At 40.0% G+C, this 72,089-nt stretch overlaps 2 protein-coding genes and 3 long non-coding RNA genes across 5 annotated transcripts; 2 read left to right on the plus strand and 3 right to left on the minus strand.

The window, feature by feature from the left end:
• Nucleotides 1-31,526: 31,526 nt before the first annotated feature.
• LOC124266332 (integumentary mucin C.1-like) lies at nucleotides 31,527-33,857 on the plus strand. Its single transcript, XM_046701135.1, has 3 exons — nucleotides 31,527-31,982; nucleotides 32,259-32,387; nucleotides 33,607-33,857. The coding sequence occupies exons 1-3, from the start codon at nucleotides 31,616-31,618 to the stop codon at nucleotides 33,855-33,857; spliced, it is 747 nt and encodes a 248-aa protein (XP_046557091.1). The 5' UTR covers nucleotides 31,527-31,615.
• An 18,444-nt stretch (nucleotides 33,858-52,301) lies between these two features.
• LOC124266327 lies at nucleotides 52,302-53,595 on the plus strand. Its single transcript, XR_006895737.1, has 2 exons — nucleotides 52,302-52,407; nucleotides 53,419-53,595. It is a non-coding gene; the product is annotated as an uncharacterized LOC124266327 (long non-coding RNA).
• A 395-nt stretch (nucleotides 53,596-53,990) lies between these two features.
• Nucleotides 53,991-54,907, minus strand: LOC124266328. The gene is made up of 3 exons (XR_006895738.1): nucleotides 54,806-54,907; nucleotides 54,324-54,495; nucleotides 53,991-54,053 (listed from the first exon to the last, which is right to left on the minus strand). It is a non-coding gene; the product is annotated as an uncharacterized LOC124266328 (long non-coding RNA).
• Nucleotides 54,908-54,912: 5 nt separating this feature from the next.
• On the minus strand, nucleotides 54,913-56,109 carry LOC124266333. Its single transcript, XM_046701136.1, has 5 exons — nucleotides 55,854-56,109; nucleotides 55,588-55,655; nucleotides 55,279-55,465; nucleotides 54,991-55,048; nucleotides 54,913-54,943 (listed from the first exon to the last, which is right to left on the minus strand). The coding sequence occupies exons 1-5, from the start codon at nucleotides 56,023-56,025 to the stop codon at nucleotides 54,913-54,915; spliced, it is 516 nt and encodes a 171-aa protein (XP_046557092.1). The 5' UTR covers nucleotides 56,026-56,109.
• A 157-nt stretch (nucleotides 56,110-56,266) lies between these two features.
• LOC124266329 lies at nucleotides 56,267-56,833 on the minus strand. Its single transcript, XR_006895740.1, has 3 exons — nucleotides 56,776-56,833; nucleotides 56,444-56,568; nucleotides 56,267-56,314 (listed from the first exon to the last, which is right to left on the minus strand). It is a non-coding gene; the product is annotated as an uncharacterized LOC124266329 (long non-coding RNA).
• Between the last annotated feature and the right edge of the window lie 15,256 nt (nucleotides 56,834-72,089).

Genomic DNA, 72,089 nt, shown 5'->3' on the forward strand with positions numbered 1-72,089 from the left:
AATTCAGCTGACACTCCCTGGTGGACGATGACCAATTGACGGAGAGGCATCTTGACGAGTACGCACAGAGTCGGCGGCACTGCTGTAACGTAGTTCTACGAAATATCTGTAACACAGATCCCGGCAAAACCAGATCCTGTGTTCCATCAAACTTTCCCTCTGATGCCACACATAAAAAAAAGTGTAGAATCAGAGCAGCTAGAAAAATGGTACTGGCATCCATTTGCTCCGTGTACTTGAAGTCGACAAAGCAGACCCAGCTCGTCTCCTTAACTAAGCAGTAATAATGCAGAGATGTATTGACAAGTCACATCGAGAATCGATTCATTAGAAGTTGATGTTGTTAGAAGTTGTATGGATCAACAGTGAAGATAACAACAGAAGTGATGCCAACGATAGAAGTTGTATGAATCAACTGTGAAGACAACGATAGAAGTTGTATGAATCAACAGTGAAGATAACGATAGAAGTGAAGATAACGATAGAAGTTGTATGAATCAACAGTGAGGATAACGATAGAAGTGAAGATAACGATAGAAGTGAAGATAATGATAGAAGTAAAGACAACGATAGAAGTTGTATGAATCAACAGTGAAGATAACGATAGAAGTGAAGATAACGATAGAAGTTGTATGAATCAACAGTGAAGATAACAATAGAAGTGAAGCCAACGATAGAAGTTGTAAGAATCAAAAGTGAAGATAACGATAGAAGTGAAGACAACGATAGAAGTTGTATGAATCAACAGTGAAGATAACGATAGAAGTGAAGATAACGATAGAAGTTGTATAGATCAACAGTGAAGATAACGATAGAAGTGAAGATAATGATAGAAGTAAAGACAACGATAGAAGTTGTATGAATCAACAGTGAAGATAACGAAAGAAGTAAAGATAACGATAGAAGTTGTATGAATCAACAGTGAGGATAACGATAGAAGTGAAGATAACGATAGAAGTGAAGATAACGATAGAAGTTGTATGAATCAACAGTGAAGATAACGATAGAAGTGAAGATAACGATAGAAGTTGTATGAATCAACAGTGAAGATAACGATAGAAGTGAAGATAACGATAGAAGTTGTATGAATCAACAGTGAAGATAACGATAGAAGTGAAGATAGCGATAGAAGTTGTATGGGTCAACAACTTCTAGTTGTACACAATCCCTCTCAAGCATACTATGTACATAACGTGCTTGATAGGAAAACGAAACTTATGTCAAGCACACATGACCATCATCTCGGGTTTTAAGGAAATCTACGAAGACGGCGCCCGATTCTTTCATATAATGTTCCGCACCAAAGGAATCGCGCACAGTGGAATCTGAAAGTCGACAAGTCTGATCGAACTTGTCGCCTGAGCTGGTCGGTAATAATGTGGGGATGTGTTGAGAAGTCACTTAAGGATTTGAATCGATAAATCAGAAAGTCTTCTTCTTTATAAGTTAATTAGTAATTGCAATATTAAGGATAAGATATGTAGATCAACAACTCGTATACATGCCTCTCAAAGATACTCTTGACGTCACTTGCTTGATCAGCTTGTGTTTTAACAAATGATATGCAGGCGGCCCTTTAGTGTTTGATATAATGTTCCACGACACTGGAATCACACACAGTGGATCTTTTTTGGTAATAATAATCGAGTCTGATTATTCTCTGTTAGTGTTGGCCATGACAATCGCCGAAACGCACATTTGCCTTGTGGAATCGTATCGTACTCGCATAATTCATTGCTAAGCGTACAAAACGTGCTTGATTCTTTGCAAAACAGAAATGTTTGAAGCCTAACATGTGCATATGCCAGTGGATATAGTTCTTTTGTATATATAAGTGCATTTAAACAGCTCTTGTAGGCTTAAGAATGAACCTTGCTACATCAGGAGTTATCTCCTCTGGTGTAGCAGACGGCTTCCTGTGTTGACATGACAGCAGTAGAGAAAAGAAAGCTGGCTCTAGATGATTTTGATAGGGGTGTGACTAATGCAAAAGACTTAGCTGGTAGACATGACATTCCTCTGTCTACAGTATACAGAACTTTGAAGAATATTCAGTCAGGAGTCACCACGCACCACTGACTAGTTACAGTGGGATTAAAATGTTGTTACGGTCACACGGGGTATACAGAAAACAGAAACGACAAAAAAGCGGATTCAGCATGTAGTCATTTATGAACAGTAAAGCACTAAATTGTAAATGAAATCATAACATTTAAACAGCATCAATACACTTCATGTACACATTTTAGCGAAATTAGCATTTGTCATTTAAGAACAGTAAAGCACTACATTGTAAATTGAATTATAACATTTAAACAGTATCAATACACTTCATGTACCAATTTGAGCCAAATTAGCATCAGGTTTTCTGCATTTCCAAGAAACCCAACCTCCTGTCTTTCTTTTGCTTATTCTATACATATATCCCCCCATAAACAGGTATCTACTGCGCCAAGCAGAGCATCTCAGCTCTGACTAACTTACCGATGACAGCGTTGAACCTAAAGAGGAAAAACTATCCTTTTTGTGATCATTGAATATCTTATATTTTAAGTCAGGGGAAAAGCGTCTCCTTTCTTCTTTTATTACATGACATGAAAATATATGATAGTTGATTTCATCTACTAGACTAAGTCTCTAAGAAACACCCTATTTACCTATTGACCATGAAGAAGAAAATGAATATTTCATGAACCTGTTTGGTCGGTTTAACCAAGATTTGGTCGATATTGAACAACTCTCATGTTGTCAGGATACAAGCACGACACAACCAATGTGCAGCTTTGTTTCGCACGATGGTGCATCAAAATATGTCAAAAGATCGGCCTCCTGCCGAATATATCTTCAGAATTTTATTCATTTTTTTTTATTCTGAATAAATGCAGGTGCATGGTCTAAGTTCGGCCCATATACGCCTAGTAGTTAAAGCGTTCGCTCGTCACGCCAAAGGCCCGGGTTCGATCCCCCACATGGGTACAATGTGTATAGCCCATTTCTGGTGTCCCCCACCGTGATATTGCTGGAATATTGCTAAAACTAAACTCACACGCTCACTCTTTACCGGGAAGACCTCAAGACCAACTTAAAGCTACATATGACAAATGAAGCGAGACAACTTCAACAATTTCTTCATTACTGTAATTCTGAAGAGAGAGAAGTTTCTGAACTCCAACCAAAAAAGAAGATGCAGAGCCCGGATGATGTCCATCCTACAAAGCCATATGAAATCCATTAGCGAAACTAAGGAAGAGTGGATGCTGGGCAGCGGAGGGGGAACTGCGCCGTGAATCGGCGTAAGCGTAGTGCTTGTACACTTTTTTGAGTTTTTAGTTTTCTGGTTGATCCTCTAGGAAAACCAACTATATTTAAAGTACTTGGCTAGGGCATATATGAATATATACTAATATGAATATCCCGTCGAAGTACCTGTGGTACTCTGGTTTGTGGTAAAAACATGTGTATGAACATTAGTATAAAATTGAATTAATTTTAGATGCAGATTTCACATCGCCATATTGGCAGCGAAGTGTCACAGCGTTCATTTAAGACACGGGTTCTATTCCCCACATAACTGCATATTGTGATAAATTATGTGTATGGCCATTGGCATATAATCTTTGCAAAAGGTGAAACAAGGCTCCATGTGAATACAAATTCGGAATAGTAATCGTTTTGTTCTTAATTAGAAGATATTAGAATATTGATTCAGACATTAGAGTTCTTTCTCTTTGAAGGATTAAAGTAGCCACCACTCTGCAAGGATCAGACAGAAATATGTTTCAGATATTAGCATCGCCTTCAGAGGCGGTGTATATACAGGCGGTGCCACGAAGAACCCGCAAAGCGATAACTAGCACTGTTAACACTTTCATCTTGGAAAGGTTATTCGCAAAATGATGGACTGCGTCAAGTTTAATGTGTTTAGTAAAATGAAACTATGGACGCCATGATGCATTGGACAAACCATAAAGGTGCGTGAGGAAAATGCCAGAAAATACCCAGTCTCAATTATCCTTTGAAGCGCCGGCGAGGCCATGGCCGATATACTTCAAAGATTTCTTGTAAGAATATTAAAATGGAATTATTTGGTGATTATATCGTTGGCCTATCGTTCTAACACCCCAGATTTTAGCGTATACATGTAGATGATAAACTCAGGTCATTAACATATAAACCTGTTCTCATGTTTCTATTCTACATTTGATTTTGTGAGGATTGACACACATCAATTTAATACGGAAAAGAGATTGAGCCACAGTTTTCTTGAGTGGCCATTTCGTTCGCAGGTCTGTTGGGGACAGGTAAGTACTAATTATGTTTAAAGTGAAACCTTAATACAAATGTTACAACCGCTGACTAACTTACTGTCGAGCACACTTTTTTCTAGAAGTATAAAGAGACGCGGTGTGAGATATTTATTCATATTTACAAAATTGTATGGACCCTGCACACCGTGCACATATGGAATAGCAGCTACGGTTGAGGTTATTGTTGGATATCCGTAGTATTATTTGGAAATGGAGTTTTACTAGAGACCTTTTCTTCCAACCATGGTACTGATGTATTCATCACCATTTACATCTGCGTTGGTAATGATTTACATTTCTATCGACCCTTTGATCATCGACGTCGATTTCCCTTGCAATTAAAACTACAACAAACACTTTGCCTTTCTGGTCGATAAGAAGAACAATTTACCAAATTAACTTCCAAGTTTCGATCAAAGATATTAAAATCTTCATAATTTTATGAATACTCTCTTGAGCACAAATAGAGAATGTGTTCTCCCAGATTCAGATGATTTCTCTAAATTAGCAATGACAGCTATTTTGAATCCAAAGTCCGAAACATTAAAACTCTCTTTCATGGAAACAGTCCAGTCAAAAGACAAAGGCACTCAGTCTGAGTTCACTGGAACAACCCTGTCTGAACCATTCTCGCAGCACAAAGTTAGACTTCTCATCAGATCATCAAATGTAACAACCTGCAGCTGTTTGAGTGACCCAGTCCTATCTGACAGACAGGAGTCAACTTGTATCAGTTGCAGATAAACTGTCTGGCAAGACCTTTCTCTCGTGTGGTGTACCTCAGGGCTCCGTCCTAGGTCCAGTCCTCTTTCTCATCTATACAAACCAGCTTCAATCCGTCATCAACAGCTTCAAAATCTCGAACTATTCGTATGCAGATGATACCCAACTCTGGAAGTCTTTCACACCTGCGTTACAATCACCAGCCGTCCAACAAATAGAACTCTGCACTGCCGGAATAAAATCATGGATGAACGGCCACACACTAACTCTCAATGATGAAAAAACAGAGGTTCTACTTGTTGGCAGAAAGCATCACCTAACTGATCTCAGAAATGAAGTCACAATTGTTCAGCACAAGTGTCTACATCGAGACTTGTGAAAGACCTCGGAGTTCGGATTGACGCAGACCTTTCACTGCAGGAGCAAGTCAACAGGATATGCAAATCATCAACTCAGGGCCCTTGCCCCTCTACACGCAGCCCAGATAGCGAATGGAACTTCTCCCAGGAAACGCTGCCTAGTCGAACCCACCAAGAACTTTACGGAGAATATGAAGGCTCCCCAACACTGCAGCCTTCTGCATTACCCAGGGTGTCAGAAGAGCTGTACTCCCGGTGGAGAACCCCGGGCACTCTCCTGATCTGCGCCAAAAGATCAGGAGGTACCAAACCAAGGGCACCGAGAACAATGGGGAGCCTGACGACAGTGTACTTGGGATGCAAGCGAGACATTTCAAAGGCGAGGTCCGCATACTTAGTATGCTTTTCCTGAATCTTGCCAATCACATTGGTGTCAAAAGGGACAGAAAATTCAATGATATATATAAATTCATTGGCTTTATCAAAAAGGACAAGATCAGGTTTGCTGGCTGGAATTCTCCTCAGGCTGTATATGGGCATATTCCAGAGAAGTTTGAAAGCATCATTTTCCATGACGCCCTGGACATGTTCAGGGTCGTACCGTGGATGGACCTCGGAGTCAAAGCCACAGGCATGTCGGAGACGGTAGTAAAAGCAACGAGCCATGCCATCATGTAGTTTAAGATATGCTTATTATTATAATTATTATTATTATTATTATTATATAGAGGCTGGTATTCAAGCATAAGACAAAATATTATGCATGTCAACTTCTTCTGTATTATGTATAGAATAGAATAAAGAATAGAGAAGAAGTTAACATCCATAATATTTCGTCTTATAGGGTCTCAGCATAGAGAACAATAACATAGCGGCAAGTCGGGAGGGACGCACGTGACTGAAGAGAAATAATCACATTCTTAGATCGTCCTTCCAATCAATATCAAATATCGATAGCATGCTATAGCAATGTGAATGCTATATGACAGACACGGGGGAAGTAATCTGTGTCTTACACATTCTGAAACTTCACATTTCAGCAAACACACGATGCAAGTTATCCACTTGGTGTTTAACAATTCAGTTAGTCAAAGACGAAGACACAGACATAAACGTGTTTTTACTGAGAGCAAACCCGTTTATGTAAAAACGCATTTGGAGAGTACACACATTGCTTCACATCGTACAGCTGTACATATATGTACTCATGATTAGTCACAATTGTACAATCGACTTTCTTGTGGGTGTGGAAAGACACAACAACGTATGGTATGGATTTACAATTTCTTTATTATTTACAACACGACGTTTCTGGGCTACTTCTAGCGTGTGGAAGGGACAAGAAGTAGCCCAGAAACGTCGTGATGTAAATAATAAAGAAGTTGTAAATCCATACCATACGTTGTTGTGTTACCATCCAACGTCTAAATAACCATCAGGCATCTCGTGTGGAAAGGGTTTGTCGCTTCGAGCCTCATGAATTGTTGACAAGCCTTAGATGTTAAATCCATTAGACATGGCACACCAAATTGTAAAGGTTTCATGAATTAGTATGATGACAGTGATGAAAAGGGCAACCTTTTATCATATGAATACCATACCTCACTAACAAAGAATATTCAGTCTCGATTATTGCCAAAAAGATTCCACTGTGCCTGATTCAAGTGTCATGGAACATTATATCAAAGATTAAGGAGGATCACGCATATCATTTGTTAAAAACCAAAGCTGGTGGGCACCTGTTATTTGTTGAAACTTTCGTATTGTTATCAAGCAAATGACATACATATCTTTGAGAGGCATATATATGGGATCTTTCTTGTCCTTAGTATTGCAGATACTAAATGTCATTCGAAAAGATGTCTTTCTGAACTATTGATTCGAATCTTTACAATATTACCGACCAGCATAGGCGGCATTGTCGACTTTCAGATTCCACTGTGATTCCAGTGGTGCGGAACATTATATCAAAGAATTTTTGTTATCAAGCAAGTGATGAACATAGGATGTGTTGATACGTACAACTTTTACCGTTATCTTCACTGTTGATACGTACAACTTCTACCGTTGTCTTTATTGTTGATACGTACAACGTCTACCGTTATCTACACTGTTGGTACGTACAACTTTTACCGTCACAGTTTAAAACTTTTCCGGAAACCTACCTGAAACAGGCTAATGTGAGAATCATGTTGGTTTCCGCTCGCGGAAACTGTGTTTGTTGGTTTCCGGCTGTTTCCTTTTGCTGAAAGTAACAAGGTTAGTTTCAGCGACTGGAAACTGCCGGAAACCAACAAGGTTAGTTTCAGCGACTGGAAACTGCCGGAAACCAACAAAGTTAGTTTCCAGAAAGGGAAACCTACAGTAAAGTATCATTGGTAGTTTCCATTGCAAAAAGCAACTGGAAACCATCATTCATGGGAACTTGAATGAAACGAACATAGAGGAAATTACTTTGACTCAGTATATACCAGTATATACGGCATATATCCAGAAACCTACATTAACCTACGTTAAATTGTCTATGTATTACATGTATATAGGTTTCACTTTAATGATCTCAGTGTTTCACCAGAATTCAAAAAAAGATATTGTCACATGAAACAAAATTAATTTCAGGAAAAGTTAAACCTAATTGAAAGAATATGGAAACTTAAGATTCTACTTTGTCTGCTTTATGTTTTGTTAGGAAAACTTACAGATACCTTAAACTTATAAATTACTGGGGAACCGGTAAGGCTCCATTAGGTTTCAGTTACCCATTGGCTTTCCGTTTGTAATGTTTCTCAACGTGATGCATATGCTAATACAACTAGCTGGGAGTGGTTATGCACATTACACATAGCTGTACTAAAAAGGACAATAGTTTCGTAAATGTTCAATAAGGAACATAATACAGGCCACAACAAATTATACAGTAGACTTATAGAGATAAAATATATTTAAGTTTAACTTCATCTGTCAGTATTGAATACTCTTAGGATTGAAAGAAAATGAAGTCAATGAACGTTTTGCCTTTTAATTATAGCATTATCATTATTAATCCATTATTATGTTTATAAGCACTTTGGAACCTTATAAATTTATAAAATGACTGTAATTTCTAGATATGTTATAGAGTACCTAAAATATAAGGGAATCATATTTCACACACATTTGCCATAAGTGTGACTTAGTACATGTTGTCTGTCTCGCCTAGAAAAACTTCACGGCGAAAAACATTGAAGTGGAATGATTTTGTTGAATGCTACAAGAAAAATAAAAACAAAATACAGACATCAAACTTAAAAACAACTAATGTTATAACAAAACTAATGGGCTATTACCTTGTTCGAGAAATGTATCCATCAGTATCCACATAATGGAACGATATGCCATTCATCTGCAGCTGCCCAAAAACCTGTCCCATGTCACTTGAATGTCTTTCATTGGACACCAAAGATAATACACCTGACAATTGTTTACATAAGTCGACAATTCTTTTAAAAAATCAAATATTGTCGGTTAATCCTCCAAGGAAGGCGGCTGTGTTTACATGACAGAATGTGGGTGTATTCAGTAATGTCTCACCTGGAAGTAGACCTTTGTTATTACAGTGAAAATACTTTGATGTTGGAGGGCTGACGGTGCATGTTGTTTTAAGGGATTAGCTTTCTGAGCTACCCAACGAAATAGGTGACACGAACTCACCCCTTGTTCACTTACATAATGAAAATCAATTAGCTTGTTTTGACAATCATTGATTGTCATTATTTGGTATGAGTAAGCACCAACTCATCAATTTGGGTACATAATATGCTGGCCATACTTTCAAATTCATCACTTTCATTATGGCAAACCAGCAGTTACATCTGTAGATGAAAAGTTTATTCCGACTACACGAGATAGAAGATATCTATGTATGGTACACTTTAGAGAAATGCTGCATCTTGGATGTCCTGGTATGTTTTGGAGACTCAACTGTCTCCACTGTCGATGATATAGTCACCAAATATCCTGACATACGTAACCACAAACGTGTCAACAATGATATAACGGTATAAATATCCGCTGTGACAATGATGATTTGTCTTCAGGCAGAATAAGTGTAATTGCGTTCGCAGTGTAGACTGGATGCGTACTATGTACATGTATTATGAAATTGTTTTATCATAATGATGATTAAAATAATTTGTGCTAAGATGTCACTTTAATGAATTATATGGTTGTTGCCATATCATGAATAAAGTAAAATATTCTCTAAAATCTGGTATTTTCTACGTTTATCACTTCGTTGTACAATTTATTATATTTTCAGCTTGGGAATTTAGTGTTACCTGCATGCTTATCATCACAAATTATGTCTAATGTTCTCCAAATGCGGTCAACCTGAAAATACCTGCGTGCCGCCCTTATTGTTGTTACAAACATCATAAATGTCTACTCCACGGTAATAAACCTCTTCAGTATACGTTAGTAACTCTTCAAACATAAACCCTACCTTTTGACAGGGCCCTTTTGACAAATACGTCGTGCAAGATAAAAGTAATAAACCGATTAGCGTGTTATCGGTTAATCCTTTCATCTGTGTTCTTTTTTTTAACTCAGCTGATAATTCCTTTTCCTGCACATCCATGCATATATTACATAATATGTAGTACGTAAGACCTCAATTTAAAATGTTGAATATTTAGTGCAGACGTGAGAAATGCTAAATCGGAATCTTTGTAGGGTAATCTGAGTGTTGCCTGATGTTACCACTAATTATACCTGTTATAAATTCACCAACTGACCATCAAGTGAATGATGACAAATAAACGGGTGTAGGTTTATATCACCAAACACGGTTACAGCAAGGGAGTAGTAATCGCTGTATTGCATGCAGTGTTAATTGCCTACAAAATCTTAGCGATATACGCTGTATGGTTTTAAAATAATAGGTCATCAAACATCACATTGTTTCTTGATAGGATTAAATATCGAGGTAAAAACACAGAAATAGGATCAAATTGGATCGGTCATCATACGATCAACGCATCGGAAAATCTGAAAAAAACGTTTACGCTGCTGGAGTGCTTTATTACGGGAGATACATCCACCGTTCTTATTGTTTCATTGTTTAAGTTGAAGAAATTATGTCAAAAAGGACATCTGCCCAGTCCCTGGGTCCGTCACGGTCGAGGGAGCAGGTGCTGCCCACCTGGCAGTCAGACCACGTACTAAAATTGTTGTCCCGAAACCGGAAGCGCTTGATTTGGAATGAATGAGGCCCCGCGAGATGTGACGGACATTGTAAAACAAACAATTGACATAAACACATATTGCAGTTATCAGTGTTTTTCTAAACTTGTGAAGGGTAAGCAGACTATTGGCATGTTTACAATAGAATTGACAAAAAATATGATTGAGTACCCATAAGTCTTTGTTTGAAATGCCGCCATCTTTGTTCAAACGTACACGCGCGAGATTTGAAAGAACTTCGTTGTTGTTTTTTTAAAGTAAAGTCTATGAGAGTAAGGTAGTAGAAATGGCAGTCTGCATACTTGCTACAGTTTTCTTGACAGATGGGAACATACTTGACAATCGAAGCTTTGGAACCAAAGATCCGGGAACTTGAGCGATCTCAACGGAAACCCAGGACAGGAATTAGCAGTACCCCGTCCTTGTCAGGTAGGTTTCAGATGAAATTCATTATTTTCTTATCATAGCAGTCAATTTGAATCGAATTAAACGTTTTCGGTAGTAACCTTTATCTTACAGTAACGGTGCGCTCGCATTTCGATTTCGCTCACGGTTATTAATGTGGACATTGCATTTTGGTGTGAAATCTGTAAAAACAACAACATTATTGTTGATACCGGCTGAATCCGTTAAAATATAACCATAAGACAAGTATGCCTGTGTGTTTCTGTACGTTGAGTCTGATATTGTTATATGCAGCATGGCAACAAATATAGATAAAACAAGTAATTCATGATAATTAGGTGGAAAATATTACCAATCGACATATGTTCATGATCCAAATGTGTTTTAGGCTGTTGTGAGAAGAATCATGGAAAAGTCCTTGGAGTCCCATGACAATCCATTAAAAGTTACTTACTTAAGGTAAAATAACTTTCTCCAAGTTTTATTATTGCTCGACATCATAATCAATATATATTTTGGATTTTATGAGATTAGAGATGTCATTGACACATAAATGCAAACTAAAATTGTCATCAACTCGTTTCTTGTTCATATTTAGGTAAATCAAGCATATAATTATTTCATTCTGTCAGTTATCTAGTAGAACTGAAATAGCATACCATACCATTATGTAGTGCATAATTTCTACATATTCATGTCGATCAGGTTAATAGAAAACTTATCATACCCTCTCAGTAATGCATATACCACAATTACTTATTACTTGGTTTGATGCATGGTGAATATGATAATGATCAAAATAATGAATGTTTGTAGGATTGTAATTATCTATTATTGGACGAATCAAAATGAACTCATTTGCTTTTCTTAATAGAAGCCTTTTGGATAATCTGGAAGAGCAAGAGGGACGATCGACGTCGGCAGATTACAGGAAAGGAAGCAAAACGCAGGGAAGATGCTATAAGAAATAAAAGAATCCGATCTGTAAGTTCCTGAAACTGGTTTATATAATATTATTTGTACGGGTTTATAAACTTCCTGACCTCGGTCTACTGGGAACGTTCACTTTGTGAAAGTTAAGCATAGGCGGCAGTGACCAGTGATTCCAGTGGTGCGGAACATTATATCCGTCAGGTGCAGAATTTGTCATCTCTCCGAATCTTTATCCATCATTCTAGCACGACATTGTGTGATACTCGATTCTGATTGGCTGAGATCAAAACCGTACTTAAATGGCAGTTTAAGACCGCTAATTAAAATCACCGATTCACCGCGTATGAATACAAAGAACTCGCTGACCCTATTGTTTGTAAACAAACATGTCGGACATCGGCAATTTCTATCTCGGCAGCATCTTTGGTGTTTTTAAGTAAAAAGCGAACGGTTTGAAGAAGAATTTCTTGACCCTGATCCCAGTGAAGAAACTACGAAGCTGGAATATCCATCAGCAGCGCAAAAGCGGTAGTATATTCAAATCGGGTCCAGATCTACGCGTGTTGATGTCGACAACACACGTCGGTCCACACGTCCTAATCTGTCCCGGCCGTAATGCCCAGTCCTTCCACTTCCACTGTCCATGTATCCCACATAAAACGTGGCATGTCAGGTCTTGTCCAAATTGGGAATAGTAGGGTGGTTATCAACAATTACTTCCGTGAATAAAGTTAGCGAGTCGATTGTCATACAGTAGGGGTGATCAATAATTCGCTTGAGAAAAAGCAAATAATTGTACTTGCTCACTGTATAAAGTGTATTTTTTTAATTTATGTATGCTACTTGTTACAAATACAAGCATACTCATTCCTGAAATAAAGCATTTATGTTGTTGAAAATGTCTTATTTCGCGCATTACACAACCTGGACGATTCAAAGCAATTTCCAGTTAAAAGGCCCCTTCGCGCCTTTCGTTCTTGCGCACCAAACAGTTCGGTTTTAAAACGCTTATCAGCCGTGCTAGAACGAAGATAAAGCTAAATGTTTAATGTAAAACCTCAAGCTAACGCGTTCGGTTTTTAAAATTACATTTAGCGGTCTTAAATCAACGATAAAGGACCGCAAAATTGAAAACAGAGTAGCTTTATCTTCTAAATCTGAATATAACACAATGCCATTTAGAAAGTGGCACCTAATTTCAGAGTCAGGCACCTCATCGTCAGCACATACAATCAGCAAACAAAAGTACTAGAAACTGTACTGAGAAATTGTAATCCCAAATATAACATGTGTTATATTTGAGCACTTTCGAAATGGCATTGTGTATTCAGAGCTGTGCCAAATTTACACTTATCAGAGGGGTACGCCAACGTCCGTGGTCTGGATTACCAGTTGTCCCACTTCCATTTTGTGGAAGCCGCGGTGGCTGAGCGGGTTAGGCTTCCACAGGGTTTGTGTGCTGGCAATTAGGTGTCTTACTCTGAGGGTGTGTGTTCGAATCCCGGATGGGACAACCGAACAAAGGTACTAGAATCTGTAAACCCAAATAAAACATGTGTTACATGATACAAACAAATAGATTATACCGATCCCCTATATTTGCAGATCCAACTGGGTACCCCGGTGAAAGGGACATCTAAAATCAGACATCTAAAGCTTAACTTAAACTTCCTTCCATACTTCGATTCCCCACATGGGCACAAAGTGTGAAGCCCATTTCTGGTGTCCCCCGCCGTGATATTGCTGGAATATTGCTAAAAGCAGGGTAAACTCACTCACTCAATCCATACTTCCTTGTATCCAATTTGAGATTAGTGTTCACGAAGAGGGTAATGGGCCTGGGACCCATAAGGAGATATCCCCTACTTGGGAGATGCCAAGGGAATGTCCGCCACGTCACATGTTTCTTTCTCACCAAACATCAGATAGCCTCAATACCTCATGGGTCAAGTTAAGACACCGTTTTAACAGCCCATAAACTTAATGGTCCTGGACTGATGACAGTGATTTTTCCAGTTGCAATTAAAATCATGAGGTCGCTACATGCCTGGATCAATGCAGGATTCTAAGGTAAACTAGTGTTACCACAGACATTTATCTTACCTTTGTCCACACCAGGGATAGTATCCTAAGGAACAGGTTCTGGACCGGACTTGTTAGAGACACTCTGAAGAATGCCACAAGACCTGCTTTCCACTCTGGACAAGGATTTGAAGACCTTATACAGACTGTCAGGGAGATAGAGCATGAGCTTCAGGATCGTTCCCTGCATGTACACAAGTCAAAGGTCAAGGTTATTCATCAAACTAAGGTGACTGATCCACAACGGACTTCAGACTCAGATTCTCCTTACAAGATAGCACAACAGTTATCAGAGGTTATCAAGAAACTGGACAAGTTAGAACTTAGGCGACAACAGACACCACCACCACCACCACCACCTCCTGTGGAGAATGAAATCTTGAGACAGATCTTGGACCGACTTACAGTACTAGAGGCACAGAGGGGCAATCCTGCTGCTGACAGTTTTCATCCAGTTAGAGGTCGAGGTCGTGGTAAGCGAGGTAGAGGGAAACCAGGAGGTTCTTTAAATTAGAGAGGCCACCTACTGCAGGGCAAGTAGAGACCGAGAGAGAACACAGCCCTAATAAAGAAATTTATCTCAGAGACAGGATGATCGGTGATGCTAATGAGGCTATGGTTGCTATTGCTGGATTTGATTGTCTTGCCCTTCTGGATTCAGGTTCCATGATAACATCCGTAAGTGAAGCATACTACCAGTCAACACTATCTGATTTGGAACGCAAGTCATTAACAGAGTTTGAACTTGACATCATGGGTGCTGGAGACAACTTGATTCCATACACAGGTTATATTGAGGCTCCCATCTACATTCCTATTTATGATGTTGAATATTTGATACCAGTGTTGATCACCAAGGACACAGAGTACAACCAAAGAGTTCCACTTTGCATTGGAGTGAATGTCATCAAGCGTCTAAAGTCTGATTTGCAAGATACCTCGAAGGACGTGCCAAATGAGTGGACAACAGCTCTGTATTCCATCTGTCACAAGGGAGTATTGGGTACAGTCAAGTCAACTAGGAATAAGCCTATAGCCATTCAACCTAATCAGATGATCACCATCACCGGTCTTGTACGTCATATACCTGGAAGTAACATTGCTGTCACAGAACATCTTAAAGCTGATTCGGATTTACAGACAGGTCTTTCCATATGTCCACGAGTGGTAGAGGTTGGTAAACATGGTAACACATCAAGGATTCCAGTTAGATGCTGCAACCTATCCGCCCGAGTTATTACCATTCCCCCCGAAGGCTAAACTCTGTCAGCTACAGCAGGTTCGTGTTGTTACCCAAGTACCTATTGATGTACCTGTAGACAAACCTACTCAATCACCACAGGACACTTCTTCAAGTGGCAGTTGTAAGTTTGATTTGTCGGATAGTCCACTTGATGATACACAGAAGCAGCAAGTTTCAGAGATGCTACAGCGCTGGGACTCTATTATGTCTTCAAGTTATCACAGACTTAGCACTCAATCAAGCTGACTGATGACATCCCTTTCAAACAGCCACATAGACGAATCCCTCCTGGATTATTTGAAGAAGTTCGCGAACATCTACATGAAATGCTTGCTTGTGGAGCTATCAGAGAGTCCCACAGCCCTTACTCTTCTAACGTGGTACTGGTAAGGAAGCATGACAACACTTTACGCTTTTGCATTGACCTAAGAGCTATTAATGGACAGACAATTCGGGATTCGTATGCCATTCCAAGGATTGATGAGACTCTGGATTGTTTGTCTGGTGCTAGACTGTTCAGTAAGCTTGATCTTCGAGCGGGATACTGGCAAGTAGAGCTCGAAGAAGAGGACAAGGAGAAAACTGCATTTTCTGTCGGACCATTAGGTTTTTATGAATGTAACAGGATGCCGTTTGGTCTCACCAATGCGCCAGCAGCATTTCAGAGACTGATGGAAAAGTGCATGGGAGATCTGAATCTTAAAGAATGTCTTTTATATCTGGATGAGATAATGATATTCTCTGATACTGTTGAAGAACACATGAAGAGGTTGGAAGCAGTGTTTCAACGCTTGAAAGATCATGGACTCAAGCTGAAACCATCTAAGTGTGAACTGTTCAGAGAAAGGATCAATTATCTAGGACACATTGTATCAGTAAATGGTATAGAGACAGACCCAGAAAAGACAACTGCACTCAAAACCTGGCCTGTTCCAAAGAATACCAATGACGTAAGAAGATTTCTTGGATTTACCGGGTACTATCATCGTTTTGATAGCTAAACCCCTGAAACGGAGACGGACTACATGTAAGGACGAGTGGACATGGTTAGAGGAGCACCAACATGCCTTTGAAACTTTGATATCACACTTGACAGAACCACCGATTCTAGCCTACGCCGACTACACTCAACCGTTTGAGGTACATACGGATGCAAGTGCAGATGGATTGGGGGCCGTACTGTATCAGAAACAACAAGGGAAATTAAGAGTTATTGCCTATGCTAGTCGAGCTCTTAGGAAAACTCGCACATAAACTGGAGTTCTTAGCTCTCAAGTGGGCTGTCACTGATAAATTCCACGAATATCTCTATGGGAATAAATTTGAAGTCAAAACAGACAACAACCCTTTAACGTACGTCCTGACAACTGCGAAACTTGATGCTACAGGTCATCGGTGGCTGGCGGCTTTATCAGCGTATGACTTCAGGATTACGTATCGTCAGGGAACAAGAAACCAAGATGCTGATGGTTTGTCTCGACGGTCTGACTATCAGGAAGCATTCAGGAACGTTGATATCCCGAGCATCAAGGCCATTTGTCATGTGCACACCACAACCTGCAACAAAGCAGAGAGTCTATCTTTTGATGAGAATGCAGTTTTACCCAAAGAACCATCAATAACTTTGTAAGCTAACATCAACAGTTGGAAGAAGGAACAATCCAAAGACCAAACCATCCCCAGAGTTGTACAACTATTCATGAAAGGTCACAAGCTTACTTCAAGGTTGAGATCACTTGAGACTCCTTCAGTTGGAAAGCTTCTTCTGGAATGGGACAAGTTGACTATGAATGACTCTATCGACGTGTGAAGGTCAAGGATGAAGTTCTTAATCAGGTCATTCTTCCAAGACATCAAAGGGAAACGGTTCTCAAGGCAATTCATGACAACTCAGGACATCAAGGCAGAGATCGTACTCTTGACTTAATCCGCAACAGGTTTTACTGGCCTGGAATGAACGAGGATGTGGAGAGTTACATCAGAAAATGTGGAAACTGTATCAGAAGGAAATCACCAACTTCACAACGATCTGCTGAACTAGTGAACATTCAAACCACGTGCCCAATGGAACTTGTTTGCATGGACTACTTGCAATTGGAGGAATCGAAAGGAGGTTTTGGAAATATTTTGGTCATCACTGATCATTTTACACGTTACGCCATTGCCATTCCTACTAAGAACCAATCCGCCAAGACAACAGCAAGAGTTCTCTTCGATAATTTCCTGGTTCATTACGGATTTCCTGCCAAACTACACAGCGATCAAGGTAGAAACTTCGTAGGCAACATTATCAAGGAGCTTTGCCATATCACCGGAATACAGAAAACTCGAACAACACCATATCATCCCCAAGGTAATGGAATGTGTGAGCGATTCAATCAGACACTTCTCAACATGCTTGGAACTCTCGAGGATGACAGGAAAGCTGATTGGAAGAGTTATGTATCTCCGCTGGTACATGCCTACAATGCCACGAAACATGACAGGACAGGATTTTCACCCTTCTACCTGATGTTTGGTCGACATCCACGACTGCCAGTTGATGCATTCCTGGGAATAGACAACACTCATGGTGATCACACAAAAAGGGAGTATGTTAATAATCTGAGGAAATGTTTGAACTTTGCTTACGAAAGTGCGTCAAGGGAAGCCTGTAAGGCAGGCCGACGACACAAGCAGAGATATGACACAAAGGTGCGCGCCTCAACTCTTCAACGTGGTGACCGAGTTCTCATTCGGTTAGTAGGACTCACTGGAAAACACAAGCTTGCAAACAAGTGGGGACGGGAAGTATTCACTGTAGTAAATCAACCGAATGAAGAGATCCCAGTTTTCACTGTGCAGCAGGAAGATGGCAAGAGTTCAAAAAAAACTTTGCACCGGAATATGCTTCTTCCTATTGTGTCAGTTCCAGTTAAACCATTAGCGCCACAGACAAACAGAAGAACAGGAACGAGAAAGTCAATGTCCTTGAAAAATATGGAATTCCAAGAACTGAACGATTCAGATGAAGAAAGTGTTTGCGAGATGATGATGATGCTACCAGGCACTCCTATACCGGAGGCATCCACAGTACATGCTACCGATGCATTTGAAGCGCAAGACGTAACAGGAACTGGAGATTCTACGTTTGAAACAGTTGGAACTGTATATGGATTTCAAGATTCATCTCCAGCTTTCACAGAATCACCTGGAACATCACGCAGTTTAGCAATCCCATCAACCCCTGTGGAACAGTCATCTGCTTCAGCTGAACAAGGGCTCAACACATCTTCCGCTTCTGATACCATTGTTGAAGACACAGTTGATCCTGAGCCGTTGCCGAACTCTGATATGGGGAGGCCTACCTGTACCAGAGTTCCACCAGCTTGGTTAAGGAGTGGCAATTGGGTCACTAATTTTGGTATTCAGGCTTTTCCATCTTCTCCAGCTCGTCCTGTTGCTTCGTCAGCTGAAGAGGTTAGGTTGGTTGATACTTTTCCAGCGGTGGCTGGTACCTTGGATTTTGAAGTGTTTGTATGAGTTGTCATTTTGTGCGCTCAAGGCGTAATTAGTTGTATAAGTTTGTGTTTTGTTCAGTTTTAATGTGTTGCTGCATTTAAATGTTGAGGACAACATTTCTCAAAGGAGGGGAGGATGTCGCTGGATGTATTTCCCCATACATTTGCGTATCTCTTACGTTATTCCTCTCTGCTCATTTACGAGCGCTTCTTCTATCACTCTTAACTCTGGTTGTAATACCAGTAGTATCTCGTGCATTACCTGTTCCGTGACATCTCGTGCATTACCTGTTCCGTGACGTAGGCATCTTCATATTTGCCACTTCATGTCACGCCACGGCCGAGGTGAGTTGATACACCCCTCGGCCATACATCATATTATATTGATGTCCATGTGTATTTTACAGGTATGTACCTTTTCTGTCTACTTTCTTTGTCATCCTCTAAACGTATTATCGTAAAGGTGCGCGATATATAGTATTTATATAATATCTATTATATTTCTATTATAAGGCATCGCGTTGCGCGAAATTACTAATTAAACACTGGCACCAGCACGTAAGTAAGTGTGAGTGATGTCTGCTTCTTTCAATTTGCGCATAATATTCAAAGTGCAATATTACATAAAATGCTGTAAAGACCATCTTTTAAATGGTAACATTCGTGCGATCTTGATATTTGCACTTCATGTCACGCCATGGCCGAGGTGAGTTGATACACCCCTCAGCCATACATCATATTATATTGATGTCCATGTGTATTTTACAGAATAAACAGATTTTAATCAACCATGCCTCAGTCCAATTTATCAGCGGCCAGGACCCGCGACACACATAAGTGTCGTTTTCTGATTGGCTTAGCGCGCTTCTATTATTTTCAATGCATCCTACTTACAAGCGAGTAACATTTTCTATGTTACCCTCTGGGAATGGCGAACTGTGGGAATCACTTGGTACTTCGTGTTAGCGATTCTTTATCTCGAATAATTGACATTCGTAACTACTCGTTTCTTTCCGTGACCTACAAGAAGACTCTTACCCCTATCGAACGCCATTATTGTCAAAAATCTTGGCAAACCAATCAAATCGCGCGTAGTAAAACGCATTTCGAAGCATGAAAATGGCGGCACGGTTGAAGTTAGAAATTTCGCTAAACTATGCAAAGCACAATTTAAACTTTCAGCTGAAGTATCAGCAACTTTCAACACTGAAACATATTTACGAAGGGAATGACGTATATGATATAGTTGTTTTGCCCACGGGATATTAGGATATTCTAGGATTAGCCATATTTGGAAATTCAGAGTTATCTTTCCTTGGTAATAGTACTAGACTATTTTCATCTCCGTGCCGGTTTGCGCTTAGACAGGGCTTAGTCGTAAACATGGCCAAGAAAGGGGTACGAGACACCATCCGGCTTGCCGGAATGACACGAGTAGTTACGAATGGAATAATTGAGTCACGTATGATGTACGGAAATTACCGATGCTTAGCGAATGCAAATCGATTGAAGGGAGAGAACTCTAAATTTATTTTCTTCTCGTTTGTCGTTGTCGGTTTCCGATACCCGTGCTTCAAATAGTGCAAAATTAACATTAAGGTGTTCGGGTAAGATAAATACGTTGTTCACTGGTCCTGTGGGGCCCATGGGGTGATGTACCCTCTATGTTTGTTTATGTACCCCTGGCACCTCGACCTTCGGGCTCTGTTTGTTTATGTATAAACAAACATAGAGGGTACATCATCCCATGTCCCCCTCGTGACCCGTGAACAATTTATAATGTCTTAGTGTCAGCGGAACGTGAATGTAGTAGAAACAATTTTGATGTCTTCATAAAATACTAGTATATGGTTGTGGAACGGCGTAAGAATCGCCATCGAAACTTACGTCCTCATTGTGAAAAAAAGTTATTCGCCCATATTTTCTTCCCTTAACTTTTTGACTGATGGATTTGATGTTCGATATACAGCTGACTACACCGCTCAAATCAAACTAAACATTCTGCATTTTCATGTAAAATGAAACCAAAGCTTTAAGGTCTTTTACTACATCTACAGTGAAGAAAGCTTTTATGACGACGATGTGCAAATGACAATACATTTCATGTGTTCGAGGTCCACTTAAAATACATTACGTGCACATATTGTGTGAATCTCAAATATGAGACAATCCACATGTAAAACACATGAATAATTCAAATGACTAAGCAGCAATAAGTTCAAGTCGGTTTAGCAAAGGCGACTTTGGACATACATTCTATGGTACAAAGGGAATGTTTCTTTCTGGGTTTTTTGTTTTGTTTCACAAAGGGACATGTGTTTGTAAGGATGTTGAAACGGGACTCAATGACAGTTGTTATGGTGACGGCACGTTTATTGTGTATTATTCCAGCTCCGTTTCGTCGGACAGACATGAAAACTGACATTGGCTTGACATCAATGTTTTGTCTGGTTTAGACTCGTTAACTTGCAGATTGTCATGACTGAGCTGGATACAGTTGATTGCAGCATTAAACGGATCCAAGAAATAAAAAAAGAAAGAAAGTTCTTGTCAATCGATTCTCGCAGTGATAAACCTCAGCATTATTACTGCCTTGTTCAGAGGACGAGCTGGGTCTGCCTTGAACACGGGAGCAAATGGATACCAGTCCCATATTTCTACCTGTTCTCATTCTACACTTGCTATGCATATGTGTGGCAGCAACGGGACAGTTTGATGGAACACAGGGTCTGGCTTTGCCCGGATCTGTGTTCCAGATATTTCGTCGAACTACGTTACGGCAGTGTCGCCGACTGTGTGTGTACTCGTCAAGATGTCTCTCGGTCAACTGGTCATCCTCCACCAGGGAGTGTCAGCTGAATTCAAAGAAAGAAGAAATTGAAAGTTTGCAAGTTTCCAGAAGTAACATTTATCTTCTAGACAAGCTTGACATGACACAGCAGGTAGGTGGGGACGATTTGTTAGGAGAAATATTAATTGAAGAAATATGTGTAAACACTGACCAAAGAGGTTAATCCTAGTATTGTTCCGTGGGTAATCTTTAGGGCAACTTCATGCCCGAGGTTTTGGGCAGGTACTTGGGCAGGTCACCCTGTATGCAGAATAAGCATTGTCTCTTGTTTCATGCCAACTCCTTGTGGCGGCCATCACCCGATAGATACATCGATGCCACTGTACCCAAGTATAGGACGGTTCACTTATCATCAGTCACTAGACTGCCGACATCATGAGTGAGTGAGTAAATGTTGTTTTAAGCTGCGTCAGCAACTTTGCAGCTATTCGCGGCTAGAAAAACATATATTTTCTTATAGGAAAGAAGATGCAATAAAAGTGATGAGGCAGATCACCAAAACTTCAGTCAGCTTTCTCAGTTAACAGTAAAAACTGACATTAAGAATTTAAAATCGGCATCTTATCATAGTTTAATTTCCTTCAAATATTCTAAAATGTAATGATAAGAAACGGTATTGAAAAGGTGAGACATAGTTTTAACAGTATAAAAGCTTGTTGTTATGATAAGGAGATTGTATGAGCCTTTTTCAATTTAGTTCAGTCCAAATTAACGTCAGATTGGAATGGAGTTTTGTAACGTACTTTAGTGCCAGTTTTATCCGCCTGATCTCAAGACAAGGCTCATTAGCTTCAACATTGAGGCTTTCAATAGGGGACGTTCTAAATGCACCTAAACATAGTCTAAGACCTTGATGGTGAATGGTGTCGAGCTCTTGCAAATTGAATGTAGGACTTATGGGCTGAACCATATATAAAACAGTCATAATCTAGTTCATCCATTTAATGGAGTTTCTTGGTCTCGATCCCATTTAGCATTTGAAAATAGTTTTAGGATATCAAGAGCTTATAAACATTTGACGTTAAGACTTTTAATGTCAGGGATAAAAGGCAGTACATTGTCAAAGGTTATTCATACACATTTGGTCTCTTCTTGGTGTTCTATCTAAGAATAACGCTGGATTATGATGTATTTTGCGTTTACTACAATCGTGAATGAAACACGTTTTAACTTTGGAAAATTGGAATCCGTTTTCCAGTAACCACATGTGTATTTTGTTGAGACAAAATTGTAACTGTCTCTCAATTGCGGTCATGTTTGTACCGTGGTATATTGAAGTCATCAACTAACAATGATCCATCAATATTTTCATTCAAAACCTTCGCAAGGTAATTTATTATAACACTGAAAACTTTGGGGGACTCCCGTTTCGTGACCAAATACATCAGAAAATGTGGTGCCTACTATGAAGTTCCTGTCTTCTAAAAAGTGTGCAATAAAATCAGACAAACAGCCTCAAAGACACATATCACGCAGATCTTTCATGATACCATACTTCCATATCGTTTCATAGGCCTTCTACAAATCAAAGAATATGGATACAGCATGTTGTTGGTTAATAAAAACATTTCGGACAAAAGATTCCAATCTCACCAGATGGTCAATAGTGCTCCTCTGATGTCTAAAACCAGATTGAATGTCCGTTATCAAATGATTTGATTCCAGGTGCCAGTTCATTGATCATTCGCACAATAGTTTTACACACACGGCTAGTTAGAGCTATTGGTCGACAGTTAGATGGAGTGGTATGATCCTTTCCTTGTTTGGGGATAGGGGCGGTGGAGTAACCTAGTGGTTAAAGCGTTCGTTCGCCCTACCGAAAGCCCAGATTCGATTCCCCACATTGGGACAATGTGTGAAGCCCATTTCTGGCAGCTCAAGCGGCGTTAAACCATACTCACTCACTGTTTAGGGATAGGAATGAAAAGAGCTTCGTACCAGGAAGGTGGAAACATTCCCCGTTTCCCAAATATTGTTAAATATGTATAGCAAAGCTAAAAGAGAAGATTCTTGGAGATACTTCAATAATAGATAATGAATATCACTGGACCACCGTAATGAAGCTTGAATATGTTGAGTGCAGCGTTATACAACAGAACCATACAACCGAGTTACGTTTTGTATAATGGGATACATAGGGTTGTTCTTACACTATTTGTAAAATACCTACTGCCATTACTATTTGATATTATTTTCACTGAAAGTTTGTCTCTGGCGACCATAGGAATCTGATTTTGCTTGGGAGGTAATTGAGACCGGGTGTTCACTGACATTGACGTTGCATAACTACACTGATAAGACATGTGTAATTCTGTATTTATTTTGAAAAGAACCGCTGACTTGTAATGTCCGAATTTATCAAAAGCAGGTATCACTATCAAATAATGATGACAGCTAGTTTTCACGGAAATGTAAGCGAATCCTTTCTCACCAATGGCGCCATCACAGACACACATAAAAACAAGTCAATTTTGCAAACACCTGAAAAACAAAGGGGAAAAGGAAGTGCATCGAACATCATTTTGGTCACTGTTGCATCATGTTTAGAAATGTCTTCCACATGTCAACCATGAAACTCTTTAAAAGCTCTGCTGACTACTTTAATGTTTCAACCTTTGCCCAACAACATTTTAACAAGATTCAGATGAAACTCTAAATTATTTGTAGAAAGTATATTGTGAAATGTAGACATCAAAGGCTGCTGAAATATTGCCTTGCATATAAAGGAAACGAAATTCCCTTTGAAGTCATTTCTGTTGGCGTACAGTCTTGTGGAGAGTTGTTTTGTCACTGTGAATGTGCACTGATCGGAACAATAGACAGAGGAGACAGTCTCTCTGGTCTCCTGTTGGCATACAGTCTGGTGGAGAGTTGTTTTGTCACTGTGAATGTGCACTGATCGGAACAATAGTCAGAGGAGACAGTCGGTCTCCTATATTTCCATTTCAGGTGGGTAAATCAGTGCAAGAAATTAGCTTTTTTACTCGTTTTTGAACGATAACAGAACATCGATGTACCTGAATTTTACATTAAATGTTCTTGGCCAATTACATTGCTCAGATTTTCGAATCACATTGGTTAGAAATTCCATGTCATATGCATGAATCAGATCAACAAAAACAGGACTGACTGACTGACTGAGTTTGGTTTTACGCCGCTTTTAGCAATATTTCAGCAACATTACGGCGGGGGACACCAGAAATGGGCTTCACACATTGTACCCATGGGGGAATTCGAACCCGGGTCTTCGGCGTGACGAGCCAACGCTTTAACCATTAGGCTACCCCACCGCCCCAACAAAAGGAGGAACGCAAGAGATGGGCATATCTTCTTCCTGACTAAATGCCCCCCGCAAACATGGGTCTACTCCCATTTGTGAGAACTCCCAGTTGTGAGACTCCCAGTTGTGAGACAGTGGAGTAGGTAAATAGCAAAGAAAACACACCTTACTCCACTATCTAATAGAATGGATTAACCCCAGCTAATTATGGATTACCTATTTAACTGAATCTTGTGGAGGTAACTTAATGAAACTCAAAAAGATAAAGTAATTAACCTACTCAGATAAATGGCTTTAAAAAATAAACACTTTGTGTCGGTAACTTCGTGATCATTTGAAAGAGAAATTAATTTACCTACTCAGATTTACGTGTTTGAAAAATCTAGCAATAACTGTTGTAAATGTAATTAATCCAAATCTATTTATTAACCTTTGACTGCTCTTTCCGATGACCATTATGGCAGGCCTTCAACAAGTAGAATATATCACCAGTTCACGATAATCTTTTTCAGTATTTCAGTATCTATTGAAAACAATAAATGCTCTTCAACGAACAATGTTTTCTGTGTTAACTATGCCTCCTGCGGGTACTCTTCAGCAACAGGGCTGTTCCCACTTTCATCGTAGGGATGGGGAAGCACCACATGTGTGCACTGAAACATTAATTAATGTGTCTCACAACTGGGAGTTCTCACAAATGGGAGGACACCCAAACATGTTATGTAGATGTTATCAGTGCATATCACATGACTTTCTGGATCTGAATGCGTATACCCATTGCATATTTATGTAGAATGAGGCATGGCTTGGGACGGCTCCCTCTTTCCATGTACTTGTAAACACTTTTCTTGGGAAATGGGTGTTTTGTGTGGGTTTTCCCGAAATGACTCAACAGAGTCATACATGATTTTGAAAAGCTGACACGTTAGAGATTAAAGATCCCACACATTCACAATCCTTAGATTGGGCTGTAAAAGATCGCTCGGGATCAACTGACGCGAACTTCAACGTAGATTCTCTGATTCTCGAACAGAGGTACCCATGTTGGGGAATCGAACGTGTGACTTCGGCACAGCCACTAGGCGAACCCCTATCGCCCCGCTTGATGAATGATTTGTTTGAGTGGCATTTTAAGATTTGGCTGGTATAGAGTTGACACAACTCTATGGATGATCAACTTCTTTATTTTAACAATAGCGACGTTTCGGTATAGGTTCTTATACCGTTTTCAAGCATATGGGGGAATGATGGGGTAAACCAGTTTATATACAAGATAAGATAAAGAGATAACAATAACAAGGGTGGGGAAACAAAGCATCAAAGAAAGTTACATGATGAGCTACAATGACATGATGATGAGCTGAGGATAACAAAATGAGATGAGTGGGATTACCATGAGAATTAGTGAATGTAAGTTAATTAGGCAGAAGCCAAGGTGGTGGGGGGATTAATTAGTGAGAAGCCAGTGGTGAGGAATGTGAGTATGAAGGTTGATGAGAAGCCAGAGTGGGTTGAGTGGTTACTTATTTGTGGATTAGGTGGTTGTAAGCTGAGGTGATGTAATAGCCTTGATCTCTGTTAATAGAGGGATTAAAACGGCGTTTTTGTAATGCTTCGGCCAATTTCCGCTGAGTGTAATCATGTTTGTTGTTTGTAAGTGTTTTGACAGTGTCCCAGTTGATGATGAATGAAATGAGCAACAATTGCATGTTTTCACATTAACGACACAACTGCACTGTTTCTTTTAAGGTGAGCTGTGTAAGTTATATGGCTTTTGTTGAAAATGAACATGCATCGGACTAATTTTTTCAGGAGATACACATAAACTCAGTATAAATGGACACCAGAATTTTACCAATGTGGGGAATCGAACCCGTGACGAGCGAACGCTTTAACCACCCCACCGCCATACTAATTGATATAATACGTAACAGCGTGACTATTATATTACCCGAGCCATAATATTGCTGGAATATTGCTTAAACAGCGTACAGCCATGCTCAATCGCAATATATCGTCTATGAGACATTTTTTCACAGGATATAGTAAGAGCAAAAAACATCTATCTTAAGTGGACTGCAAACATGTAAATGTTAGGTTAATACTGTACTCAGAACTATTCCATCTGTATGATTTCGTCTTTTAATAATCCAATATGGACTTCAGCATCGACCCACGCTATTGGGATCAAGATGCATTCAATGGGTCTGATCATCATGCCCCAATAGTTTCCTCTCTCGACGAGCATGGGCTGTTCAAAACCAATTTTGCTATCAATGTTTAAGAACGAGCAAACACATTCAAGCTTGGATGTTTTTGCGTCGTTAAATTGATCTCAGTTGCACTGCGTTGCATCACAACCGACCTGCCTCTCTTATTTTCTCTCTTGTGGCATATGAAAATTAAATTAAGCGTTCCTGATACATGTGATTAAAACTGAATATTTACATTGTTAATTGGCTCTTGTTATCGATTAGATAAGAAACGTCTTTGTTATGGATTAAGCTACGAGAATCTTAATGATATTTCTTATGTACGTGTTTCAAAACAAGCCACGTTCTCAGGAGCAGTCAATACAAATTTCAGACCATATCCAGTCTATCCACAAAACATTCGGGGAATTAAACGATCGGAGAAGAAAACAACCATTCCACCTGTTTACCATTACATCTATTTCTAAGCCTCTCCACAAAACAAAACAAACAAACAAACTATAAAATTGAGGAAACAGGGGAAGATCGATTGATCGAGTTTAATTTCACTCCGCTTTTAGCAATCACGGCGTAGGACATCAGAAATGGCCTTCATACATTGTACCCTTGTGGGGAATCGAACCCGGGTCTTCAGCCTAACGAGTGACCGTTGTCATACTTATCACTCATTATGCTGCACGTGTGACAAAACGACACGTCTTAATTTGAGCTTTTATATTTTAGTCAAGCAGTTTCTTGACGTGAGGGTGTAATGACTTGAATTTAGTGGCTTGGAACTTCTTTCCCATGAAAAACAACAACATTTTATCTGGTATGCATTGGCAACCAAATGGTGATGATGTTGTTCAGAGCTTTCAAAAAGAGGAGACTCTTCATATGATCCTTGTTTATCGTAGGTAATATCGAGAAGATTCAATTTTAAACTGATTGTGCCCTATAGTTTTGTAACTGGTAACTGAATGGTGACAACGTAGCTCAAAATCAAATGAGCCGGGTGTACCAAAGAAACTGACCATGTCTTTGAATTAATGTGCACCTACCATCAGTGTTCCCACTTGCAGAATGCCATGATCAGGAATGATCTAAAGACACGTTTTATTTAACCTAATCTTCCATAGTTTCACCATCAGATAGGTGACACACATGCTCCATAATCGTAAGGAATCGTTAAAGTCCATTCCGACTATTTAGTTCAGCTTAAAGATCCCTATCTGACCCGTGAAGGTCCGGGTTAGAATTGATCTTCAGTAACCAATGCTTGTCGTAAGAATCGACTATGGGGATCGGGTGGTCAATCTCACTGGTTTGGTTGACAGATGTCATCGGTTCCAATTGCGCAGATCGATGCTTATGCTGTTGATAACTGGATTGTCTGGTCCAGACTCGATTATTTACAGACCGCCGCCATACAGCACAGGCCCTCGTGTCTTTGCGAGGATTAAAGATTTAAAAAATGTTTTTGAGATGACCCCCGACTCGAAATGCTCCACAGTACATTCCATCATGATATATGCAAAGCATTTAGATAGACCGTAGATACTCCATAGATACTTGCTAGATAGACTGTAGATACTCCGTAGATACTTGCTAGATAGACCGTAGATACTTGCTAGATAGACTTGCTAGATAGTCCGTAGATACTTGCTAGATAGACCGTAGATACTTGCTAGATAGACCCTAGATACTTGCTAGATAGACCCTAGATACTCCGTAAATACTTGCTAGATAGACCGTAGATAATCCATAGATACTTGCTATATAGACCGTAGATACTTGCCAGATAGACCGTAGATACTTGCCAGATAGACCGTAGATACTTGCTAGATAATCCATAGACACTTGCTAGATAGACCGTAGATATAGACCGTAGATACTTGCTAGATAGACCGTAGATACTCCATAGATACTTGCTAGATAGACCGTAGATACTTGCTAGATACTTGCTAGATACTCCATAGATACTTTCTAGATAGACCGTAGATACTCCGTAGATACTTGCTAGATAGACCGTAGATACTTGCTAGATAGACCGTAGATACTTGCTAGATAGACCGTAGATACTCCATAGATACCTGCTAGATATACCGTAGATGCTCCATGGATACTCGTAGATAGACCGTAGATACTCCATAGATACTTGCTAGATAGACCGTAGATACTCCATAGATACTTGCTAGATATACCGTAGATACTTGCTAGATAGACCGTAGATACTCCATAGATACTTGCTAGATAGACCGTAGATACTCCATAGATACTTGCTAGAAATAGCATGACCAGAAATTATTGAGAATTTTGGGAATATGTTTAATTGGATTTCTAGTATAAACAACCTTGACCACCTATCAAGTGCTTGGTTGCATTCAAGAGAGACAACTCCGTTAATCTTTTCATTAGTTTGTGAAGAGTTATCTCCCTTTGTTTACTTGCTAGCAGACGACATTTTCAGTGATCCTCAGTATGGATGATTTAGAGAAGAGGAAGTTGATTTTAGAGTATTATAAGAAGGACATCAGATCAGCTAAAGTGATTTCAAGTAGAACAGGCATCCCTTTGTCCACTGTTTATCGTGTTTTGAAAAATATTGCAAATGGATATGGCATTGAGCACCAGGGAGGCGCAGGTAGGCCCAGAAAATTGACTGTCGGTGATAAGAAGGCGGCTTGGTATTCTTGTTTCTAAAAACAAACGAAGTAGTTTAGAAAACTTAAGGCTGGATATGATTGATAGAGGAACTGTGGTTGACTGTAAGGAGACAATTAGAACTGAGCTGCATGCAATGGGTTGGCAGAAAAGTCGAGGAATTCCATCACCGATCGTGAAACCTGAACAAAAGGAGCGAAGGTTTAAACTGGTGCTTACAGCATAGAAATTTTACCTGGGACAATGTGATTTTCTCAGATGAAAGTTCTGTGTGGCTGTTTCCTAATACACTGAAATTCTGGACCAAACAAACTGAAAAACCTTCGTATCAGCGCCCAAAGCACAGTTCGAAATATAACGTGTGGGGTGGCATTTCTGTGTTAGGGTCAACGCCCCCCTGTGTATTTGAAGGGGATATGAACAGTGAGGGGTGCACAGATATTCTCGAGGGACATTTACTTCCATCTGCTCACGTGTTCTATGAAATGTTTTTGATTTTCCAGCAGGACAACGGCCCAAAACATCGTTCAAAGCATCCACAGGCCTGGTTTAGGACCCAAAATATGACATTATTAGATTGGCCAAGCTATATCCCTGACCTAAATCCAATAGAAAATGTTTGGGGACTTATGAAGGAAAGTTTTAATAAGAAAAATCTGACACATATTGCTGAAATGAAAGAAGAGGTGGTTCGATATTGGGACAACATGGGCCACGACTTTCTAACTTCTTTGATCAGTAGTATGCCCCACTGCATTGAAGCCTGCATTGCTGCCCATGGTGACTTGACAAAATACTAACTGTTCACCTGTCTTTGAATCTGGAGTTATGTTCTGCCAATATTCACATTTAATACGTGAGTAATGAGTGAAAATTGCTTTTTTTACAACCTTTAAATTCTCAATAATTTCTTGTTGTACCGTAGATGCTCCATAGATACTTGCTAGATATACCGTAAATACTCCATAGATACTGCCTTTTCCCACATGTCTGAGATATGATAGAAAGACGTGTGCGCCAACTCCATGGGCCGTTCAGTATCATTGTCATTTCATACTGTAGTACCACATATAATGACATATTATTCAGCTCAGTAATATATGGGAACTATGCTTTTAAAAAAATTCGGATGTCGATCATTCTCTAACGTATTGGCTCAGCTCTGGAACGCTCTTCCAACTGAGTTAAAGACGTTACCATCAGTGACCAAACGTCAGCTCAAGACGTTCGTATTCAACTAGCACTTTGTGTTCCACTGACATGTACTTTCCACCTTCCCTGTCGCGCTCCGAGCCTACGTGTGTATGGAATTTAGTGCTATATAAGCAACCTTATTATTATTAATATTATTAGAAAAAATGCAGATTGTCCAAATATTTGTTTAGCAACTCAATCACCAAATGCCACAAAATAGTATTGTAATACCAGAAAAGAATGTGTCCTACTGTAATGGACCCCGCACCATTTGTCTTATGTTTTGAGGTCAAAGATCACTCAGGCTCATCCTTTAATGTAATATTAGTGTTGTTAAGAAACATATTCCTAGGATGAAGGACGAAGATTTACAAGGGACGGTAGACTCTGATTTCAGTATAGATAGATGGTTAGTCCTTTAGGTTTCATTTGCTCTATATATTTCTAAACGACAAAAGCGTATCTTCCGTGTTCTTCCACGGCATCAGACTTTGATCCCCCATGCACACACAGCTGACATTTGTACATTCGGTTATTTGTAGGCTCACTCATGTTCAAGTCAGCCATGCAGTACCAATCACATTTGCATCCCCGTCAACACAGCTAAAGCCCATGTATGTGTACGTATTGGTGCGTTCATACCACAAACTACTGACGAGACAATGCCATCAAAGACTGCAACAACAACAGTCACTGCGGCAACTACATCTGCCGCACCTCCAACAACAATTGAACTGACTACTTCCACGACAACAGCTCCGACTTCAACATTCAAAGCGACTGCGGCAACCACATCTGCCGCACCTCCAACTACACTTGAAGTGACTACTTCCACGACAACAGCTCCGATTCCAACATTCACAGCGACTGCGGTAACCACATCCGCCGCACCTCCAACTACACTTGAAGTGACCATGACGACAAGTCCCATGTCAACTTCAACAACTTCAAATGGGACTACAACATCTGCTGAACCGACTACATCAGCTCCAACAGCAACTTCGGCTGCCACAACGACAACTGCTCCATGTATGTATGTGTAAGAGTATTGTTCAGTAGTGTGGCGGAAGCAGCAATAATATATCACCAAGGCGGTAATTATGTTTTCAGTTGTAACATATGATTCAATGCTAAACGAATGTTGTTCGTTACAACAGCTTTTGCACGCTGCCAATAGGATCTTAGAATAATTACAGATTGTACTCTTAAAATGTGAAAATTAAATGGAAGATTTCAGTTCGCAGAACAAAAAAAACCATTTCTGGAGTGCATTCTGTGTGAGTAATGTACCTCTGTGTTTTGCAGATAACGGTACATGTGTAACGGATATCGACTGTGCTGTTCCTCCTGGACGGACGTGCTCTGGTGGTGTCTGCATATGTTCCATCGGATACGACATGGACGAGACCAGCGTTACCTGCAGAAAGCTGACAGGTAAACATCAATTCAAGATTTTTGCATTAAACATTTGGGTTACCGTAAATATTCAAGAGCTTTAGCAATTTTACTTAATTACATTCTCAAATGCTAGCTTGCATAGGTTATAGCCTAGTGGTTAAAGCGTTCGCTCGTCACGCGGAAAACTCAGGCTCTATTCCTCACATGAATGTAATGTGTGAAGCCCATTTATGGTGTCCCCCGCCGTGATGTTGCTGGAATATTGCTTAAAGCGGCGTAAAACCAATCTCAGTCAGTCAGTTATACCAAACGGGGATTGAGTCCTGACTAAGACCAAAACCTTAGAATTTTCATTTTTATGGCGACATGATTGAGACTGGTGCTATCGGTCGCAATGCGGTCATGGCCCCTGGTGTGACTTTCTGGCGAGCTTCTGCCGAACAGAGCCGACCAGGGCCCCGTTCCTCAAAGCGATTGTACCGCTAAGATGATTTTAACTCCCATACTTTAACATAGGCTTACGACAGTCGTAGCGCTACGATCGCTTTGAGGAACGGGGCCCTGGTCGAGACTACAGTGACAACATCTGCGACTGACTTGCGACTTGAGTACGAGTAGTAAGATCATTTTTGCGACCAGTTGCGATCGTTGCGACTCCATGCGAGTTTCTTACGACTCAAGTACGACGATGAGGACCTTTTAGAAGACCGCATTGGGACCTAAGCAACTTCTCCAAGACACCAATTGAGAGTCTTAGCGGGTGCGCTCCCAAAATCGTATAAAAAAGGACCGGGCCCGAATGTGATCTCGTGATTCGTCACCTGACAAGCACTGGAAACACTCAGAAAAAGATCAATTTTCTAAGCCGGACCTTCACGGGTACATTTGGTATCGACTGTGAATGAATGGACATATGTTCTAACATAGGTCAAAGGTGTCAAAGACAACACAATACCAATATACACTGTCCTATTAAACTCTTTTCTCACTTTCTTACGACACGTGAAATTCCGGGTTAGAATTGATCTTCAGTAACCCATGCTTGTCGTAAGAGGCGACTAACGGGATCGGGTGGTCAGGCTCGCTGACTTGGTTGACACATGTCATCGGTTCCCAATTGCGTAGATCGATGTTCATGCAGTTGATCCCTGGATTGTCTGGTCCAGACTGGATTATTTACAGCCCGCCGCCATATAGCTCGAATATTGCTGAGTGCGGCGTAAAACTAAACTCATTCACTCTCACGTTGTTACAGAATGTTCATCATTTGGTTCGGGCTTCATCCTCTACGTGGACAAAGTCATCAAAGGGTACGCTGTCTACAAGTCTTACACCACGCCCGCAGACTGTGCCCGCTTGTGCCTGAATGCAACATCTACGTGCAGATCTTTTGAAATGCAAGACACAGTCTGCTTTTTGCAAGCAGTCACGTGGTTTTCAGTCCCAAACCATAAACGTGTGTCATTTCAAGGTGTTAATCACTACCAACGAAGATGTGCCTGGTGATACATACAGGTTTACTGTCACTGGGAGAAAACCATGCTAACACAAACCAATTCTAAACACAATCCTTCGATTTCCGGTCCTTGAATAGAAACAAGATATTATTTAATGCACCTGCAAATAAGATTAAATTGTAAATTCTCGCTGTGCAGTATTATTGGGATAAGATCAAATAATGTTGATCTGTGACATTGTCCGTGCATATAAATGTTACAAAACGTTGGAATGTCTTGTTTGAAACAGCACGCACACACACGCGCACGCACGCACGCACGCACGCACGCACACACACGCACGCACGCACGCACACACACACTTGTAGATGCGCATGCAGATTTTATTCACATTACGGGTCGGTAAAGAAAGTATTTTGTTAGCAACTACTAGAATGCCGATCGAACAATTTGACACACACACACACACTTGTAGATGCGCATGCAGATTTTATTCACATAAAGGGTTCGTAAAGAAAGTATTTTGTTAGCAACTACTAGAATGCCGATCAAACAATTTCATATAACAAGGGCGGATACATTTTTTTTTGAGAAAGGGTGGGGTAGGGTGGGGGATGCACACTATTGAGAAAAGGAGGGGTGCACACTTCATTTTCACCCGAGTTTCAATGGTCATTTAACAAACTTTCAGCACAAAGGGGTGGGGGGTGCGCACCTCTGCACCACCTCTGGATGCGCCTACTGAGTCAAAAAAGAAACTTCACATTCTTTCTTCAGGTCACTATAAAAGAACAAGAGATGGTCAGATGGTTAAATTGTTATTATTTCATTGCTGAGATCTGTGTGATGTACTCGATACACTGACAGTGCCATAATCAGTTCCATTAGGCTACACCGCCGTTCCAAAACATGGGTATACAGAATGTCAAGTCACAAGAATAAAAATGCGAAATTTCTCAGTTCAATATCGTGTATGGCCGCCCCGCGCATTCACCACTGCCAAACACTGTCTCCTCATCGACTGCCTGATGCTTGTGAACACGTGGTTGGGGATTCTGCGCCATTGCTCTTGCAAGGCAGCGCCAAGTTCCTGCAAATTCTGAGGTTGGTTCCTAAGACCACGAAGCCTTCTCCCAAGTGCATCCCAAACGTGCTCTATTGGATTAAGGTCAGGGGACCTCGATGGCCAGTCCATGACGTTGATTCCAGCGTTTTGAAGGAAATTTCGTGTCAACATCGCGGTATGCGGCCGAGCATTATCATGCTGGAACTGTAGACCTGGGCCATGAGCTGCCATGAAAGGAACGAGTTCAGGGGTGAGCACCTGGTCGCGGTAAGCAGCAGCTGTGAGGTTTCCACGGATGACCAGAAGTAGGGTAGGGTTGTTCCCACAGAAAGCACCCCACACCATGCAACTTCCGCCCCCGAATCTGTCGACTTCCTGTACACAACATTGGGCATACCGTTCACGACGTCGTCTCCAGACTCTATGCCTGCCGTCCTCGAATCTGAGAGTAAAACTGGATTCATCGCTAAAGACGACTCGATTCCAGTCTCTCTGGGTCCATCGGAGGTGACGTAGGACGATTTGACGGTCTTCTGCTCGTGACGTCACACGTGGACGACCCGACCTTGGGCGATCAGAAATGGTGCCAGTTTGTTGTAAACGACCTCGCAAGTCATACACAGTACGACGGCTGCATCCCATTGCTCTTGCGACGTCAATAACTGTTCTTCCCGCTTGTAACATGCCAACGGCACGTTCACGTTGCACATTTGACAATCGTGGCATTTCAAGTACCGTTAGAACTGTGGTTTAAAAGTGTCTTTTCAATTCTTGAGGCCAATGGAAACACGTGCTTATGAAGAAAACTTCGATGCGAAGATCACGTGATCGACTGCACGTGCAAAACCTGATTTGGCACTAACGTCATTTGCACGACGACTTGATAGGTTTGAGTGGGTTTTGCTAACGTGTTTCTAGAGTCGAATGATAGGGATCCCATTTCGGATACATAGATGTATAATCAGAGAAAAATTATTCATTATTTTTCAAATTACATTTTGTGAAGTTTCTTTTTGGACTCAGTAAATAAGCACTGTAAACAAAGCATGGCCGTCGTCTCGCATCTATGACGTCACAGCCCGACTTCGCCCAAAGCTGGGATTACAATATGCTAACCCGTTGAAATGAAAGCACATGACCATTTTGAGTTTGTGAATGTATCACTATTTTGACGCTTATAACATATTTCATGAAGTTGTGAATCTATATATCTCCTTTAAAACATTTAATACTGATCCCACTGAAATACCCTTTAAATCTATGAAATCTTAATTTAAAATGTTACCACTTTCAGGTTCCACTGCTTAAGGGGTGTTTGTTTGAAAAAAATTAAAATACAAAAATGGAAATAATGCATAGAAAATAAATGGCTTTCCTTCACAAATTTCCTTCACAAATCGCCCGCATATATTTTGAGAGGAGTTTGACACAAAGACGCACAATGTTTATGTCTTGTTTGTGACCTTGTAGGTTCTGATTGCTGACTGCGCTTCCCGAATATCATACAGCCGTCAGTCATTCGAACCAATCTGTATCCGTTTCCTTGACAATCAAAACATGTGATAATTTTGCCCAGATAAACCACATTTAATTTATTCAAGTACCTTTATTAATTTACATCTCACGTAATTTCCTTATAAACATTTTTCTTATTGTTGATGAGTGTTTTTATATCGTTTTGAAGCGGCAAGTGTATGTGTGTTTTACTTAAATCATGAGTCTCTTACTTGTTTCTCCAGCCTTTTAGGATGGAGCCCAAATTTCCTTTTAGATAACAAGATATGATAAGAAACTGTGCAATGGTTCTTTAACATTCACCCTTTCTACAGTCTTACATTACATTTGTGACGTCATTCCATTGTTTGCTCATTCCATTTCTTTTCGGGAATGGAGCGATGTGTACCAGTTTCAAATTAAAGCCTTCATTTTGTCATTTTGACATTTAATTTTGATAACAGAAATATCCCCAGTTCTTTGAATGTAATTTAAGCAGGGTAATATCCTCGTAACTCTGCATTCCTTAAAACAATGTGCCTCGGCTCCATTATTTTTAAGGAATGGAGAGTTACTCGGACATTACCCTCTACAAAACACCATTGTGTGGGAATTTGGCATGTTGAACTTGCAGCTGTCTCGAGAGTAAAGCTTTGCCCTTTCCTAGTCATTGTCCAGTCGTCACTTTACAGCTGTGTCGTACTTCGGATATTTCGACGTATTTGTTCACTTGTCGAACTGGATGAAACTCGAGATTAGGGAAGTACGTTAGCTCTTGTGTCCGTATTTGGCTTGTGTGAGATCGAAAGCAAAGAAATATTCGCTTTATCTACACCCCGCCTAACATCCATACTCCAGCAATATAGTCTGTAAATAATCCCGTCTGGACCAGACATTCAAATGATGACACCGTGAACAGAGATCTACGCAGCTGGGAAGCGATGATATGTGTTTAACGGTCAACCGATCCCGTTAGTCGCCTCTAACGACAAGCATGGGTTCCTGAAGACCAATTCTAACTCAGATCTTTACAGGTTGTTCGGGAGCATTTCCTGATCTGCAAATAGGAATACGCTTTCCTGTAAGGAGCGTAGCTACCATTATAAAAAAAGCCCGGGCTTACACACGGTTGTTGCTAAAAGGTTAGGCAAGCCTTCAATACTATCTAAATATAAAGCTTTGCAACCTATCGGGCTTACACGAAAATATTGGCCTGCTACGCGCCTACCTATGTTCATGAAATTTTGAAATTAACTCAATCAAATCTGTGATAAGATAATAGCAGTGGCTAAGATGCTAGCCAAGTTTTAAATATATTAAGCATTTCTGAAGGTGCCGATCTTCACCCGGACCAATGCTTGGTTTAAACGGTTCCAGGTTCATCTTTTGTAACAGTTGGTAAGAGATCATGAATTGTATCAATACGTTAGTTACAAGTTTGGGTATTTGTCACACATTGAATTATCACCGGTTACATCAGTAGGTTGTTAACGTTCCTGAAACTGGGTAAACTATGTTCCAGGTAATGTGGAGGATGGATTATTCTGTTGCTAGGCGATCTGTTTACAGGATCTTTGCTGTGTAGTTGATATCTCAGGTTCTGTCTTTGATCATAAATGCTTTTATTTGCTTCATGAATATTTGTATCACATTTCTACTTGCGTCGATTTTTTTTGAATATTTGAAGCTTTCAGATTTTAGCCTTTTTCAATGTTAATATTGTTAGATGAAAACGTACTGGCTAGCGAACAGTTGGTGGTTTATTTGGTGGTTTATTTCAGAAAAGTAAGTAATTATAGACCATAGGCCCAGGTTACACTTTGAGAATTACAGAGTGAGAAAGTATGTTATAATGAAGACTGTCTCAGTAACATAGCTTGATATATATATGCTGATAAATGTTTTTATAAATGTTATCGAGAAAGAGGTTATCGCCGCGTACCAGTTATGGCCAATACATCAGTATCACACGTGCGCAGTTCCCATCAGTTACAGGGGGCGGTGGGGTAGCCTAGTGGTTAAAGCGTTCGCGCCTCACGCCGAAGGCCCGGATTCGATTCCCCACATGTTTCATTAATTTAACGCACGGCTGAGTCATTTTGTAAATACCGCTAAAATAGTTTAATTGGGTTTCATGTGTACGACATGTGTTGTGTCACGAAATGTGCCAATGTTTAACATACCTTTAGGCTTTGAATGTACCGTTACAAATCTGACCAACAGACGTTCACAATTCAAAATGTCTAAAGCTTTGGATATACTCAAATCATTTCTTTAACCGGAACCTTAGAAGCCTAACAGATGGATTTCATGTATTTTCTGCTTTTTGCAGGATGTTTTATGAATGTTAAAAATATATAAAACCATTTGCATAAAACTATCTTCCACAGAAGCTAAGCATCTGCTTTATCATTTTCCGAAAGCTATAAATCTTTGTATGATGAGAAATGTTGCTACTTATCTAATATAACACGCCATTGCAGATACACAGTCGTGGCTATCCTGGGAAACATTGGGTGTAAAGGGGAATAGCTGTTAAACTGACATGAATGGATGACTGAAAATCAGAAATGACACCAGGTGTTCGTGAAACAAATGTGTTTGCTCTGTGCTGTTATACATGTTGTATTAAACACTGTCATGTCACGTCATAAGTGTGCTCTACTACATTAATACTGTGTGCCCGAATTATTGAATAAATTCAGTTTGCTCGGATTTGAGGTGTTGGGTATTCTATTACAGATAAAGTACAACTATAATTAAAGTCCCATTTATATGACTTACATAGCCTAAGGATAAGAGGGGAGGGAGGGAGGGAAGCGAGGGAGAGAGAGGGAGGGGAAAGGGATGTGTTAGGATGGGGAAGAGGGAGGGAGGTGGAAGGGAGGAGGGAGAGAGGAGAAAGAGGAGGGAAAGGTGGGAGAGAGAGGCAAGAGAAGAGGGGGAGGAGAGAGGAGGGAGGGAGGGAGAGAATAGGGAGAGAGATGTGCAAGAGAGCGGGGGAGAGAGGAGGAGGCAAGAAGAGAGAGAGAGGAGGAAGGAGGAGGGAGGAGGGAGAGGGTGGAAAGAGGAGGAGGAGGGAGAGGAGAGGGAGGAGAGGAGAGGAGGAGGAGAGAGTGAGAGGATGGGAGGAGGGAGGAGGGTGGAGAGAGAGAGAGGGAGAGAGAGAGGTGGTACGAGGGGAGAGAGAGAGGAGGAGAGAGAGGGAGATGTGCAAGAGAGAGGAGGAGGAGAGAGAGGAGGAGAGAGATATGCAAGAGAGAGGAGAGAGAGGAGGAGGGAGGAGTGCAAGAGAGAGGAGGAGATGTGCAAGAGAGAGGGGAGAGAGGAGGGAGGAGAGATGCAAGAGAGAGAGAGATGCAAGAGAGAGGGAGAGGGAGATGCAAGAGAGAGAGGGAGAGAGAGAGGAGGAGGGAGATGTGCAGAGAGGGGAGGAGGGAGATGTGGAAGAGAGAGGGGAGAGAGGAGGAGGGGATGTGCAAGAGAGAGGAGAGGAGGAGAGAGATGTGCAAGAGAGAGAGAGAGAGAGAGGAGGAGGGAGAGAGAGAGAGAGGAGGAGAGAGAGAGGGAGGGAGATGCAAGAGAGAGGGAGGAGGATGCAAGAGAGGGAGAGAGGAGGGGAGAGATGTACAAAGAGAGAGAGGAGAGAGAGGAGGAGGAGATGCAAGAGAGAGGGAGAGAGGAGGAGGGAGATGCAAGAGAGAGGAGGAGGAGAGAGGAGGAGGAGATGTGCAAGAGAGAGAGAGAGAGGAGGAGATGCAAGAGAGAGAGGGAGGAGAGGCAAGAGAGAAGAGAGAGAAAGAGAGACAAGAGAGAGAAGGAGAGAGAGGGAGATGTGCAAGAGAGAGAGGAGGGAGATGCAAGAGAGAGGGGAGAGAGAGGAGGGAGATGTGCAAGAGAGGAGAGGAGAGAGGAGGAGGAGACAAGAGAAAGAGGAGAGAGAGAGGAGGGAGATGTGCAAGAGAGAGGAGAGAGAGGAGGAGGAGACAAGAGAGAGAGGGGGAGAGAGAGGGAGGAGGGAGATGTGCAAGAGAGAGAGAGAGAGAGAGAGAGGGAGGGAGATGTGCAAGAGAGAGAGGGGAAGGAGATGTGCCAGAGAGAGAGGGGAGAGAGAGGGGAGATGTGTAAGAGAGAGAAGGGGAGAGAGAGTGTATTTTTCACATGGTGTATTTTTCACTGTTTCAATCACATTTTGTAAATATAGCAAATTGACTAAAATGTCCGCGTCACAATATCACTGCAAAGTGATGGGACAACAAACAAACAAACAGTCGGGTTTATATATATATATAAGCGACAAAACCCCACAAGACATAGACGAGGCCAAGCCGAGACAATTTACAACTTTTAGAATGTAGTTTAGTCACAGAATGTAGTTGACCAATGGTTAAATGGTAGTCACAGCATCGGAAATGAAAGATAATGTAAATAAATAATAAATCCAATGGTTAAATGGTATGAGTATCGCAAGCAATCAACAGATATGCCTGGATCACAAGGAAGTATAAAGCTGTCTGTTGAGTGGAGTTAAATGTCACTATGATGGAGAACATGGGTCTTTAGTCTTGATTTGAATTTCTCCCTGAGATCAACTCTGATGGAAGTGAGTTCCAGAGGATAGGGGCGGTGCTGGAGAAGGAAATAGCCAAATAATATAATTTTGGTCACAGATCCCCTGGAGTTCTGGAAAGAGTTCAGATAGATAGTCAGGGCTGGTGTTATGGGAGGCGATATGTGATACAGAAGCTTGAACTCTATTCTAGCTTTTAGCAACAAATAATAATATAACATCAGTCTAAAGGGCATAAAGGGGCGATGGGGTAGCGTTCGCTAGCGTTCGCTCCTCACGTTGAAGACTGGGTTCGATTCCCCACATGGGTACAATGTGAAGCCCATTTCCTGTGTCCCCGCCATGATATTGCTGGAATATTGCTAAAAGCGGCGTTTAACCACCCAAGTGATACGTTTCCGTGAATGCTTACAAACGCATGTGTACATTTAGATCAGTTGTCCAAAATAACACCACAGGTAGCAACATTAATCTATAAGACACATCATTGCCCTGCCTATTCGATGTGGCTTGGAACTGTCAATCTGCATTTTCACACAGTTTCAAAGAAACGCATATTTCCTAAACTGCTTTGCTCTTTGCATTAATCTTCACTTTTAATTCCAGCAGGACTTTGGAGCACAAACACGACAGGCATAGAACAGTTACTGATCTACATTTAAGCCTTGATGAAGTGCTAATAGCACCTTTGGATTCATTTAATGTGTTATATTCGTGGTTTTAATCGGGTTTTTTTCATACATTTCATTTTTAGTGTATTTAACCAGTGTCACTTTGGGATGTATGTTGTGGCTTTCCGTTGGTATATTCAGTGTTCATTTGCTTTAATGATTAATGGTATCAAGGCTTAACATTATTATTGTTTTTAACTGATACGATTCATATAGATTGCTTTATATTTCACGTTAATTGAATTTAGTATGCATTGATGTGGCTCCTATTTGTCCACAATCAATGATAGAAATTCTTAAATGACAATACAAGTTTACCAAACAGAAAAAGAAAAAAAGAACGGATGTTCCTGAATTTGAAACCTGCCAACAGGGAAGTCTGCCAACTCGATCCCCCGAGACATGTTGTAGTCACTTTTGACTTGAAAGCAATACAGTCCTTGACGTCTGCTTTTACGCAGTTCCCTTGCGAGACTTCGGAGATTTTTTTAATAGTTCACATTCCATTTATATGTTAACAAATGTAGAAATAGAAGTCAGTTGCTCCCTTTACTTCACAGGTCACGGGCCTATAGGTCTTTGAATGGCACTTACAAGTGATATAAGGAAGAGAGTTTCGTGGATATGAACCTTTGTATAATGAAGAACACTTGGAAACTTTGTATTCTTCATGACAAAGAAGTTGACATCCATTAAACTCTCTTCCTCATAGGGTTTGTAGGGTAGCCTAGTGGTTAAAGCGTTCGCTCATCACGCCAATTACCGGCTTCGACTCACCACAGGGGTACAATGTGTGAAGCGTATTTCTTGTGTTCCCCCACCGTGATATTGTTGGAACATTGCTAAAAGCGGCGTAAAACCATACACACTCACTCACGTCTTCGTGGGCATAAAACTAATATTTAGCTGAGCAGGCGTTAAACAAAACAATCAAACAAACAAAACCGACATATGATCATGTGACTCCCGTCGGGGAATAACAAGTGCCGTATATCTGTACAGAATGAAAGGGAGCAGGCATCTGCGGCGTAAAACGCACTCATTCACACTTTTCAAGTGAACATTTGACTTGCTGTTTATGTGATGGTCTAATCCTGTAAGGCACCATCTCGTGAACACCTGGTGTCATCATTATTAGATATTCTTTCATAGACGAATACTTACGTTATATCGTAATCGTTCACATAACTCTGCTTTCATCAAATAGTTGATTTGTGAAATCAGGGTATTTAACGAATGCTACTTTAGTAACAACAGCAAATTCGGGTTATAACTATTTATTACATATTGGTTGTTAATATACAGCATATGGCAGTCGCAAAATCCAGTGCACTTTGTGTAAGGGAGGCAAAGGATGAAGTTCTTGAAGAAAAATTAGTGCTGGTAGCTTGGGTAGTGCTTGAAGCCACGGACATGCATGCAGCTGCGGTAGGGATAATGTATATATAGCCAAGGTAGAGCTTGAAGCCTAAGTAGTTCATATAGCGAAGGAAGAGGTTAAAGTCAAAATAGTTCATTTGGCGAATGTAGTGCTTGAAGTTAAAATAGTTCATTTGGCGAATGTAGAGCTTGAAATCAAAGCATTTTATCTAGCGAAGGTAGAGCTTGAAGCCAAATTAGTTCATCTAGCGAAGGCAGTGTTTGATAAGGTAATGTGTGAAGACAAAGGAGTACAAAGATGAAGATAGTATATGAAACTTAGCATAATTCTGCATCTAACCCCCGTGTTTTAGCAACATCCATATCCCCTTATTTCTAAGGTAGGTAGAAAGTCTCAAATGGATCAAATTCATGTCAAACACTTCACAGGAAATGACCTGTCTCTCTCCTACCGTTAACCCCTTTCCCATAGCAATTTTGTTTTTGTAGAACCTGATCCAGAATGCTCTAAACTTAATGCAGGATACAATGTTCCTTTCATATTTGACACGACACCCTTGTATCTTCCAGTAAGTGTTTCTACCACCTCCAATACATATTTTATCCGGAGACCTGTCAGAATACTCATATTCTCCAAAATGTACATTAGCATCATGGCATGTTTTGACTTTAAATATTAGTGTTTTGTCCACAAACACCTTCTTCAGTTCTGTCTGTGTCAGCTCGATGTATTCCCTGCGCATGCGTGTTTCAGGGGTGATCTTAAGCAGCCAAGGTCCTGAAATGTAATTCAGATGTTGACCAATATCTGTTACAATCTGTCGGCTTGGTCGGCACTAAGCAAAATTCCAGATATATGGGGGCGGTCTGTAAATAATCGAGTCTGAACCAGACCAGGGATAAACAGCATGAGCATCGATGTACGCAGAGGGGATATGGTGACATGTGTCAACCAAGTCAGCGACGTCCATACGAAACATCCGCACAAACACATCCACAGAGCAGCACACCCATAATTTTCGCATGTGCATCGACGGTTCTGGATGGTAAGCATGCATTTCACTCTGAGGTATGGTCTGTCATCTAACCACCATTACACGACTTGCTCAACGTCATCAACAAACCGGGGTTGCTGCTGATCGTTCCCGTACCGGACGGCCACGAGTGACAACTCATGCGTAAGATCGGTTCATCCGGGTCCCTCATCTAAGGAACCGAACTGAAGCAGCAACAGTAACAGCAGCCTTAGTTCATGGCTCAAGGGGAGCAGTGTCCAGCGATACGATTAGGCGTCGTCTTCGGGCTGCTGGAATCCCCTGCCGACGGCCATATGTGGGGCCAATTTTGACACGTCAACAACGCCAGCGACGTTTACAGCCCTCACACAACAAGGGTGTCGATGGATTATCTGGCTCAGAACAACATTAACATACTTCCATGGCCGTCTCTTTCCCCGGATATGGCTCCCATTGAACATTCTGGGACGAAATTGGACGGAGCATTGCTGCAGGTATGCAGCCACTCACACTTGCACAGTTGGAACAGAGATTGGTGTTTGAGTGGAACCACTTGCCTCAGGCATTCTTTCAGACACTAGTGAACTCAATGAGGCGACGTTGCAAGCCTGTGCTCAAGCTCAAGGTGGCTATACGCACTACTAAAGAGACTGTCACTTTTCGCGTTCAAGGGTATCTCCATTTGACGGACTGTGATCAATTTGAACTTATTGCAATTCAATGTCAACAGCAACTTTCAGCTGTTAAACTGGTGGTATTTTCTATAGAATTAATGATTAGACATAATTTTGGTTGTCCTCTATTTAAAAAAAAGCCAGCGTTTCGTTTGCTGTTCAGTACATGTCTTAGACAACTGGTGGACAAAGTACGAACATGTTTATGTGCATGTAACTTTCGGATACTTGATAAGTATAGCAGTAAATGATATCAAATCAAATGTAAGGGAACATACACCTATAGCTAATATAATCAGCTTTGTTACTTACCCTTATTCTTACCTATGCATTTGAGACCGCTGTGACTCCAGCTGAAGTCCTTGAGGCATGTTGTTTCAGCAGTAATAGTTTCAGAACCCATATAACCATGATGGCACCTGTACTTCCAGACACTTCCAACAGCCCTACCTGTACCGTTGACAGAGGCGTTGTCGATAGGTGGAGGTTTGTCTGGACAACCGTAAGCTGGAATGGGAACTTTGGTTATCAAAGCCTTAAGGAATCTTCTTTCTGGTACTGAGTTTCTGATTTCTGATACTCACACATAAATGCACATATGTTATGCCCAAAGAGGATTTATCTGATGCTTGGTTGGTTTGTTGTTTAACACCTCAGCACTATTCCAACTATATGCTGGCGGTCTGTAAATAATCGAGTTTGGACCAGACAATCCTGTGATCAACATCATGAGCTCCAATCTGAGCAACTGGCATATGATGACATGTGTGAAGCAACACCACGCGTTAGTAGCCATAAAGCCCAGTAGGAGAGGCTGCAGTGTTCCGGACTCGGTAGTCACGGATGTTGTTCTCGTCGTCCTGATCAGTTGCAGATTCAAAATGCGAATCTTATGAATACCATAATTATATTCTGTATACTATTATGGTGAGTGGGTGAGTGACTATGATTTTACGCCGCTTTTAGCAATATTCTAGAAATATCATGGCGGGGCACACAAGAAATGGGCTTCACACATTCTATCCATGTTGGGAATCGAACCCGGAGCATCAGCGTGACGAACGAAAGCCTTAACCACTAGGCTACCCCACTATATTGTTATGGAACATATGTAGGCGAATGTAAATGAGGAAGATATACAGCTATTCGTCTTCACGTCATACTGACCTGAACAGTGGAGTAAAGGATGACCCCATAATAAGTTTCGAAGGCATTTGGTTTTGGCGGTATTCGTGAAAGTAGATTTGTCACGGTAACCACGGTGACACTTGTATGACCTGACGCTCCCAACCACCCGACTTCCCGGTCTCACTTTGGCATTTTCAACATGTGGAAGTTGCTTAGGGCACATTCGAGCTGAAATACGATGATAAGCATGGCTAGATACCATCTGACATTCTCCAAATGGACGCATGTATATTGTCACAGAATTGTTCAAATAACATTGAGACATGCGAGTCGATACAGAAGTAATCCAGCACTGATTGACCTTGTCCCGCATCTCTTTCAAACCTGAGACTGAAAACAATGTACTGTCATCTTTGGGTGGGTGAGTAAGTGAGTGAGTGAGTGAGTGAGTGAGTGTGAGAGAGACAGAGAGAGTAAGATGAATTAGAATTGAAGATATATCAGGGTAACCTTGATGACACGAGTACGTGCGAATACTCCCAACAAGCCGACGTCCGTCAGTGACCTTGGCATTTTAGAGAGACGAGGGCTGACTAGGACAACTGGGTCTTATTGGTTTATTTGCTGGAAAAGTAACGTTGATCATTACACACATACAGACTGAATTTTCTTCAGTATACATACTTGAAACAGGACGTTTAGCATTGTATAAAATCTTCGAGCACGAGAATGTGACGGATAAACCAAAAACCCGACATTGAACGAATTTGAAATTCCTTCCAACGAATAAGTGATCCTGACATACCAAAGAAGCGCTATATGTCACTGTGTACGTTAACATCTATATAGCTTATGTTTTTGAAATCCACTCCTAACACAAGCCCCCCAAACTCCCAAGTCATCAGTATCTTGTCGCATTATTCAGAATATCCTTCAGTTAAATAGGAATATCTGGCATTTAATATACTTTAGACCGCCGGCATACATCTGTGATATCGCTGGTTGAAAAAAAATCAACTTTTGCCCACAGTAAAACAAAGCATAGCCCAGGTCTGAAGGAGGAACTTTGAATTATTATTAAACCTGTACACACGAAACAATAAACACCGAGATATCCATACGGTGTGAACATGTATACAGTGAATCACCGTCAATCAAACCACATTATTGGCCAGTGAGAAAGTCAGGCGGTGTTCAACCTTTTCGACTTGCCAAATATTACTCACAGAGAATAGCGCGGCCATATTGTATTTTTTATTGTATATTTTACTGTTCAGTGCCATGTCCATGAAAAAATGTATCTGTCACAGGGAGATCTAGTACCTTCAATTGAAACAATTTCTATTTTTGAAATCGTGTATGGATGTTTCTGATTCTTGTACTGGAGTACTAGTGGTGGTGTAATTACCACGGTAATGAATGTTACTTGACATCTCAGCTGCGGGTATGGTGTAGAAATAATACCAGGTCTTAAAGTAGATTTGTCACGGTAACCACGGTGACACTTGTATGACCTGACGCTCCCAACCACCCGACTTCCCGGTCTCACTTTGGCATTTTCAACAAGTGGAAGCTGCTTAGGGCACATTCGAGCTGAAATACGATGATAAGCATGGCTAGATACCATCTGACATTTTCCAAATGGACGCATGTATATTGTCACAGAATTGTTCGAATAACATTGAGACATGCGAGTCGATACAGAAGTAATCCAGCACTAACTGACCTTGTCACACATCTCTTTTTTAAACTTGAGACTGAAAATAATGTACTGTCACCTTTGGGTGGGTGAGTGAGTGAGTGTGAGTGTGAGAGTGAGTGAGTGTGAGAGTGAGTGAGTGTGAGAGTGTGAGTGAGTGTGAGTGAGTGAGAGAGAGAAAGTATGTGTGTGTGTGTGTGTGTGTAATACATATAGTGCTACAGAGTGTTTCAGTTACTACATTAACGACCTGAAGAAGGTGGTACAGAATTTACCTGCTGAAAACGTTTGCCAAATATATTCATATCTAAAAGAAGATGAGGATGAAATACGTTTAGCAAACGTTTTTGAGCATGTACATTCTGTACCTGCTTCTTCAGGCCGCTTATGCAGTAACTGACACAGGCTGTAATACTATGACGTCACATCGGAACCATTGACATCATAATGCGTATTGCAACAGAGGTATGCACACAAAATCATTTTTTGCCATTCAATTTTGGTGTATATTTATGAATAAAATATGATTCTTTCAAGAGTAAAACATTATCATTGCTATGATTCAGTTTCTCTATCATGAGACATGGTGTATGACGGACAGACATTTCTAGTGAGATTTCGTACCGTTCGAAATATGTGAAAACAGTCTCGACATTTGCATCATGTTCGATCCCTGTTGAAACAGTTGAGACATGGGCGTATATATTTCCATCAATTTGAAACCCTGTATAAAACATTCTACATAAAATCTTTATACTAAAGCATCATACATGGAAATACTGCATGTTATGACCACACATTCCGAACATTTTCCATAGGTGATAATCTATGGACATAGAATTCATCAATTCCAAACCATATTTCAAACCCGATGGAATATATTAAAATGCAGTATTTTCATGCAGTGTCAAGCATGTGATAAGTGTACAGCTCACTCTCTCCTCCCGTTGCTTCTGATAATACTGACCAGAACATTTCAGTGCAACACGACTCCAGGTGAGGTTTCCAAGGCATGTTGTATTTGCAGTGACGTCATGAACAATTTTGCCATAGTAACCTTGGTGACACGTGTACGTGCGAATACTGCCAACAAGCTGACTTCCGTCACTGACCTTGGCGTTTTTGACAAATGAAAGTTGTCTTGGACATTTCAGAACTGGAACAGAAATATGTAAAGAAATAAAGAATACACAGCTTCATAGTAGAATCCAGTTCATCTTCACATAGTAGCGTGAATATATATTTACTGGATACATACGACTATGCAATGAGAACCTTCGAGATCAACGTGACTCCAAGTAAGGTTTCCAAGGCACGCGGTGTTAGATATCACCTCAATTAGGGGATAACTGTACTGTGTTTGACGGAATTGGGGACGTATACCGGTGGTTATATAGCTGCAAATTTAGTTATATCGGCGACGCGCAGTACAGTTATCCCCATTCTAATTCAACTCGTTTTTTCGCTGTTTTTTTCGTGAAAGAAATTCATTATTTAAACCAGGTCAAAGTTCCTCTAGGTCAAAGGTTAATCATATCACTCCTTGAACTTACACCATCGCCAGAAAAAGAAGTTCCCTTTTAAAACTACACACGTTTATTATGTGCACACGGACTAAATCTGACAATGATGAATAGATCATATTATTATAGCTAAAATTATGACGTAATTTTGATGAAACTGCCCTCTAGTTACAGAAATGAGCGGCCCGCTGATTCCTCAACTATGGGCCATTATCAGTTCTGTTGTCAAATGACACAGCGGTGACGTCACGCTCCATAATGACGTCATGAATCTTGTTTCATGATCTAACAGTGTTGGGTCAACAGCCCGTTGCGAGTAAGTTGTTTCAATTTAAAATTAAATTTATGATACTGTTTTGTCTTTTTGAACACAAATTCCATCCATTTTAGCTGGACAGGAGAGTTAATTGACCTATGGCATCTGCAAATGACAATGTCCTGCAAAGGAGCGTTATCCCAATAGTTTAGGGATAAATTCAAAGTTTTTGGTGAATCGGTTTTCAAATTATATGGTCGGAATTTTACAGCATTTACCAATCAGAACTCATGTTACATAATAAGTTGAATTAGAATGGAAGATATATCAGGGTAACCTTGATGACACGAGTACGTTCGAATACTCCCAACAAGCCGACGTCCGTCAGTGACCTTGGCATTTTTGAGAGACGAGGGCTGACTAGGACAACTGGGTCTTATTGGTTTATTTGCTGGAAAAGTAACGTTGATCATTACACACATACAGACTGATTTTTTTTCAGTATACATACTTGAAACAGGACGTTTAGCATTGTATAAAATCTTCGAGCATGAGTATGTGACGGATAAATCAAAACCCGACATTGAACGAATTTGAAATTCCTTCCAACGAATAAGTGATCCAGACATACCAAAGAAGCGCTATATGTCACTGTGTACGTTAACATCTATATAGCTTATGTTTTTGAAATCCACTCCTAACACAAGCCCCCCAAACTCCCAAGTCATCATTATCTTGTCGCATTATTCAGAATATCCTTCAGTTAAATAGGAATATCTGGCATTTAATATACTTTAGACCGCCGGCTTACATCTGTGATATCGCTGGTTGAAAAAATCAACTTTTGCACACAGTAAAACAAAGCATAGCCCAGGTCTGAAGGAGGAACTTATGAATTATTATTAAACCTGTACACATGAAACAATAAACACCGAGATATCCATACAGTGTGAACATGTATACAGTGAATCACCGTCAATCAAACCACATTATTGGCCAGTGAGAAAGTCAGGCGGTGTAGAACCTATTCGACTTGCCAAATATTACTCACAGAGAATAAGCGTGGCCATATTGTATTTTTATTGTTTATTTTACTGTTCAATGCCATGTCCATGAAAAATGTATCTGTCACAGGGAGATCTAGTACCTTCAATTGAAACAATTTCTATTTTGAAATGGTGTATGGATGTTTCTGTTTCTAGTACTGGAGTACTAGTGGTTATGTAATTACCACTGTAAAGTATGTTACTTGACATCTCAGTTGCCGGTATGGTGTAGAAATAATACCAGGTCTTAATTTAGGTGGATGAGTGGTCTTGTGGTTTAGTCGGAATAATTTACTGTAAAGTTGTACCCTTTAGTATGAAAGCTAGGGACGGTTCGAATTTAAGATTTCCGCTTCATTATGATTTTTTTCCACTTAAAGGGCAAGTGTACACGAAAAAATCATTTTGTTTCTTACATGAATCAAAATTCAGTTTTAGAATTATTACTTATTCATTTTGGATATATGCACTCATCTTTTCATATTAATAGTTTGAACCTGAAAATACGTGTGAAAATGGTGCGCCGTTATGAAGCATTCGATTTCAGAGCGAAACAGGCCTGAGTTACCCCCTTAGATATGACGTAATTGGTGTCACTCTAACTGGTAGCTTGTCTTAATCTGACGTGAAAGACATCCAGTACCAGTTTACTGTCACAAACAACATGGCCTCGGATTCGTCGTCTGATTGCGAAGAATTTTCACTGAATCAAGAAAAACGTCCAACCATATTCCTTTGAACCGACAAGGGCTAATTTCCCAGACTTCAAAGTAAAGACGAGATACGATCAAGTGCATGATGTGGAACCCAGTGAAGACCTTTGTCTTCAAACATTGTGTCGTCAAGCGCAGAGTCCGATTCATCGAGACCACCGTGGTAAGATCATAATATTACTTCTATCTAAATAATGTACATTTCAAAATATAAACTTATTTGTAGTGATGCTTGCTATGCCTGATAACCAGCACTCTTCGTTTGCTTTTCGCTCTGGTCCATCCCCCGTCACAGTGTCAGTGTCATCAAATATGCTTGTCCAAACAATAATTGAAGATAACACTTACATCTAACTTCACAGGGAGTTTTCACTAGATTGTAGTATTATTGTCGTTTTCCTTGAGTAAAGTTCGCTTTATCTTCCCCAAACACGTACGTAGTTCTGGGTTCGTTTCCAACAACGCAGTCATTACCGTGGGCACGTAATACCGGAAATATGTTTACAACGTTGACAAATCAGACAAATAAATACTCTTGTATTATGTGAACACCATGTCTGATTATAAAGAATATGCATTGTATATGTTGCTTTGTGTTTGCAATGTGTTTTCATAATTTGGTGGTTACATTAATTTCTGTGAAATCGGGTGTGTGAAACCGCAGCACATCAATTTTCCGGTTTACCGTGTTTTCTAACCAAAACCAGGATCAAAGAACGACAGTGAACGAACTTTAGTTTACAGATAATGTATATTTTTTCCATATCTACTATCACTGATTAAAAACAAGTTGCTACATCCAGTATACGTTATCGACATCTTATCTGAGTAACACGAAAATAGGGACACTGCACTGACAGTGACATGTTTTGTTTGTAAACCGGTACATTCATTGATCAATGGTTATAAGTTTTTCTGACCTTTGACTGTTAATGAGAAAAATTGTAGTAGCTCTTGGAAACTGTTGAAAAAGTTCTTCATTCAAATATGTTATGATATGATATGAAACACACACACACACATACAATAAATATAAATGCAAATATGAATTTATACTGCAGGAAAAAACGGCTTCTTCATGAGTATACAAGTCAATTGATTTTTCAAAGTAAAATTACTACTCATTCGATAATGTTACAGGTGCACTTGTGGTCACTGCGTTCACATGCAGTCTGAAGTAGAGGAGCTATGTTGTCAGGATGTTGCTCCAATCAGGGAAAAGCTTGATACATCAAATCACAACTGCATTACTTCTCACCCCTGGCCTCCATGACGTATCACTGAGCAAGTATAGTATGGAGGCATACTACAATGAATTCATTGACAGCAGTGGCCCCATAGGTGATGATGAACCAATACACAAGTAATATACCGAAATATGCTTATAATTTCTAAAATTATTATTTGCATTACTAAAACAAGATACAGACCATGTATTTGTAGATGAATTTGAAAAGAGCAATATTTTTCCATTTCCATAATATTGTATATCCAGAGAAATGATACAAGAAAAGTAGTACCTCATAAGCCTTATACAGGTAAATCATGCTATGCTTTTGTTACTGGAGCCTTCATTTAACTGTTTTAGTGTATTAATAATTTGAACGCCCCATTTATTTCTCATAATAGGTTCTAACTCATGGGAAATGTGAATATCCTGAAGACAGATTACTGAGCAATTCCTTTCCGCCAGATGTTCATAATTTCTTTCCGTTTCTGTTTTTCGGCAATGGCCCTACAGTTAACAGAGGCTATTTTAATATTACTACTCATTAAAATCATGTAATTGGTACATAGTTAAATGGATGTAAGTTGAGATGAGATGACCTGATATGCTGGATTTTGCAATATAAGAAAAAAACAGGAAAGTAAACAAGTGTATAAAAGCAACAATTGCTACCGGATTGGTGTACCAAACCATCTGAGGATGTGTAGTACTGGATGAAAATATGCCCTACACAATAGACCTAGTTGGAAGATCAACCCTACACAATAATCACAGGCCCTCGTGTCTTTGCGAGGATTAAAGATGTTAAAAAACATAAAACATTTGAGGTGACCCCGACTTGAAATGCTTCACAGTACAATATAATTTGACCTGTTGTTAATGTAATGAATGAAGTTATTGATGAACTTTATCCCTCTTGTCATCTACCATATTTTCTTCCTCCAAAGTGACACCACCCTCTCATCAGACATGACACTATCAAACAGACACATTCTTGAAATACACAAAAACCTCCCCACTAACTAGAACCATAAACCCCATACTCTTTATCCAAATGGATGTAGTATTTCTCGAAATTTTAAAAAGTTCAGCATGTTGAAATGAAGACAATGTATGTGTACTTAAAATCATATTCATATTTTTCAGAATCTATCGACATCTGGCCTACAGAAGATTTACATACTGGATTTGGCAGAAATTGGGAAAAAATCATCGCAAGGTGATTCCTTCTTGTGTTGTCCATGTTATACGTGCAACATTTCCATCAGATGTATATACTGGATTTCTTTATTCTCACTAGAATAAATATTGTTTTAATGGAAACGTGTTTTATGGTTTCTGACAACGATTTGTTTTTCCCGTTTCTTTCCGTGAGTTTCAGTCATGCAGGGTGGCTGATGTTCATTTAGGGAGTTGTCAGCAAGGGCACAACTTGGAAATTCTGTTCGAATGTCGGACACCTCCTGTAACAGCTCGCCAATATATTCTGAAAAAGTAAATACCAAATATACATTACCGGCTACATGTCGTCATTGTCATAAAAGAAAAAGTCCATCATTGCGCATTATATCTGTGTATAATAGCAAAAGTTGAACAATGTCATGAAAGTTGCATATCACTAATATCATACCATATGTTGGATTTGTTTTGATAGGTTTAGCAGTAGCCTCCCAGTTTCTGCTCTTAGGATATGAGACACTCCATTTCTCTTCTCCTGTGTTTTGGTGTGTGCTTTCAGTCGTGTTCCATTCTCATTGAAGTGGAGGGCAGACATCAACAACCTGTTACAATATTATTATTGTTAAAACAGTAATTTCACCACTGACTGTTTTATATGATGGCATACACAAAATATAACTGTAGTTAACAATAAAAGAAATTCAAAATTCTGATTGCAGGACCGAGACCATGGTATGCTCTATTATTGTCTCTGAGTGGGTTACTAAAATAAGTAAATCCTATCAAAAATGTGAGGCAAACTGGTTATGGCTAATTGTTATCCAGTGAAAAAACAATTGAACAGTTTTCTTTGATAGTAAGTTGGTACATACCTTGCCTTCATACCATTGTAATGATAATGGTAGAACTTTGGAGCGAAGTGACATATGACACTATGAAATCCTTCAAGGTATGATGTCTGCCCATGAGGTGACAGTTTGGCTACATCTTTCAGGAGATATCTGGACTTTAAGATGCTTTCTATCTCCTTGTGAGCTCGTGTTCCTGAAGAATAAATTCATGTTTTAATATATTTTATAAAATGAATGCCATTTTTGTCTTCATTATCAGTGATGAACATGTCTAATCACAGAGCCATATTTGATTTTGTGAGTGGTCAGTTGTACTCAGGGAGCTGACTGAGTGGGCGAGATCAAGAAAATGGAAAGATGGGTGTGGGTTTGTAACAAACCAATGATGATGCTTAGTGTGATAATCATTACAATTTTTACAAAAAACTTCAAGTTTGAATGTCAGGCTGCATATGAAAATGTAATATCATACATTATGAAGTTGCTTGGTTAATTTTACATACCAGCAGGAATCCAAATTCTATCTTGAATTTCTCCATGCATACAAGATGGAAAGGTTTCACTGTGACCACTATGTATGTTAGCTAAGTGGTTGCCAATCGACAACCACTTAGCCAAGCACCTCCTCAGCATTGCCATGGCTGGTGGCAGCACACCAGTACATATGATTGGAAATGGGTGTGCCCACAGGCTGATTATTTCCAGGCCTTTCTTCTTGCTTACATTTTGAAGTTTCTTGTAAATACCTGAAAACATCAAATGCGGCTGGTACAATGGATCATCACTTGTTAGAAAAAGTTATTGAAGTAAACTTACCTCGGAGTGTGTTTGTTAAGGTTAAGGTGATTTAATATATTTGTCGAATAATATTTAATTTATATTCCACTTTCTGAAAAGCATTTTCATGCCATAACTGTGTCAATGACACTAAATATTAAGTCTAATCACGATATGATGGGTCTTAAAAACTATTCACCTTTAGCAACATGCCATACATCAAACCAATGTTTAATGCCACCTTTCTCCCTCTTTATATAAGCTTTTACTTGAATGTGTCGGTCTGTTATTATGTCTGAAACATTTACTCTGGCATTCTCAAGATGTGCAAGGCCCCTTTTCAATCCTTCAAGTTCCATGGCATTCGAATTGGCCACTTCATTTGACTGAAACAGAGCAATGTAAATTAAGTCATTAAGTCATCAGAAAGTATTACTGTACACAACTGAGCATGTTCACTCTTATGCTGTGCATGTCATTTTATGTTATGACAGGATTGTATTCTTACCTGCACCAACTGGATGTCCAAAACTTGATGTGTGTCCACATCGATCAATGTATAGCTTCCATACTTAGCTGTAATACATAAACACATACATACTATATACAATTGACACAACGTTTCTTCCAAGACATGCTCATGTTAAATATATCAAATACAGTGAAACATTTCTATTTCATAATGGTTTTCAGCCAATTCTTCTTACTATTCCCAGTTACACATGAAATTTATAAGCCAAATAACTTATTGAAGCCAAACTAGTGTGGACATACCTGTATGTCCAGGTGAGCAACACCTTGCATCCCCTGCCAGACGTACAGATTTCTCTTTCCTATCAGCTAATAGCTGAGTTTGGTGTTTTGACCACACCCTTGAAATAGCTGGGACTATGTAGCTTCTCTGGAGTTTATGAAATGTTGACATGCTTATATTGTACATGTTCATAGTTGAATAGCTCCTTAGAGCCTTTGCTGGGCAAAGACTACTAAAGAAAACAGCACAAGCTATGGCTAAATTGCCAAGTGGCAATTGTTTATTGTGATGGCTGACTATTCCAGAAGTATGCATGCTCTTGGTGTCTGAGGCACTGTACCTGCACTGTCACCAGACTACCACAGATATGATAAATTTTGGCTCTGCATGAATAAAAGCAGAATTTGCAAAACATGAAAAGTGACAGCAAATTGATTCAAACACCAGGAACTTTGTTTCTTCCATATGGTTGTTCAGGGACCTGAAATGTGAATTAACAACTGTCAAAATCACATAGAAAATTGTACATGTTACATCAGTGCGATCACAATTATTACACGTTATATGGCAGATATGACATAAATTGGGAATTGGCACATTTAATACAGACTCTGGCTGGGATTGAGATTCTTCGAACTTGATCTGACTTGAATGTGGATTGTAATCTTCATCAGTGTCATTTCCATCATCAGTTGTGTCAGGCATATTGTTCTTGCTGTCAGCATCACCTGGTGCCTGGGTAACAATGTGATCAATTTGCATAAATAGTATTAGGGCTGTAAGTGCATACACTAATGCTCAGTTACTACCAGATATTTACATCAAAATCAATTCTGTTACAATATCACTAAAACATAACATAATGTACATGTTTCAATACAGAACAATATTTACTGGATGTAGATTTTGAATGAGTAGTTATTGTAAACATGTTATTGTTACCTCATATTGTGTAGCACGGTCGCATGTATCTGGTGTACACTGGACAGCAATTGTGCACCCAAGATGTGTTCATGCTCTTCTGGGTACCAGTCGACATCAAGGAGGGTGTCACACACTGACAGGACTTACTCCGACACTACACATTTGGAAGATACAAAAACAAACATTCAAAAATTGTAAAAATATGCAAAATAATTTTCATTAATTAAAATTTGTCAGTAAGTGTTGTCTTATTACCCTAACTTTTCTGTATTTTTAAAAGCACGGTCTATAAGGAAAGTCAGATTTAAATATTGTATTAATTAACATGCGAAATAACATACAGGTAATTTTGTTCTTTTTATTTTATATCTTTATTAATGTTCTTACCGAAATGAGTTGGTTTGTGTCTGTTCCCACGTCAACTGTCTCAGTAGTAGAAGATGTACGTGAGTGGATGTTGACAGCTTCGTTTTCCTCCACACTGACTGCCCTCCGGCATCGAGGGGAACTGGTATTGGTAAACACTACCCCCAGTCGTGAATGAGAACGGCTACAAATTTCAAAGAAAAGCATTCGATGACGTTATTCACACCCCTAAAAAAATTCCACAAAATGGTTCCGATTCAAAATCACAAAACCAAGCACAATACTTTAGCTCAACGATCAGCTGATCACCGAGGATCGATGTCATTTGAAACCAGGAAGTGAACGAGACGCACATCTAATTAGCTACCGAAACTATGAATAAATACTTATTTTATTTTATATATATAAACTACAGTCTTATAAACTAGGGTAGCATGTTTACATTATTTTGGTATTTACTTACTTACCAGAGTTCCCTCGACTTTACGTCGTTTGTTTACAAAACTGACCAGTCGGGCTCTTGATGAGAGTGCTGTCCCTTGACCTCATTACCATACAAGGATGGAACCGCATCGGGGCGTAGTTGTTTCCGATCAGCTGACTGACTGAGAGTCGTCGATCGCGACACACGACAGCAAATATCGAAGTGCGACACACACCCGCGATTCACTAGTCGGGCCATTCCAGTCACTATCCTTCTTTTTACAGAATTTTATCCATTCTTGTCTTCTCCGTGGTGATTTGGGAAGCGGAAATAACTTACTTTGGTTTCATGTTTGTTTGCATTGTGGTTCATACAGCGAGGAACCGAACAGTGCACCATGTTCAATTCAATAGTATGCGCATCTGAGACGCTGGAATCAAACACTTGTGCTTGCACTACGTGAAGCGGTTCCATACAACCTGATGACGTCATTTGTTTATAAATGTGGCACCAATTACGTCATTTCCAAGGACATAAGCCATGGTGTTTTTTACTATTGAAATGGAACACTTGGTAAATGTGTAAAAATAAAAAATCGTTTTCCTACAAAAAATATATAGTTAATTTTATAATTTTACTGTTTTTGTCTTTAAAAGTACCAAGTAAATAATTTTCATATTAAAAAAGAGCAAGAAAAATAGGTTCCATTTTCGTACACTGCCCCTTGGTTAGTCTCAAGGATGCCCCCAGAGTAGACTTGGGGAATGGGCAAAATTTGTCGAAAGTGGAGTAGTGACTTGATTGTTCGTTGACAAACGTGGAAATATTACCTTTTATCTTACCTTCATGTTAAAATACTTTACTTTCATTGGTCAACGACCTTTAATAGAGTGTCCGTGCCACCCTCCTGTGAGGGTGACAAACTGGAAAAATATTACCCACTACCACGGTAACCGCCAAGTACTCTCCGCCGAGAAGCCGAAGCGCTAATAATCGGTATGACGTCATAATGCATGACGCATGCTGTGCGGACTTCGAAAACCGTTCGATCAGCTGTGTTTTATGTTCACTTTGTACACCCAGTTACTAAGGGCTGAATGGTAGAGTTACGCATGCGAGCATAACGTTCCACGTCTTTTGTCTGGTAGATATTGTATGCGGGCTTTGTCTGAACGTCGTAACGAAGACTGACCCTGACTGACTGGAAGGTTTGGGTTTACGCCCGCTTTGAAACCAACATTCCCAGCAACATCTTACGGCAGAGGGACGTACCAAGAAATGGCTTAGCCACATTTATTGCCCACATTGGGATTCGAACCCGGGTCTTCAGCGCGACGGCGTCAACGCTTTAACCATTAAAATTTTAACCGCCCCATATAACGAAGGCAACATAGTTATGTAACCCTTCAGCGTTGTATATATATTGTTAACGGACGATCCGAAAGGTAATGTCGAAGGACAAAATACTTCCTCGAAATGTAAACATGGAGTTACGATGGAAGGTGCGAGCTGATACAAGCTGCAGATGTAATATGTGCATGTGAATGTTTGACAGCCTTACGAAGATAAATGTGGCTATATGTCAATTTGTTTCTGACCAAATTCATACGTCAGCCTAATAGCATTACAAAATTGAGCATATTTTTCCATCAACAGAAACTCCTGAGATGTACCGTTAGCAGCGATGGGGACACTAACGCTCTTGATGACCCAATGACACGACCCCGCTACTCAGTGAATGTGACCGACTACTATTGATTTCCGAACTAACTGACGCGGAGTCTTATTACTGGTGCTGTATCTTGGAGACCTTTGAAGGTGAGACCACAACGTCAGTGACGTCCGCTTCCGACGTTATTAACGACAAATCCAATTATAAACCTTTCAAGAGTCTTGGCGACGTCAGAGTGGGTTAACGCGATGTGACGACACCTAGTTATAATCTATGACTGTCGTGGAGTTCAAAAGGTTGTTAAAAGTGGTAAAACCTGGTTGGTGTCATTGGTTATTCGCGTTTAAAATGAGTACTTGAGATCATTTTATTTTCTCTATTTATATTCTTGGTATTAATGCAGTAATGCTTCCCTGATGAATTATATTTCCTCTTCAGATTCTATGTTTATTTCTCATTCCATTTCATTCATTCATTCATTTCGAACTTCGATTCATTCATTCGATTTCATTTTAAAACTTTCTTTTCATTACATTTGATAGTATTATTCATCTGCGCAACCAGGTCCCACCACGGTGCAACATCGCAGCGACTCAGACACCAACGCTCTAGAACTTGGAACAAATCTCAACCCTGACACTGGACTCAGAGGGTACTACTTTGTTCTCAACAAGCTGGGTTTGATGTCACAACTGGCAGCGTCCACAGACGTGCTTTGTTGTTACAGAACCAGACATCGAACAACATCACGGACGCATCCAGCACCGCTCTTCAACGTCACATCTGACCGCTTTGGAGACGGTGGTGTCACATTCAGATGTGACAACAACCGAAGAACACTCTCTTGCGGCGGAGTTTAAACTCACGGGTTGATTATCTATCGTAATACTATCAATGTAAGATGTTGCCTCTGAGGGGAAAATCATTTAAAGAACCATCGAGGCATAATTCTGACGATTTTAAAGGGAATTGATACTCTTTGTGCAAAGGTTGATTGATGTAAGGCAACATTCAACATTATTACTTCAAATTAATGTAACGAATTTCGAAATCGGACGCCTCAGTCACAAATGTAGAGTCTGATATTATTATCTTCAACGACAATATTTATTCAAATCGTGGACAAGAGCAATGGCTGCATAAAACATGCTGATAAACAATAAGGCTCTAGGTGCCACCAGAAGAGACGATAAAGGCGCGATGATGAATTTGGCCTCCATTCTAATTGATATTATATTACTTTAACGTCCAGAGACATTGCTTGATGGTGTATTATCTCAATCCTTTTTGGGGAAATCGACCTAAAATGCTTTTCACTCCCACCCTGTCACCATCGTGATTGCAGCCGGTTTCACAAATATTCTCAACTAAAAGGATACAATGTGTTTGGCTGTAGCTGCTACAACAACTACAACACCTGGGTCGACGGGTAGGTACTACTGTCCTCAACACAACTTTCACAATTACCTTAACATCCCGATCTATCTGTTTTCTGGGTAACCTGAATATTTGCTTTGTACAGAGAAATAAAGAATAAGCATGTTTTTCAAACGTTTATTCTTCCATGTCGACAGCTAATGCCTTCACACGTTCTGGGTGTCTCAAAGTTTGGATAGGGACGTGTCTCCGTCGTGGGAGAAAAAAAAACTGGTGGGTCAAGTTGAATTTTAGTTTTAAAATGTATCAATGTATTTTTGACTTTGGCTGGTAATTAAAGCATGCTTGATATAAAGTAATCCAGACCTTGATGGCTCCCCGTGAAGAATTATTTATGCCTATAAATATCTCATATCTTGAAACTTCATTTGAAACAAAACCGTAATATTTTCAATGTCGCATGGCGTGATTGCACTCTGGAAAATACCATACAATTGGCTATTCCTCAAACTTAAAATACATTTCTTGAAGCTGTTTTCTTAAGGAAAACCTTTGAATTAATTTAGTTTTATTTCTGTTGAAACATGTTTCTATTACAAAGGAATTACAACGCATTGTTTTAGCATACTTCTCAATCACGCTTTGTTGAAATGCGTCAAGAATCCTTTCAAGATATGACACAGTGTCGTTTTGGTTGAGGGAACTTGTTACGCGCGAGTAGTGCTTTCGTATTTCCATTTTTTTCTATTTAGAAACAAATTACCAACAATTCTAACGGCAGCATGCAAAACCAAGCTCATCATCGCCATCGCCATCGCCATCACGCCATCGCCATCGCCATAACATCGCCATCGCCAGCTCATCTGAAGGGGTCGACGGCACCCAAAGGTACCACTTCTACTACTGAATCATCGCCAACGAGACCACCTCTGGGACACTATGGGACTACCAGTGTGTTTGTGTTCTTGCTTATTGTTATTTAAATGCATTCCTCCAAAGGGAAAAGGCTGAAACAAATTGGAAAGTACATGTCATCATCAGGAAGCCGTGGTTCTCATAATACAAACAAAGGAGGTCAAAAATGAGTTTGTCAAAACCGACCCCAAACAACAAAGGATTATTTGGTTGAGGCCCTGAGCTGCCAACAGTGAGTGTACTTTCAGACTGTCTTCCACACACTGGTGCCTTCACGATAACTGAAATAATTTTCATAAGCATATTTCTTCGACTTAGTCACTGGTTGCATATGTGTAACCTAGATATTTGTTTTTAATCTTCTAGCTTGACGAGGTGGGCCCAATGTATTGCCTAGACAAGGCTCTACAGGATTCAGGATATAGGTTATGGTGGGATGTAGGAATAAACCAAATAATCACATTAAACGATACATGACCTTAACTAAAGGAACCTCCTTTTCAAACAGAAATTTCCATGAATAAGTAGGATCTTAAAAGTAGCTAAACAATTGTAACGTGTTTTAATCATGTTTGCTAGGTGCAACAGAATAAAATGGACGGGCCTAAAAGTGGGACACTAATGCCTTTGAATTATCTAGAAATCCTTTTGAAATTTTTGATCAAATATGGACTTCGAAAGGTAATTTCCGAACTTCGTGGCGCAATGGGCATTCCCTATTCCAAACCTGTAGCCAAGATCATACTGATCCGTCCTAATTACAGACCAATCTCTGTAACGAGTTGTGTCTACATGGAAACTATGGAACAGATAAGGTGAAGCAATAGATTAACATGGCATCTTTGGAAACCTTATAACCAATATTCAATATGGTTTCAAGTCATGTTACCATTGATCATTTTGGTACGACTAGAATCCTTTGTAAAATGCAATATTAAATAAACAACATGCCATTATCGATATTCATTGAAGTCTCGAGAAAGCATACGATACAACCTGGAAGCATGGCATTTTTGAAGGATTTACATGATGTTGGTTGGGGGTCGTTTACCTCTTTTTACATTTCACATTTTTTAACCGGACAGGCAAATTTCAAGTCCGAGGTGAGAGTTCTACCCTGTCGACCATTATAATCAGGATCAGGGTGTGTCCTACAAGACGATATTTTGTCTGTAACCGGTATTTAGTATTAATATCAACTTAGTTTATCAAGGGTTTTAAATGAAGTTTAATCGATGGCTCACTTTTTGTGGATGATTTTAATATTTCTTAACATCGCAGTAAGGAATATGCATGCACTATTGAACAGTAATTGCAGTTGTATGTTTTAAAATAAAAGAATAAATAAAATGGGTCAATGTGAAAACTGGCTTTAAATTTTCCGAAATCAAAATTAATTGCATACACATTTCTGCCGTAAATATAAACTACATAAAGGATACAACTGTTTTAAAATGGCACCCAAGGGGAGGCCAAGAGTTCTTAGGTCCTGATTTTTCGACTCCTATTAGCACAACTGCATATTAAATGCCTCAAAACTAAATGCCTGAAGGCACTTGATTTATTAGAAGTCAAAGTGGGGAGAGGATCAAGCTACCCTCCTACACCTATATCGATCACTGGTACGTTTCCAAGAGCTTGATTGGTTCCATCGTTTATGGTGGAGCCTGCAAAAGCAACCCTAAAACTATTAGATTCTGTCCATCACCAAGGTCTGAGACTTTGTCTTGGGTCCCTTCAAGGACCTCTTCTGTTGACAGTCTCTACGTCGAGGCTGATGAGCCATCTCTACAACATAGTATATAATATACCTATACAAACCTATATTCCTAACTCCTAATCCTGCATTTCCGCATCTTTAATCCTCTTTGTAGGAAATCTTCTCTTGTTCCGCCTCTTGATCAAGTTAAACCCTTCATTACTGCTGCCGGTATAGGCTGGAAAATACTTATCTCCTTCCCGTCTTCTTTTCTTCTCCTCCTTGGCCTTGGACAGGCCACAAGTCGACCTTACACTCCAATAAAATGTAAAAAATCCAGAAACTAATGACTTGATATAAACAAAATATAATCAACTAAAGAAATTATACATAATCCCATATAAATCCTTATTTACTGATGGGTCAAGAGTTAGCGCAGTTTGCTTGTATAAATGCCAGCTGCTACGAAGGGATGGTGTAAATCCAAGCTTCCTAGGATTCCATGCACAGGCGAAAGGTACTGTAAGTCCCCATGGTGATTCTCTAGTATGGTGATCACCTACAGTTGTTGGCGATCTATAGCCCGTGTTTTATATTGTAATGTCTTCTTTTAATTAAAATCTTTTAGTTTGACATGCTAGTTTTAGAACTTCTAATCTGTTACAAATCTTGTTATTTTTACTGTCCTTCGTTGACAAGGTTTTACAATTTACCATTACTTACTATGTATACAATTAATTTGTTCTCGTCACGAATATTATAGCCTTTATATATATTCCATTTCAATGTCACCGATATGTTCTCGTGGTATAGCAAACGAAATGGCCCTTGATGCGACGTTAAATGTCAACTCACTCCTCCTCCCTCAGAAACGGGTTGGAACTAATCCCTGAGCTATAGAGAACGTTTTGTGAACAATGACTGTTTGGTTTCGTTTTTTCAGCTACTCTTATTTGGTTCAAATGCACAAAATCGTTCCCAGCATTGAATCCTAAAAACATCATGTCACCGCAAAATGCTCCGTCTCTGAAAGAAATGTATTATTTGTGTATGCGGTACTACTGAATTTCTTAAGGCTGTGCCATAAGAATCTGCGTGATCTCTCGTACAATCGTTTTAAATACATCAAACTGTTGTGTCCAAGACTTCATTTCCATTAGCCCCCGCGCTCCATGACAACCATCAACATTCGAGATCAATGGCTTCCCATCTGAAGTCAGATAGCCAACCATGATCAAGTCACTTTTGATCTCGTCTTGAATATCACTTGACTTGATAAACCAGTGAACAAAGAGAGAACTAAAACCTCAAATGGCTGTTCCCGCCGGGCCGATTTCCTCTGCAATGTTTTCAAAGAAGGTTTGCTTAAAGCCACCCTTAAAGCTCCATTGCTACACAGTTGATCCCACCAAACGTGCTTTCTGGGAACACCATAAAATATATACATATCATGGAAATCTTTGCTCATTTTCGTGCTAATAAACCGTCTGGTAGTTTATATTCCATTTGTTGAATAAACTAGAAGCAATGTTGTGACCTTAATGTGTTATAGTGGAAGCTGCCTGCATATTTGACTGCTGACTGGATTTTTAAACCCCAGTGAGGTGTAGACTTCTTAGTATGCAGGTTCCATGTTGGCGGCATGTTAGTGACTTATTTGAATCAATTAATTTAGCTTACAAGGCGCTTCCTAATTGCATATATCCGTGCTCCTGCTATTGATCGCATTGTCTGGTCCAGACCCGACTCGATTATTTACAGACTGCTGCAATATCGCTGGAATGTGCTGAGTGCGGCGTAAAATGACCCAATCCTTACACGGTATTATTGCTTCGATAGCTGTCGCAAATACCATCGTAGACAGAAGCGTCAAGAGACAATACAAAGACAAGGTCATCCAGATCCCGGACCAGTTGTCCGATGTTGATGTCAAAACTCCATAAGACGTGTGCAATGATATGAGACAATTTTTGACGGGTATCAAAAATTTCTAATTGTCACAAGACCCCATTATTCAGGATAGAAACTTTATTTCGATTTCTTTGTCCTTGCTAAGACATTATCTACATGATCACCTTCAAGGTTACACATTTCTGCCAACGTTTTAGACTTGCGCAGAGATATACTTAGATAGAAGTCCCAAGATTTCCTGGAAAACCAGCCCTCCCACCTCTTCAAGCGTGACCTCGTTGGAGTCCTCATCTTGGCTCATCCTGGCAGGGGACATATGACCATCTCACCACAGCATCATGGGATGACTATATCTTCAGCATACACAGATCTCATCTACTCGTGAATCTGCCCGGGCGTGCCACAATACCTTCAAATGCAAGAAACAATAATTCTGTGACTCCGTTTTCTCCATACATGGGGGCTATACTCACTGATTTGGACGGAAACCTGGAAAATTGATAGGGTGATGTATATAGTTTTTGGTCCATTAACTGGATATGGGATCCACTGATTTTACCTTCAAATATTCATAATAATTTTCTCGAAATACAAAGTCAAGGGCAAAGAAATTACAACTTTTTATATGCCTCGTATGTGTATATTTTTACTCTACTTCCTAGTTTCAAGGCAAATGTCAATATTTTCAGCTTTGATTCAATTGGGACTTCTTCAAATTTCATCAAAATATGTATACTAGAGATAAAAGATGCACCTTGCTTATAAATCCAATGTGACAATATTCATTCTCAAGTGGACACTCTTGATCCTCCAAAATGAACTATATGCGTTCTCTGAAAATACTGCATTTTTGGACTACTTGTCCAAATTAATAGGAGCTAAAACGGACTGACCGGACCAAAATACACATGCCATTTGGCCGAAAAATGTGTAGTGAAGATTTGTGTCGCCGTACCACCGGAGGGTGGATACACGCTCTACACATTGTCTTCTGGCCTGACCCTGCGAACTTGGAACCGACAACAGCGTGGCGACTGGGGACAAGCAGATGTTCAAAATGTCAAAGATGAGTTTAAATGGAATGGATTTCAATGGATGGCGATTGCCTTGGCATGCGTTTCCTGATGGGTGCGAAGGCAGGGGAAGGTGTTTTTCCTTTTCCTTTGATTCGCAAGCATTTGATTATGAATTAATTGGAGATCCATACAATCGACTATCCTCGTCATCAAAGTAGATTTTATAGATTCCTGTAGTAAACAAAAGTACAAAATTATTCCACAACACGTCACGAATTTAATTCCTGGACTCCGAAAGGAGAGTCCAGAAACTCTCACCCCGCTGTTGGCACTTTCTGACAAAGGGATTTGACCAAATTAAACGTATGCGAAGTTGTTATGAATATATTTTCCAAGGATGAAAAATGAAAGCATTTTTTTCTGAAAACTTCCACATTTTAAACTCGCTTGAACAGTGGCCCATGGGCGGGAATGTTTTAATTTCGATCAAATTCATGTTTTTGGAGGGTTTGTAAATGAATAGTATGTCTTATAAACATCATGACACATATTTCAACTCATTTAGAAGCGAAATTCGACTAACTTAGGGCGGTATTAAAAATCTCAGCTGGCGGGCAGAAGATGGCAAATGGCCCATGGACGAGAATGTTCAATTAAAACTCAAAATTCATGTTTTGAAGGTTATGTAAATGAGTAAGATGTACATATACTTATGGGTATCATGGGTACAAAATTCAACTATTTTTGATCCTAATTCGGCTTATTTTAAGAGCGAATATTACCTCCTGACCCAAAGGTCTAAACTTACAGAGACTACCCGAGTAGACATCCCACTTGCTTATTAAACGGTTTTAGCTTACGGCCAGAGAAGCAGGTGTATCCAGTTGTGCCAGCAGATATTATTAATAAAAGGTTTCAAGAGTCACTTTGAACCGGCTGCTTATCTCTTGAAACAACAGGTGATACACTTTTAGGTACCCTGGGCGCAGTGGGCCAGAGCTCACCACACCACTTTGGAGGCTGAGCTCGTAGACACAGTTCACCCTGAACTGACTTACTAATACAGGTGAGTGATTAAATTAATGATTGATGTTATGTTTTTAACTGAACACATCACTTGTCTCGTTGACATATCCCAATTAGAGCGAGGACTACGGCAGGAGCTACACCCAGAAATAACATTTATTGATTACTGCAGTTGCAGGGTGGTGGTGGTTGTGAGACCTAAGAAGAACAAATATCGCAAGCTTGAAGAACGGATAGACCACGAGGGATGGAGCTGCTGCCAGAGATGGTCGTCCAAGACTCTCCCCACTCGCTTACGGTGTGTCTCTCACCTTGTGGGGACTATGAATAATGATGTATGCTTGTGATATTATTAGTATAATGTGTTATATTTATTTTGCCAATAATGTATGTTTGTATCATGATGGTAGTGCTATATTGCCTAATGGTTGTATTTATTTCATAATGCACCAGTGATGAGATTGATGATGATGATAATATGTATATTACAGAATTAATGAATGAATGAAGTCCACAGCGTCAATTTTATGGGCAACCGAATACCCTGGACCATATTATACACACGGAACAACCTGCCCTGCACGCTCATTCAATGTAATGCTATCCAAGGTAACCCCCTGCTGCCTGCAGGGGTACATCGCCGAAACGCCGCTTACGATATAATAAAGAAGTTGTATATCCATGTATAACTTTCTCCGTTGAATTATCATGGTCTCAACAGATACCATGCTGCATTGTCATACCACAGATTCAGGATATTTTTCAAGTTATTATTATTTGTCATCCCATGTTGGTTAGCTGGTTTCCTTCTGCATTTCCAATTTCATCATTCTGGTTTCACCTCAGTTGGTGTTTCAGTGTAGCTCATAAGGGTGAGGTCACGGAGGAACGATGACGTTTAGTGTATCTCCACTTGTTCAGTTACGAGAGAATTTCCGCGAGCACTTTCACGTATTTGCGCCGAAATAGTCCTAGCTGTGTGTCCAATCCATTGGTGCGTATTGGAGTCAAACAGCCACGACTTTCAAAGTGTATTTTACTTTCCATATCTCCCAAATCTATTAATTCACCCTGGAATGATTGTGAGATGTACGGGTGCTCGTGAGGGTGTTTTTTTTAAAAGACTGGCTGCGCTTATCGCGCAGGCTCCGTACATTCTAAGGGGAAATCTCGAATTGATTGTATTATTATAAGGTGTCGAAATGGTGTTAAATTCTCTTTTGACGCATTAGCTTTTTGTATTACAAAATTGATGTATATGTGTGATTAGACAACCCTGTTTACTGAGATGAATAAAGGAACTTGACCTTTCTCAAGACTTGATAATGCACATTTAGGCGTATATGCTCTTAAAACCTTGTTTTGCAAAGATGTGCCTTTCAATTTTACTATTGTGGCAATGTTCATATTTCAATTTTGAACATATGGTTTAAAATAATATTTATATTCTGAGAGAATATGGTTTGGTAAACAAATAAAACATTCTTTTATTAATACCTCTACCTGTACATATACTCAATGGCGGATACACAAGAACTGGATACACTAAAAGAAACGTCAAATTAATTCCTATATATAGAGTAGTAGCAAATCACTGACGCCTTCAGCTGAATGGATAAAGGCGGGCTTTAAAAGAATCTCCGTATACACCCGCATCACAATAGTAAACAGAATGAATCTTAACGAATGTTTAAAGACAGACAGACAGATAGACATAGTTTATTAAAAGAGTGCTATGTATGTAAAACAAGATATAAAATACATATAGAATAAACACATAATGTTTTACATACATCCAGCCTTATGAGCTTTTGAGACACTATTATCTAGAGTTGAAATGCATGTGAGAAGAGATTTTTTGCAGTGCCGCAGTGACATACGGCGAAACCATCTTCGATACCGTACCGGTAGTGTTTTGTTTTTAGGCCGATGATTTTGAACTTGCCTTTTACGTTCACTGACTGCAGATGCCTTATTATCAAAGGGGTACACAGCTTCGGTAAGCCTTATGAAACCAACCACGGCAAAATGTGCTGTTTTTAAGCAGTCTGTCTTTTAGGAGGAGTCTATCTTATGGGAAGATACCGGTTTTCCATGGGGCGGGATATAAATTATTTGATGCCTGATGAATTTGGCACCAACACCACCCAAACGAGGTGCACAACCATTGCACCCGGCATGCCATTGTAATTTGTTCCAGTTATAGAAAAAAGTCATAGGAAAAGATGTCATTTGAAAAAGTCGCAAACTCCAAAAGGGTCCGGCATTGATGAAATGTATTTATTTAACAAGTCCTTAACGTAGCCAGCATCAGCGGCGCCACATTTTAGACCCTAACTTATAAAATTAATGTGAAATCATTCAAATTAAAATACATGACATCAGAAAACATTACATAACGCATCTGCAGCAGCACTACATCAGTCAGTTGTCCTAGCACATTTTATTTAACCAGATATTTCCAGCCAATGCCGTGAAGAGTTTGGATACAGATCTGACGGCCAGCGTATCTTATATTAGCTGAAGGAAGCCATTTGAGTAAAAGCATTAACTGAAAATAATCCCAGCCAAGGTTCATTAATCCGGTGTATCACGTCAAGGCTCAAAGCTAGTTAAACAAACTAATCATGTGACTTGTGACTTTTAATCCCACAATCAAGATTTAAGAACTAAACAAATAATAATCTGTTTATTTCTCCAGTTTGATAAGATCCAATTTAACATGGCATCACACTAAGGAATAATAGTGCTTAGAGAATTGAATTAGTATAAATAAAAGTATTAAATAACTGGAGAAAATGACGCTTTATATTGGTTGTTTTTTCTATGACTTTTTCCATGACTTTTCCAATGACTTTTTTCCATGACTTTTCCGTCCACCATTTGTTCAAGGAGTCCACGTGAATCAATGAGAGATAGACAATATTATTACATAGGGGTAGAATTAAATGTGCATTGGCACGTTGCCCACAGAACCTTGAACTTACAGTTACATTACATTATTTATTATTACAAGATGTTGGTCTAGGAATAAATTTTATCAATTCGTTTGATCTTGCAGAGATGTATTGATGGGACTCCATTATGTTCTTGTTGACATTGTTGGTAGCTAGAGATTGTTCCTAATTTTTACGGATTTGGGTAGTGGCGAAATTGAGTTAAGTTTTAGGCTGCACTCATCAATATTTATTTAGCTATATATATGGCGGCGGTCTGTAAAATAGTGAGTCTGGACCAGACGATCCAGTGATCAACAGCACAGGCGTGATCCCAGGCAGTTGGATAGAGTGAAGGTTAAAGTTTTACGCGGTTTCACAACAATGTTATTCTAACTATATAGCAGCAATCTATAGAAATAATCGAGCCTGGACCAGACAATCCAGTGATCAACAGCGCCAGGCATCGACCAGCGCAATTTAGAGACCGGTGACATGTGTCAACCAAGTCGAGCCCTGACCTCCCGATCCGTTAGTCGCACCTCTTACGACAAGCATGGGTTACTGAAGATCAATTCTAACCCAGGTCTTTCACGGGTTCGGCGCACTTCAGGAACCGATGACATGTAATCCCAACCAAGTCAGCGAGCCTGACCACCCTGATCCCGTTAGTCGCCTCTTACGATAAGCATGCAGGTTACTGAGAATACCGTTTAGCAGGACACCACATTTTGTCTTCTTGAGAAGTACGTAAGTCTCAGAGCGTTACTGAAGTAAATTTAGATGCCAGGTTTATAATAGTGGACGCACGTTTTAAGTGATGGCTAAATTTGTTTATGAAATCGTATAGAGAGGGACGCCGGAAGTCCTTCCTGGGGTGGGTGGGAATTGAAGGGTGTGGAGCATTTGAGGGGCGAGGGTGAACAGGTGTAGTAATTGGCGAGGGGCTATGGGCGGCCATGGTATAAGGCAGCAGGAGTCGTGGTGGCTGGGAGACCGCGGACCTCGGAGACGAAGTAGTTGTTGGGAGGTGAAGAGTTGGGGTGGCGGTAATGGAAGGGCTGAAGAGCAACGGACTCTGCCGAGAGGGCGGAGTGGTTGGAGAGAATTGGGGTGCCGGGTAAGAAGAAGCGATGGTGAACTTGAGAAAGGTGGATCGTCTGTGCTGGATTTTGGGGAACGCCGGACATCGGAGGACAGTCACGCATATTGAATGAATTGACTACATACTCAAAGTGAAACCAATTAAGTAATGAAACGCAGGCTTGAGCTCAGCTACAGCGTGGCTGACCGGGTATTTAATGCCAGATAGTGCGTATTTAAGTGATAGTTTGCCAGGAGCCACTTTTTAAAGAAAACAAAAGAGTTAAAGAAAATGGTTTGAAACCAACCGGCAATGGAAGATGCCATGGTTAATTGATCCTCATGAATGTGGGTCTCCCGGCAGCTGGGCACAATGCTAATCCATCGTAAATATTTTAGATTTTTATATCGCTTAAGTTAGTCAGATTAAGTCAAAATGAGTTGGGGATTAGTGTCATAATACTTATAAACATACCTCATTCATTTTACAACCTCAAACCATACGTTCTCTGAGAATTTAACGATTCCTGGCCCATGGGAGATTTTTAATATCGCTCTAAGTTAGTCGAATTAAAATCCAAATGGAGTTCCGTTTGATTCAAGTACCCATAAATTATACACTCATTCATTTACAACCTCAAAACATGGAAAAACATGTATTTTTGAGTAAAAGTAAAATATTAATACTCGCATAGACCCAGCTTATATTTTTTCTACTTGCATGGGCGAGATTTTTAATATCGCTCAATGGTCGAAATAAGTCAAAATGGGTTGAAATTTGTGACATGGTACTTTATCTTAGCGAGCATACATATTCCATTTTACAACTCCAAAACGCGCCGAATTTTGAGGCGAAATTAAGCATTTAGCCAGCAGGCCAACTTGTATTTTCGGCATAGAACATTTT

Source organism: Haliotis rubra, unplaced genomic scaffold (genome assembly GCF_003918875.1).
Source record: "Haliotis rubra isolate DU_JTF1 unplaced genomic scaffold, ASM391887v1 Scf1249, whole genome shotgun sequence".
Taxonomy (NCBI): domain Eukaryota; kingdom Metazoa; phylum Mollusca; class Gastropoda; order Lepetellida; family Haliotidae; genus Haliotis; species Haliotis rubra.

Excerpts from the sequence above, each read along its gene's own strand:
- LOC124266332 (XM_046701135.1), top strand. The coding sequence starts at position 31,616 with ATGCCATCAAAGACTGCAACAACAACAGTCACTGCGGCAACTACATCT. Across the intron at positions 31,983-32,258 it reads CACAACGACAACTGCTCCAT|ATAACGGTACATGTGTAACG; the intron begins GTATGTATGTGT and ends TGTGTTTTGCAG. Across the intron at positions 32,388-33,606 it reads TACCTGCAGAAAGCTGACAG|AATGTTCATCATTTGGTTCG; the intron begins GTAAACATCAAT and ends ACGTTGTTACAG.
- LOC124266333 (XM_046701136.1), bottom strand. The coding sequence starts at position 56,025 with ATGAACATGTACAATATAAGCATGTCAACATTTCATAAACTCCAGAGA. Across the intron at positions 55,466-55,587 it reads TGGACATCCAGTTGGTGCAG|TCAAATGAAGTGGCCAATTC; the intron begins GTAAGAATACAA and ends GCTCTGTTTCAG. Across the intron at positions 54,944-54,990 it reads GGCCTGGAAATAATCAGCCT|CCATGGCAATGCTGAGGAGG; the intron begins GTGGGCACACCC and ends TGCTGCCACCAG.